This window comes from Miscanthus floridulus, chromosome 1 (genome assembly GCF_019320115.1).
Source record: "Miscanthus floridulus cultivar M001 chromosome 1, ASM1932011v1, whole genome shotgun sequence".
Lineage (NCBI taxonomy): Eukaryota > Viridiplantae > Streptophyta > Magnoliopsida > Poales > Poaceae > Miscanthus > Miscanthus floridulus.
In genome coordinates, this window is record NC_089580.1 from 118572852 (window position 1) to 118644940 (window position 72089).

At 45.1% G+C, this 72089-nt stretch overlaps 1 protein-coding gene and 2 pseudogenes across 1 annotated transcript; 1 reads left to right on the plus strand and 2 right to left on the minus strand.

Moving 5' to 3' along the window:
• Positions 1-3957: 3957 nt before the first annotated feature.
• Positions 3958-15146, minus strand: LOC136539433 (probable xyloglucan endotransglucosylase/hydrolase protein 27). Its single transcript, XM_066531394.1, has 3 exons — positions 14701-15146; positions 14449-14549; positions 3958-4877 (listed from the first exon to the last, which is right to left on the minus strand). The coding sequence occupies exons 1-3, from the start codon at positions 14888-14890 to the stop codon at positions 4113-4115; spliced, it is 1056 nt and encodes a 351-aa protein (XP_066387491.1). The 5' UTR covers positions 14891-15146; the 3' UTR covers positions 3958-4112.
• Positions 15147-25248: 10102 nt separating this feature from the next.
• Positions 25249-29603, minus strand: LOC136491752 (wall-associated receptor kinase 2-like; annotated as a pseudogene).
• Positions 29385-32533, plus strand: LOC136462064 (uncharacterized; annotated as a pseudogene).
• The last annotated feature ends 39556 nt before the right edge of the window (positions 32534-72089 follow it).

Genomic DNA, 72089 nt, shown 5'->3' on the forward strand with positions numbered 1-72089 from the left:
ATGGTAAGTTGATAACATAGTCATTTTCTCATTGAAGATATTGGCTATATTCTTTGGGACTATGTACATAGTTGTGCTGAGCTATCCTGAGAATTATTCTGTAGATGTAGGTTTAATAACATCAAAACAGCAAACAATCGTATAAGGAGTAAGTGTGCCAAAGTTAAAGCTTTCTCTATTCATGTATAACATGTTCATGAGCCTCTTCGCAAAAAAAAAAAATCATGAGCCAATATAACTTCTCAATGAATTCAGTACCTTCCTGTTGCATTGATCTATTCCATCTTTTCAATGCTAAGGGTACTTGTCCTGAAAGAATGGTAATGCTTGCATTGATCCTTTTTTGTATGTAATCAGCAGAGTTGTAAAATAATTGGTGTTCTGGTCTTGCAATGTTGTGTAGATAACACTTTTTAAGTATTTAGGCATGAATACATGTGTTCATGGTACTGTTATAAATTTTTGCATGCTTGAGAATACTTGCGACTGTAGTGTGACTATTTTGCATTTATAACTTATATAGTGAGACCTCATATATAAATTTGATTCTTTGGTGTTTTTCTTCTTTTCAACGGGATCACTCAGACACGGATCCATGACATGTTCATCACAAGATACTAGAATGGAGAGTAAAGAAGCTATGTCAAAGCTTAATGTAGCTACAATATTTATGTTATATCATTTAAAGTTTGAGGTTATAATGACATTCTTGTAGTAATTTGATTTTTTCTTGATGATTGTACAAACTATTTGGCTAGATATTCACAATTGATGATGGTTTCATTCCATATTCTTTTTGCAAATATAATTATTTAAATGCCTTGTCACGCAAACTTAAGTGTTGTGTTATATGTAATGTAACATTTGCACTTCGTTGCAACAAATATAAATACCTAAACTAATTATCATGGATTCATGGCAATATGACTTACTGCCACCAGAAATATTGCATTGCAAAAGCGAAGAGACATCCTCCATTACAACCAATATTATTACCACGAACTATTTTTGTGGCAATAAGGTCCTGCAAAAGCGAAGAGACATCCTCCATTACACCCTTTAGGCATATTTCTTCGAACATAGTCATTACCCAGGAAATCATTCACTCTTTCAACCTTAAGTCTTGGAACCAGCAGGCGTTTCTTCTCAAGCTTGATCTTGCTAAAGCTTTTGATTGTTTGGAATGGGATTTTATTGATACTGCTCTCAGGCGTCTGGGGCTTCAGGCCAGTTTTATTCGCCTTATTCGTGCTTGTATTTCCACTCCTTTCTCCATCCTTGTCAATGGGGAGCCTACGGCTGCTTTCTCCTCTCAGCGTGGTATCCGCCAAGGATGCCCGCTCTCGCCCTATCTGTTTGTTATCGCTATTAATGAGCTCTCAATTCGCTTGCAACATAATCTTCTCAACTCCAACCTTTCTGGGGTTTCCCTTGGTCCTGGCTGCCCTCCTATTCACTCCCTCTTGTTTGCTGATGATCTCATCCTCTGCGGGGCTGCTTCGGTGCATGAAGCCACCACCATCCGCAACATTCTGCAGGATTTCTGCAACCTGTCCGGTCAGGTCCCTAATCTCCAGAAGTCCTCTATTCTTTTTAGCAAAAAGGTCGACAGTACTACCAGAGCCCGTATCAGGGATATCTTCCCTGTCCCTGACCTTCTTCCTAGCACCATGCACCTTGGCCACCCTATTATTTTCAACCACAACGATAGAAATAGAGCCTACGAGTTTATCATTACCAAATTTAGAGCCAAGTTAACCACTGTCAAGGCCAATAAGCTTAACCATGCCGGTAGACTTACCTACATTAAGTCTGTCCTAGCTTCGATCCCGGTGTACTACATGTCCACGGTCCTCTTCTCTAAGACCTTCATTCATAAGATCAATGCCATTATTAGAAGATTTTGGTGGGCCGGCATTCAGGATGACAACCCCACTTCTCCTATTGCTTTTCGTTCATGGGATGATATTTGCCAGCCTAAGGAAAATGGGGGTCTAGGTATTAGGGACCTGTATACTGTCAATAAGAATCTTCTCACCCATGCTGCTTGGAACATTGCCAACAACAAGAACCCTTTTCTTACCTCTGTTCTTAAGGCTAAATACGACCACAATGCCGCCTTCTGGACTGCCAACACCTCTGGTCCGAGGTCCATTTTCTGGTCATCTATTTTGCAGGTTAAAAAGGACCTTTGTAACAACTCCATCTATCAAATCCACGCAGGTAATAGCTCTATGTAGTCTACTCCGTGTTCTTTATGGAATTCTATACATGATCACATGCTTTTACCAGTCACTAATCTACCTTTGCCGGCTACAGTTTCTCAGCTGTGGATTCCTAACACTCGTACCTGGAATATAAATCTCATAGCTAACATTTTTTATAACCAGGCTGTTCAGGCTATCACTAATATTTACTCTGTCCATAGTGAACAGCAGGATGTTCTGAGATGGCTTCCATCCAAGAATGGTCAATGCACAACAAAAAATATCTAAAGGCACCTAAGCTCCAAGATGTTGGTTCAGCTTTCCCAGCATGGACCCAGGAGCATCCACCCTCAGGCTAACCAAATCTTACAGAGGGCCTGGAAAAGCAAGGAATTATCTCCTCTATTCAAGGCTTTCACCTGGAGACTGATAAGACGAGCTCTTGCCACTGCTGACAGGGCAGCCAGGTACGCCACTCACATTGATAAATACTGTGCAGCTTGTGGTGCGGTGGAAGATGACGCCCACCTCTTCTTCCATTGCCAACTACCTCGGGCGGTTTGGTTCTCAGCTAATCCTCCTATTAGAACTGACAACCTCCCACAGGCTTTTATTTCCAACTCAATCCCTAATGCTTTATTTAACAAGATTCTAATCACTATGTGGTATCTGTGGAAAGCAAGAAATGACACTCTCTTCCAGAGGAAATCCTGGACCCCTTGGCAGGTTCACCAGGCCGTGGCTGCACATATAGCCAACCAACTGGCAGTGCAAGGAACTCAACCCCTCCTCACAGAGTCACACGCTTCAGGAATGGTGGACAGGGAGCGTCACCCATCAACAACCACCCAGACCACTCGGTTGTTCCACACAGGACCTCCTACTACTGCGACTGCCTCTGCGCTGGAAGAACAGCACACTCACAGCAACCATTGAGGGCAAGGTATGACTGCTGTCATTTCAGGAATGGCCGAACACCAGGAGCAGGCGCCCAACAACTCAACCTCTCCTGAACAAACCCACAGCAACCCTCCCACCAGGACGACTACTCTTCTACACCCCCACCACAGCATGATCACACCACACCAAGGTACTACTTCTACCTTTGCAGGTATCGCTGGGGCACCAAGAGACATACACATCATCACCATGCCGGCTCTTATCCCACGAGTCAGATGCTACACTGATGCCTCCACACCACCAGACAACCAACCCCTGTCTCCCAAAACAGCTGGTCTCGGTGTTTTCTTTGTTAACACACAGGTTCAGCCCACCCAAACGATCTACACCAAGGCTTACATGACAGGAGTGGAGTCAGTGCTGATGGCAGAAGCAGCGGCGTTAGCGCTTGCATCTGCTGTTAATGATCGGCTAAATTTCAACAATACCAGCGCTTGCAGCTGCTGTTAATGATCGGCTAAATTTCAACAATACCACCTTATCAGATTGCCAGAACGTGGAGGATCTTACCTTTCACACAACTGTTTCTGAACCTCACAACAAATAGGCGTTCAGGTCTCTACAAGATCAACAGAAGCCTCAACACAACAGCTGACTCCCTAGCTAAACAGGCATACAACATAACTCAGTCTTCTCAGCCTTCTTATTATGAGCCTGTATGTTTACATTCTGCTCATGTTAATCAGTGCCCAACATTGGACGCACTGCTATCTGTATCGCTACACTCTGTACGCATCATTGCAGCTAAATGCTGCTGAAATAAATATGTTTGTTGTAAAAAAAAATCAAATTAGAATAGAAGATATATGTTATTAGACTGAAAAAAGTAAAGTGTACATATATATATGGAACCTATCTGTGTGTGTCCATGGCAGTAGTACCATGTACTGCAGCTAGCTATATGCTTGTTTGTATCCTGGACGTACGTGTACCGCTGGCACCGTATTAGTCAACGCGTAATGTTCCGATGGCCGGCCACGTGTCGGGCCGGCCAGGCGCGGCAACGGCCACGGCCATGTCCGCGCGCTGCTGCTTGTACCCGCGGCTGCTGGGCGACACGCGCTTGGACTCGCCCCACTTGTGGAAGTCGTCGCGTTCCGAGCCGTCGGCGTCGCACTCGGGGAAGATGGTGCCGTTGTAGCGGTACATGTCGTGGCACACCGTGTAGAGGAGGTACCGCCGGCGGAAGCGCCACATGGCGGCGCGCTTGGCGGGGGTCATGACGGCGCAGTACGCCGTCATCACGGCGACCTGGCACTTGGCGTCGGCGGCCACGAGGTCGTCGGCGGCGGCGGCGACGGGGCAACCGCTGAGTACGAGCGAGGAGAAGTCGGCGGCGAAGGGCGCGAAGGCATAGTCGACCTTGTACCGTCCGCCCTCGGTGGCCCAGGCGGAGCCGTCCCAGATGGTGGCGTACACAGACATGGGCTTGGACGGGAAGTCGCCGCCCATGGCCGGCACGCGGACCACCTCGCGGATGGGCGTCCCGTCGACGTAGAAGAGGATGGCCGTGGGGGTCCAGGCGACGGCGTAGGCGTGCGGCCGGAGGGTGGGGTCGAAGGGGAGCAGGTACCGCTCCTCGCGGCCGCGGGAGGTGCTGCCGTTGCCGTAGATGTTGGTCTGCACGCGCCACTCGTGGCCACGGCGGTTGCCCAGAAGCTCGAAGTCCACCTCGTCGTGGTTGCCAGGGAACACGTCCGCGTTCGACAGCTGATGAATTAATGCACAGCACACGCACAATTGATTAGTTATATTAAATCAAGCTACTGTATATTACCTCGGTGAGATCGTTTTATCTATTATCTATATCTATACATCTATACACCTAATAATAATAATAATATATAAATAAATAATACCTAAGCCTATCGTCTTATCACCCTGCCAAAAGTTTCCACGGAACGGACTGCTCGGAGGAAAAAAAGAAACGGGAAAAAAGTTCCACGAAAAAAAAAACGGAACCGCCCTGCGTTCGGAAAACTGCCCAAATCTGAACAGGCCTGGACTCCGAACGCTGCCCAAACTCGTCCGAACAGAAAACTACCCGTCCGAACCGAAGCCGAAAAAAAATACAGCAGACTGCTTATATAAAACTAGTAAACTTGTCCGTGCGATGGACCAGTGACGGATCTAGGTTTTTATCTCTGGGTATGCGTAGCAAAAAAATTTCTTATGTAATTCGATGAAAATTTTCTTTTTTTATTTTTTTTACATTAAAAATTTCTACCTATCTCTATGACTGGCGGACCCCAGGGTATGCGGTGGCCCACCCTGCATACCCTGTAGGTCCGTCCCTGCGATCGACGGAAACCCAGTACATATCGGAATCAGGCTCTGTATCGTTACACGCTAGTGCTTGTTTTACTTATGAATCTAAACAGATGGCGCGGCTCTATATGTTTCGGAATCGGACTTTGTATCGATCCCTGCTAGACACGAGTCATTTTAGCTTGTATGAGCACGAGGCATATAAATACTGGTTACATACAAGACACAAAGGGTGTAAATGTAGTTTGCGAATAAAAAAAATAAGACGGAACAAACTCTTCACTATTCCGTAGTTAGAGGGATGGGCAAAAAAATAGGCTAAAGGCCGCGTTCGCTGGTCTGAAACTTGGCTGAAACTGGCTGAATAACACTGTTCTAGCAGAATTGTTGTGAGAGAAAACACTGTTCCGGCTGAAAAAAGAAGCCGAACATGCCGAATATGGGGTAAGCCGAACAGGGCCAAAATTTTGACTTTTAATAATAGAATAGAAAAGGTGCATGTGAAGTAAAATAATCCTCGCACACTAAGGCAAAATAGTGTTCTAAAGGTCTTTTTAGGACTTTGTTAGCCAAACAGGTGCATGTCCATAAACTCTGCTATAGAAAAATTAATGTTAGGGTTGTGAGAGCATCCGCGTACTCCAATTTTTTTTTAGAGTTAGAGTTCGTAGAGTGGAGTTGTTGGAGTAATCCTAAGCAGACCCTAAGTAAATTAAAATACATAGAGTTCCGACACCATACTAATTATTCAAAATTATGCACAAAAGAGTTTTGCACTACAACTTGTTTGACCTGCCTTTTCTAAAGGGCACGAAAGTACAAATTATAATTTCATCTTCATTCTTCCCCACTTGGGAAAGAACTATTTGTACTGTTCATAACTGAAAAAAATATAAATCAGTCCTGTAGACACAATTTGCAACCAAAGAAAGCATATGTTAGTTATTGTTTGATTTGATTTGATTAGCTCGATTCAGCAAATTGGTTTTATATATAGAGGGCGCGTGTCTCCCAATTGAGTTCATGTCCGGCTGCTTTACCATGTGGGAGTCCTTGACTTTTTTGAACTTAAGATCAGTAACATGATGTTTGCGTATATAATACAATAATATATATAACAAGATGGCATTTTGCATCCATATTTATGGAGGGGAGGAGCACGTGATGGACTCGATTTTGGCTCCTGGGGGAAAAATCTGAGTTCCGGACTGGAGTTTGCAGAAAAGATAGAAGAACTTGATTTTTGTGATGGAAGCCAATACGAATAAGAATCAGACTCCGTATTATTACTAGACATGTTGTTTTACATACCTCGATACATATAGATATAGATTAGAATTCCTATTCAAGTTAGAATTAGAATTAGAATTAGAATTTCTTGAGGCTCGAAAGGATCTATTTGTCCTAACTATCTAGGGTTAAGGGTGCGTTTGGTTGGGCTTTTGGCTTTGGCTTTTAGCCCAAAAAGCCAAAAGCCCAACCAAAGGGGCTGTTTTTTCAGGTTGTTTTTTCAGAAGCAGCTGTTTTTCCGTAGTACATTTTTGAAAGCTGGTTTGACCCTGCTTTTGGCTTTTGACTTTCTGCTTTTCGAAATTGGTGACATAAAAAGTTTTTTCATAGTTGTTTCAAGAGAGATAAAGATAGAAGGTATATTTTATACTTGTTTAACCAAACAGCTTTCAGCTTTTCTACAGCTCACAGCCCACAGCAGCTTTCCCACAGCTCACAGCCCACAGCAGCTTTTTCCCACAGCCACAGCTCAACCAAACACACCCTAAGTCTAGACGGAAGAAACTCTCGATTACCGGTAGTTAGGGGGAGGTGGACGAAAAAAATGGATAGACAAAAAAAAAATAGCCGAAAATTTTGCCACTTTGTATCGATCATTGCTAGATGCGAGTCCTTTTAGCTTGTATGAGCACGGGCCATATAAATCCTAGTTACATACAAGACACAAAGGGTGTAAATGCAGTTTGCGAATAAAAAAATGAGACATAACAAACTCTCCACTATTCCGTAGTTAGGGGGATGGGCAAAAAAATAGGCTAAAATTTTGGCTTTTAATATTAGAATGGAAAAGGTGCATGTGAAGTAAAATAATCCTCGCACACCAAGGCAAAATGGTGTTCTAAAGGTCTGTTTAGCACTTTGTTAGGTAAACAGGTGCATGTCCATAAACTCTGCTCCAGAAAAATTAATGTTGGGGTTACGAGAGCATCTAGGTACTCCAATTTTTTTTTGGAGTTAGAGTTCGTGGAGTAATCCCAAGCAGGCCCCAAGTAAATTAAAATACATAGAGTTCTGACACCATACTAATTGTTCAAAATTATGCACAAAAGAGTTTTGCACAACTTGTTTGACCTGCCTTTTCTAAAGGGCACGAAAAGTACAAATTATAATTTCATCTTCATTCTTCCCCACTTGGCAAAGAACTATTTGTATTGTTCATAACTGAAAAATATATATATATCAGTACTGTAGAGCCAATTTGCAACGAAAGAAAGCATATGTTGTTAGTTATTGTTTGATTTGATTTGATTAGCTCGATTCAGCAAATAAGTTTTATATATAGATGGGCCTAAAGGGCACGAAAGTACAAATTATAATTTCATCTTCATTCTTCCCCACTTGGGAAAGAACTATTTATACTGTTTATAACTGAAAAAATATATAAATCAATCTATAGACCCAATTTGCAACCAAAGAAAGCATATGTTAGTTATTGTTTGATTTGATTTGATTTGATTAGCTCAACTCAGCAAATTGGTTTTATACAGAGAGAGGCGCGTGTCTCCCAATTGAGTTAATGTCCGGCTGCTTTACCATGCGGGAGTCCTCGCCTTATTTGTTTGGGCTTGTTTGGCTGATAAGGCATGACTGAAAGTACCGTTGGCTTATTTGGTGTGAGAAAAAAATATTGTTCGTTGACTGAAAAAGTACGGCTTATATGCTTGACTTTTTTGAACTTCGATTAGTAACAGGATGTTTGCATATATAATACAATAATATATATAACAAGATGGCATTTTGCTTCCATATTTACGGAGTGGAGGAGCACGTGACGGACTCGATTTTGGCTCCTGGGTAAAAAAATCTGAGTTCCGGACTAGAGTTTGCAGAAAAGACAGAAGAACTTGATTTTTGTGATGGAAACCAATACGAATAAGAATCAGACTCTGTATTATTGCTAGACATGTTATTTTAGATATAGATTAGAATTTCTATTCAAGTTAGAATTAGAATTAGGATTAGAATTTCTTCAGGCTCGGAGAGATCTATTTATCCTAACTATCTAGGGTCATATAAGTCTAGACGGAAGAAACTCTTGACTACCGATAGTTAGGGGAGGTGGACGAAAAAAATGCATGGACGAAAAAAAATAATCGGAAATTTTGCCTCTTTATTATTAGATATAGATATATACAGTAGACTACTTATATAAAATATGTTCTAAAATTTAACATCTAATATTTTAATAGTTTGATCAGCAAAAAGTTTTTTGCACAAGTTGTGGTCACGAGTCTAGAAGATTTACAAGTTTAAGATATGCATCCACTTCTTGCAGCTGGTCCCCGACTTCTTATAGCCATGGGAGTGTTTGGCTGAGCTGGATTATTTATTGTTCATGCTGGAAAACACTGTTCATGTTAGAATGTTGTGAGAGAAAAACAATGCTTCAGCTGGAAAAATAAGCCAAACAAGCCGGCTTAAAGTGCAGCCGAGCAAGTGGTTTTCCTTTGCAGCGCATAGAAAATTATAAAATGGAATCCTCTCGGCGGCAATGCTTCGCCTCGCTCGCTTGCCTTTGACAATCAATCCATCATGTGCATCATATGATTTTTCATCGCACTCTGCAGGTGGACCATGGCACACCAATCATAGAAACATACCGATCCGATCCTCGAGCGCGAGAGCACATCCTTTAACGTTGCCCTCATCAAAGATCAGGCGCCCGACATCCGTGCACAACCTCATGGCGAAGTCTGTCGCCAGACCACACCTGCCAACAACGTCAGATCTCACAACACCACAGGGCGCACACCCTTGACGCAGGCCAACAACAGCGCCCAACGTTGGCAGCGGACAAAGGACACGAGCGAGGTGATAAGTGTCGGGGCGTACAACATCCCAAGTCTACTCGCAGTAGGACCATGTCAGTACCGTGCTACTATTGCTGCTTCATCTGCCTACTGTCGTTACCGACGCCCTAGAAGAGGGTCTGTTCGGCTGGTATTAAAGCCGACTGATAAGCCGGCTGAAGCTGATTTATTGTGAGAGAAAAATACTGTAGATTCTAGCTGATAAGCCGGCTGATAAGTTCAAGCGAACAGGCCTGTGGGATAGGTTATCGCCGTGGAACTCAGATATAGGCCATGTTTGCTTCTCTTATAAACCGTCTTTTTAACTTGGTTTTTTAGCTGGAACAGTATTTTTCTCTCACAACAAATTAGTCAGAATAGTGTTTCGGTTTGTTTTTTCAGCGAAGCGAACGGGGCCCTAGCGAGGAAGACCATCGTGATGACACCTGCAGCTGAGACACCGCCACAAATGACGACAAAAATAGAAAAATAAAGGTCTGAATGAATTTGAAAATAATTTAGGGTTCTCAATGAAAATTATTTACTAGCTTTTTATTTTTTATTTTGCATATGATCAAATTAGCTTAAAATTGTAAAATGCATAATAATAAAACACACAAGTAAACTAGATCTACATGATATAGGTGACAAAGATCATGAAACGGCCATTATATTTTCTATACAATTAGATTTGTAGATTTATTAATATTTAATTTAATCCGCACATGCGTCGCCGTATATATGTGGATACAAATTTATTGTCCCGTGCAACGCGGCACATATCTAGTTACACCTAAAAAATAACTAAACCTATCGGCTGCTGCCCCGCCTAATAATCCCCAAAGCTTAATCTCGCCGCTCGCCCCTTCGAAGTCCGCATCGAACCCACTCGCGTCTTACGCCGCCATATCTACCCGAACGAAAAAATACAAATCGGAAACGAACCCCGTCGATCCCTCCCGTATCAGCATGCGCCACCATGCCGCCCCCACAATCACGCCCCTGCTCGGCTGGCCACTGCTGCCCTCGCCGGGGAAGGAGATGACGCGCCAGCTCGCCGCCTGCCAGGTACCGTCGTGCCGGATTTGCCCCAGTCTCCGATTTGCACCGGCCAGCGCGGACGGAGGCTGGCGCGGGGAGCGATGGAGGCGTCACTAGCGGAGGCCGGCGCGGGGAGCGGTAGAGACGGCTGAGCAGAGACTGGCGGGGAGCAACGAGGCGGCGGGAGCGGAGACCGGTGCAGGCAGTAGCGAGGCGACGCGGGGTAGAGAAGCCGGCGCTGGGGAAGAGGCGTCGCCATCGTCGGGCGGAGCGGTGCGGCGTCGTGTGGGAGCAGCGGAGGCGGAGCGGCGGACTGACCGCGACGGTACTCCTCCGTGCGCGTGGGTGAAGAGATAATAAAGAGGCGGCTCTTGCGGTGCGGTGAAGAGATAAGGATTCAGAGAGAATAGGGAGAGGAGATAAATAAGAAAGAAAAGAAAAAAGAGAAAAATAAAAAAAATAGTGCAACGAATATTTCACTCGTTTCAATAGTCGATCAAAGCAACGTTTTGCTGAAGCTGTTTTTGTCACAGCTAAAGCTCTACCAAATCAAACAGCCCTAATAAGATAGCTCTACCAAACGAGCCCTAATAGGGTACACCGTCCTATTTCTAAAATTTTGAATAAAGCTCACACGTACCGTTACTGACCGTAGCTAAAGTAGGGTGCTATTTACAGTTGTCTACTAAATTTCAGTTGCCTCTAAAAATCGGATTCTAATTCTAGAGGCGGTTAAAAAACATAGTAGTTGATTTTTAGACAAGGATTTTTAACTAGGGTTCTCGCCTGCATTTGTATTTATACAAATAGAATCGTCTCTAAAAAAATAGAGACATTTTTGTAAATTATTTTTATAGTAGTGACTCGGCCTTGGCATGGCTGTCGAACCCGTAGCCATGCCCAACCATGACGCAAAGAGCTCTAAATCTTCCGTGGAGCTAGAGCACCTCCCCCGTTTTGAAAGTCAGCAACCTGTCGGACTTCAAAATCGCGTGGGTAGCGTTCACATCGTCACGAAGGTGGTCGTCCCCATCGAGCTATCGCCGACAGAGGCCCACGCCGCATGCGTCAAAACTAGCGATAATCTAGAAATAGTTTTGAGTTTCCAATGCAAAATCATTTATTAGCTTTTTATTATTTTTCTAAAAAATGATCAAATTAGCTTAAGTTTGAAAAATGCATATAATAAATCACACAAGTTTTTTAAAAAAGTGAAACCACTAAATCTACACGATGTGTATGATAAAGATTATGAAACAAGCTTCATATTTACAATGTAATTAGATTTCAAGATTTCATAATATGTTCGTTGAAACCACAAATCATGTGCGTTGTCATAGGCATGGAAAAAAAATTGTGGCCTCTGTGCAACGTACGGGCATATATCTAGTTTTTATATAAATATTTTTACTAAAGTAGGAGTATATATTAGATGCATATAAGAAAAACTATATATCTAGAAATGCTAAAAGCGACATATAATTTGGAAGGAAAAGATCACTAAATACTACTCCATCCCTCCATTCTAAATCGTAATTCTGTTTTTTCTACATACATATCTTTTTAGAACACAAATCATGATAGAAAAGAACACAAATCATGATAGTATGTTGTTACAATAAATATTTATTTAAGGATGCAATTAGGTGTCACAATTTTATTTTAAAATAACTATTACTTTAAATGTATAATTAATCTGTTCATCCTAAAATCATGATTTTATTAGCACATTAACTACGTTTAGTTATTATGTTTCATACATAAAACTCTTAGATCCAGAATAGGTGTTTTGGTATTACATTAAAATAAATAGTGTTATGCTTACTGAAGTTATTAATTAAAAATAATAAATGCATAACAGTAAGTTTAAATATATATTTTTTCTATACCTCTTGTTTTACTTCTTTTTTTGCGAACAGGCTTGTTTTACATGTTGACTAGGAAAAAAAGTGCATGGGCATGTTTGGATGCACCCAACTAAAATTTAGCTAGCTAAAATTTTAAAGCTAAATTTTAGCCAGCTAAAAGTTCTCCGAGCTAAACTTTAGCCGGAGATGTTTGGATCCTCCAGCTAATAGACTCAGTTAAACTTTAGCTGGGTTTAGCTGGGTTGTAGTAGCAAAACTTAACTAAATTTTAGCTGGTTTTTTAGCTGGGCCGTTCGAATCCCTAGCAGCTTAATTTAAAAAGCTAAAATTTAGTCGGTAGATCCAAACGGTCCCATATATTTAGTAGAAACTAGCCTAGTGTAACAAAGTGCATCAGCAAGGACTTGACACGTGTCTGGTAGCTTTAAGAACGATGACGATGATGATGCGATGCGCGGCTGGAAGGGGAGGCGAGAATTTTGTAGGCGCCGGCCATTCCGATGGTTAACGTACTGCTCCACAAGTCCACAGTTGCGTGAGTGCGTGACAGGTACACGCCTCCTACCATTTCCCCCACGCACTACTCTACAGTTGAGCTAGCAAATGTAATGGCCGTCATCTTTAATGGTTGTTTTTGCTTTCCATCTGCAACCACTACTCTTAACTAACCATCAGCCACTCATGAGCCATAATTAAGCACTAAGGCAGCGATGCACTTGTAGTTTTCGAGCTACCAAAGCCTAAGATGAAATAAGATACGTGACATGTCGACATACAGATAATGGCCAATCCGTTACATCCATTGCCGGGTGGGCAGGTGAGGCCATGATATCAAATTGGAAGGGGCAGGCGATGGCTTTCTCTTCCTAAAAACGACTTTGGTTTCTAAAAAAAAATACTCCCTCCATCCCAAATTATAAGTCATTCCAACTTTCTTGAAGAATCAAAGCATTTCAAGTTTAACTAAATTTATATAATAAATTAATATTTATAATACCAACTAAGTATTATTAGATTCTTTATTAATTATATTTTCATAGTATATATACCTACTGATGTCATAAATATTTGTAATTCTTTCTGTAATTTTGGTCAAACTTGATCTCATAAAGGTTGGAATGACTTAAATAATTTTAAATGAAGGGAGTACTATACACTGTAGTAATGAGCCATTTCTCCATCCTCCTTACTCTTTCTCCCCTAAAAAATAAACTGGAAGCTTCGCGGTGCCAGAAAAGAAGATGGCTTCTCTACCTATGGCTACTCTGAATACCATTACATAGAGCCAGAGCTAAAAGAAACCATTCCAAACAAAACCTAAATGTCTAGCCCAATTCTCTAACCATACAAATGTTATATGTATGTATATAATAAAGGAAAAAGGGACAAAGGGAGAGAAAGTATAGAAAGTAGAAACTTCCAAAAGGTATAGTCATGGATAGGCCTTTCGGGCTTGTCATAAAAAAACAAAGAAAAAAAAAAACGACCGGATAGGTTTTTTGGAACCACTCTTTTCTTTCCATGCGTTCTAGCTAGCGTACTTTCTGGTAACCAACTTGTGTAGGCACGGCACACGCCTCGTGCCATGGTCAAATTCTACGGCTGATGATCAATTCATGGGCAGACCAAAAGGAAAGGAAGACGAACAAGTGGCTCGGTGTGCACATCTATATCAACACACTACTGTGTACACATTTATTTATTGTTAGCATTCACTGAGTAGTAGGCCCTCCGGCCAATTCTACTTTTATTTTTTGGAGGAATTTAGAAATTTTTGTAGGGAATGAAGCCTTTATTTTGGTTTTTATATAAAAAAAAGGGAATTTAGAGTTTTTACTAATAAGATAAGAAGTAGGCCCTCCAAATTCTGCATAAAAACATTGGAGTATGTATGCTGTATGCATGAAGAAAGAAATTAACATCGAGCGAGGAGCAAGCAAGTGGTTAATTCCTGAACTTTTGCTTGATGCCGCAGTTAGACAGTTACGGGGTGGTGATGATAAGAAGCAAGAATAAGCAACTTACGTAGAAAGCAACGACGACACCGGCGGTGTCATCGTCGGGCAGCTTGATGGAAGCACTGAAGAATCCATGGTGGTAAGCCGACTTGGATACGAACCCGGAGCCTGGTGGACGATAATACGTACTGATGATCAAGAAGAAGAAATTTAAAGGACGGAGAAGAGGAAGACGAAACAAATCAGTTGAAGAGACGCACTAGCTAGATAGCTGCCGAGAGATTAATTGATAGCATCATTCATTCATATTCATTCTTACCGGTGTGGCGGTCAAGTTTGAGGCGGACGGAGGAGCGGCCGCCGGGCGACGGCACGAGGTTGCCCCCGCCGAACAGCGGCATGTAGCCGGCCTGGAACGTCACCGGCGACATGTCCAGCGACGCGGCTGCGAGAACCGCCGCCCAGCTGAGCATCAGGACGGCGAGAGCAGCCCTTGATGATGATGCCATGGCTGCTAGCTAGCTACCGTATCACGCTACTAGTACACACGTCCTATATATGCTCAAGCCCGGCCCCTGATGACAGGTTGCAAAGATATAGGCAGGCAAGCAAGCAACCTCTCAGTCTCTCACGTCCGTCCTCGAGAGTCTCTGATGACTTGCTCCGTTCCTTGCTCTCTTTCTAGGAGCTACACCGTACCGGCCGGCCTATTGGTGTCGTATGGTACTCGTACCGGTACCACGTTAGAGTGGAAAAAAAGTGACGATGCAGCTTCGTTTAAGTTTCGCCTCCCTTCAATTGTTCGTATTTTTTCTTGCTAGCTCTTTATTCCTTCTGAATTCTGATATGTACGCGCATGCTACCTTATTGGGGGATAACGAGGGGAAAATGGATTCTGTGGATGGAATGAAGGGGGATCATCTGGGACAGCCGCAATCCACTCGATGCAGAATTCCCATCGAAAACGAAAAAACAATTTGGCCCAAATTTTGACAGCTAAAAACATATGAATTTTTTTTTGATATGGATGTAGTTCATACTCCATGTACATTTCGTGTGCGCGCGCGCGCCTCATACAATTTTCATGCCTACCAGACACCCGAGCAACGTGATCTCAGGCTGACAAAATCGTGTGCCTGGAATTGCTTGCCTGTGCCTGGCAGATTCTCAGGACAGCAAACAAACATGACCTAGGTATGTGTATAAATTGTTTATGAGTGAGATGACTGAAAACATCAACACCGACAGGCAAGTTGAATCTATCAAACCGAGTTTGCAAAAGGAAAAAACTATATTGGGCCGACCAAGAGGTAATGTTCGACAATTACACATTCAGCTTTGAATAGTTCAAAACTAGAAATCACCGTCCATATCAACCCTTACTCCTACACTACGAACTACCAATCTATAAATATGAATTATGTGCTCTAGTGGACACTCTTTTTTAAGGCCCCTTAGTGAAACTCCCAAGTTTAATTTTAATAATTGAGTGACAACTTGTAGACTAACGCTTTCATGGGGATGTTTAAGCTAGGGTCTACAAGATGGTGTTGAGCAAGGTGATGGCCATGGAGTGGTGATGGCATGATCATGTGGCACCAAGTGCTCAACATGTGATGAAGATGATGGATGGATGAGAAGGATGAGCGGAAGCCTAAAGGCAAAGGTATAACCTAGTAGGGTTTTGCTTTTACCGGCCATGATGTGTAAAGAAGTGAATGTCCAGGTTTATGATAGATAGCCCTACTATTAATAGGGGAATTCTTAAAGCTACATGCTTGTCTAAGTGCCACTATATGAGGACTAACACTGCATATGTGTTAGATCTAGTGGTGCAATGAGGAAGCAAGTGAAAATCTTTCAAAAACATTTTGAAAATGCTAACTCGGTGCTATTGGTATTCCTGTGGGAATCGATTTGGAATTATCACATTTGAAAAAGGTGATAGAGGGGTTTGGTGAAGTATTTTTGTATCCACAATAAAAGTCCAATGCTCACTAGAGGGCAAGCATCGGAATTTAGGTTGCCCCATCCCCTTCTAGTTCGATTGTTTCACGTACTATGCTGAGCACCACCGGAAAAGACTGGTGCTTCAAGGCAGAGGGGTACCAGAGCTTAGGGTCTAGCATTATTGCCAGTGGAACTTAATAGAGCATGGCTATTCTTCCAGTGACCACCGGAGAAAATCCCTAGACACGTGGCGACGATCCGCGCGAAGGTTGTTGTGCGAGACTTTTAAAGAGGGTCACCAGAAACTCCAATGAGGACCACTAGACGATTCCGGTGCCCCAAAAATGGTACAACATAGATTATTTAAAACGCCAGAAAATTTCGATGCTGAGCACCGGAGAAAGGGTTTCACCATTGAGAGCAACGTATTGCATGGCCTAGAGATGCCACCGAAAAGTTTGGTGGCACTGAAGGATTGATTGTGTAACAATGGCTAGTTTGAACTAACCATTTGAACCTCCGGTGGGTCTCTCTGGTCCCTCACCGGAGTTTTCTGGTGAGCACGTCGATAGCCCACTCAAAGAGCATAATGGCTAGTTCTTGAGTGGTTCTATTAATAGAAGGTGTGGCCGGCCTATTTGGTTCTCTTGGCTTTTCCATCTGATATCTACACCAATTGAAACCCTCAAGAACACAATCCACTCATGTAAGCATACTTGAGATTGATTTTGAGTAAGATTAAGAGTGATCTAGTGCTTTTTCATTGAGAATTTGCATCCGGTGGCACTTGGTGGTTGCCGCCACCTAGATGGTTGGAGCAATGGGACTCCATCGAGCACCGCATGGAGATTGTGCGGGGCTCCAGAGAAGGATTTATAAGGGGCTATTGTGCTCATCCTCACCGGCGAAGGCGAAGAGAAACTCTAGTAGATCCGAGGCTGCAGGAATGCCTTGTTTATCGGCCGGCTCATAGGTGGTGCTTACATAGAAGCCTACCTTGAGGGGTAGTTGAGCTTGTGGAGGAGCGACGATCCTTGGACTCGCCTCAACAAGGAGTAGGTAGCTGGTAAGCTATCGAACCTTGGGAAAAAATATTGCGATGCCCCTTGTGATTTGCACCTACTATACTTGCTCTTTATTGTTGTTGTTTTTTGGCTTGTGTAGTTCAGTAGAACTAGATTGTTTGTCTAGTTGTCCTTCCTGCTAGTGTAATCGAGTAGTTACTTGTTCTAATGCGTAGCCTATTGTTAACCTTTCACACTAGAATTGTATAAGGGTACTCTTGTTAGACTAAACTTGAGTAGTGCTTATTAAGGTCATCTTATTGTCTAACAAGTTTTGTTAGTGTTGTGCCTTATAGATAGAGGAGTTATTTCTCTCAAACATTGGGACGTGCAAAGAGCTTAGCTCGTCTCTTCCTGTTCCCTCAGGCCTGCACTTTATCAGAGCCTGTAGGTTCACCAAGCGATTGTGGAGAGATATCGCTACCTGGATTGCAAACTCTAACCTGCACCTGAGTACCTAGCCAACTAGTGAGACACTAGAGAGCTGGTGGACAGCCAAGTCAAATGTCCAAAGGCCTTCACTCGCTCATCATCCAAGTATGCTAGGATATATTTGGAAGAAAAGAAATGCTTGAGCTTCACGGAGTTGACAAATTTCACGGTGCTACAGAAAATTAAAGACGGGGCGAGATTTTAGATCATGGTGGGAGCAAAGCATCTTTCTAGTTGTGTGTTCCACAATCCTCTTTTTTTATCAGCATTTCTCCTCTCAGTGGTGTTTTTTCCTTGTTTTTGCACCGTAGTGTGTTTGTTTGTGTTTTTGGTGTGGTTATACAGTGATCGTCTAGGCTACCCTTCTTTTTAATATAGCAGGCAGCTCTTTCACCGGTTCGTTTAAAAAACATCAAATACTAGCCTAGAAGTAGCCATTAAAGATGTTGATAAGGTCCTAGCCAGAACCTCAGCATCTATACAATTCAACATCGTTGTCCGGGGTACATCATAATCGGCGGGGCAAACTTCTCGATAATTTGAATCTTACACGCCTATCGTCAGCACTATGATTTTTCGTCTTCTATAGTTCTTGATCTGTATATATTTTTTTTCCCCTCTTGGACGACTGACCGACTCTGCTTGTGTGTGCCACCAGTACCAGCGTATGCTGGGTGCGGTGATAAGTAACTTTCTTTCTTTGTCACTGGGAACTAGTCCGTTCTTGATGACGACGATGTCTCACCATCCCTGCTAGCAACAGATATTCAGAAGATCACATGAAAGTGCAGTCGCCAGTTGAGTTGGCTCATGTTTGGGTTTTCCAGAAGCCCACACGTAAGCACGCAACGACAGTATTAATTAATTAATCGATTGTTGCTGATGAAGAAAACAGCGATGAAAAAAAAGGGGGTCATGGACGGCAAAGGGAACTGATCGGTTGTCCGCACATTTCTGCTGTCGATTGGTTAGCTAGGGATCGGGCCATCGGGGTCGGACCGCATGCCGATGTGATCTTTTTTTTTTCTCCGCTGACGACGATGACGATGAGCTTAGCCCCCGGCGGCGGCTCCCAAACGCTGGTGCTGCAGCAGAGAGGCCAGACAGACGAGACACGAGACGAGACGAGAGAGCTGGGCTTAGGCTTTGGCACGCATGCCCTTGCCTCGCCGGCAGGCATGTCTGATTTCTCTGTCTCTCTGGTTTTGGCTGAGCCTTGGACCGATTACGACGTTTGTTTGCCGACCAAACTGATAGCACAGTGCAGTGCTGCGCATGCAGGCCCTTCATCATGGCGCCGGAATACTCACTTGGCAGTTGGCACGATGCTCTGCTCGTCTGCACAGGTGCACAGCCACTGAGCCACAGAAATTGGGTTCGTTTGTTTCAGTGGTAACCCCTTGGATTATACAGTATGTTCAGACGAGCTTCCAATGCTAACTATTTGGGCAGCCTGGGAGAATCGAGCCAGCAAGGTCCAGCTAGCAGGAACCACAGGCATCACACAAGTGAATGTGTATGGTGGATAAGATACCCATTATCAGATCTGGCAAGCTGGTTCTAGGCTACCTAGCTGCTGTTTATTGAGTCGCTTTTCGTTCTTGGTCCATACCTCTGTGATCCTCTTCAGCTGAGAGTTAAGCAGCGTCCGTAAGTGTGCATATCATCAATCTATCGATATCTGATGAACATAACGACATAGATACATGATGCCGAGAGTTTTGTGGTCACAGCCGGATGGGATGAAACGCCCGCAATCCACGGAAAGGAAAATGGTTGATGGAGGAGGTGCCTGCCTGCCTACATCACCTCCTCAATCCTTTTCTTTGTGTATATATATCAACCTACATACATACATACCCACGCCTTGTTGCTTTATGACATCACTCTCTCTCTCACACACACACATTACTGCATTAGTTATTAGAGTATATGATAGATCCTAGGATTAGTAAGGATCAACTGACTGTAATCTCTCCCGGCCAGTAGGAATTATGATTTCCTCCCTCTAGGATTACTTCGGATACAAGCCGCATGTACACTATATAACCGCTAACAAGGCTTAATGAAAATTGGCCCAATAATCATAATATATATACTCCTCTTTTTTAAATTATAAGTTTTTTAGCTTTTTTAATAGATAACTTTTGCTACACAATTAGATAGCATCTATTATGCTTAGATACATAATAAAATATATATATCTAGGAAGGAAGGTCTTTAGAACAACCATAGAGTACCTATGGAACCAGCACTTTTCATGTGTGTCGTCTACACAACTTTTGCCACCCCACCGCCCCCTGAGAAGTTGAGATGATCATGCCTGCCTTCCGGAGGCTGGAACCCATAGTTTCGGGCTCGTATCACTGTCCATGAGATGCAACGCCCTGTTTTTTCATCATTTTAAAATGGTGCTTACTTTCGCTCGGACGTCCAGACAGAAGTGCATGTCCCGCAACGCGCTCGCCACTCAGCCCAGCGCGTGCTCGCCCGTGTGGCCCACGCGGCGCACTCATCCCTGCACACTCGTGGACGTGCGGCCGAACAGCCAGCAGAGCGCACCTCCCTCGGCTGTTAGGTAGGCCCGCCAGCAGCCAAAACGGATCGGCCAAAAAACGGCAACGCTCCAGTGCCCCTACCTCTGCGATGGGTCCCACGTCGGGCGGTTGTCTCCCACGCGCTCTCTCTGGTTGCCCCCACTCACGAATGCGCATCGGAGCATGCATGCCAGCCCTGCTGCTCGCCGCGCCCTGCTTGCCCTGCTATTGCTTGCCCGCGCCCTGTTGCTGCTTGTCTGTGCCTTGCTGCACCCCTGTGTCTGCTCACCTTGTTGTGCCCCCTTGCACTCGCCCACCCCGTGGGGACCGCCTGCGCCTGAGGGACCACCAGCGCCTCATGAAACACTTGCAAACTTGCTGCAACATACGTCTAAAATAGATTAAATATTTGGAACATATGTTTGCAACATATGTGTGTAGCCACTGTAACATATGCAACATTCAGATAAAACACTTGCAACATATGTGTGAAAACAATTGAAACATTTGAAACACAAACTTACAATATGCTACCAAAACACTTGAAAAAAAACACCTGAAAACACTTGAAAACCTTTGCAAACATCTGCAACATCCAGATAAAACACATGCAACATATGTGTGAAACATATACAACATCCAGATAAACACACTTGCAACATACGTTCAAAAACATAGATGAAACATTGGTAATAGACCTTTGCAGCATACGTGTACAACTATTACAACATATGCAACATCCGGATCTACTTTTGCAACATCAATATAAAACACTTGCAACATACCTCTAAAACACTCAAAACATATGTTTGCAACTTCCTCTTTTAGCGCAAACATCTCCTTGCTGCTTCGCAAATGGAGGCTCATCGGTGCGTGAGGTCACCGGTGTGCCCGCCGGTGGTGCGGAGCTCGACGATAACACGGAGCTGGGCGGCGACGCATAGAGGGTGGGTGTGGGTGCTCTAGGTGTGGGGGTAGCATGAGCGAGCGGTGTGCGTAGAGGGTGGGTGGTTGGCACGTGGAGGTCACGGGTGTGCTCGCCAGCGGGGTCGCCACGGGCGGTGGTGACGCAGAGGGTGGGTGGGCGCGACGCGGGTGGCGCATTTCCGCCTTGCATACACATTCAATCGCAAGAGACATCTCTAGGCTTATGCGATCCACCTCGAGGTACCTCCTCATCTTCACGAACAGCTAGGCTTGAGGATCTGGCTGTGTCGCTTGGGGGAAACAAAGCAGTGTAGAGAAAGGGAAATGGAGCACTATAGAACACACAGTGGAAGCAGATAAGAAAGCGATGAGTGGATGTGAATAAGAGACATGGAAATGAGCAGGAAGACAAAGTTGTGGTGCACGTTGCCACACGTTCATTCGGAGGGAGTCGTTGGTGTCGGACGTCTTGTTTGTAGCATCACCGTTTTAAAATTCTTTCACTTAAGCTTTGAACCTTTATACTAATCTTGAATAGAAATCTAATTATAGTAATAATGAATTTAATTTCGAATTAGAACTTGCATAAATGTTACACGTGTGTGCATTTGTTTGTCTCCTAGACCTAGTAGGACCTCTAAAACTACATTCAAATCTGAGGTTTATGGAAATTTGAATTGGACCCAAAAAAAGCCCCCAAAGTTCCCTCAATCAATTTGCAGCCTACAAATTCATCCTTGGCTGAATCTGTGTCGACCTTCTTCTTCTCCTCCCGACCATCCATCCCACTTCCTCCACCACTCTTGTTTCTCTTTCCATTGGCCCAGCTTAGCCCCTTGAAATGCCACCGATCGGATCTGGCTTCTTGACATCCCCTGTTCCGTCATATCATATCAGTTTTGCATGGAGCCCAACAACGGAAGCTAAAGCTATCCTCGGCCCACCAAGAGCTTTGCTAGCCTTTCAGATCCATCACTAGTTGAACCGATATGTGTCGGTATTTCGAGTAAACATCAACTAGTAAATTTGTATTGCGTGTTGGGTCCGGATGGTGTGCTAAAAGACACCAGGTTTATACTGGTTCGGGCAGAATGTCCCTATGTCCAGTTTGCTACTGCTGCTCGTGTTATTAGCACTTATCAAGGGGGAGCAGGGATTATAGATGGGAGAAAGAAGAAAAATCAGAGGCAAAGAAGGTCCTTTAAAGGTGCCGTGTCTTCCTTTTCCTTTGAGACTGCCCTACTGACATGGCAAACGGTGCCAGTGATAGCACGTTCGGTGATCCTAATAGGGCCATGCTCTGGCTTCGTTCAGCAAGTGGTCACATCCCATCCCGCCTTGGCGGGCGGCGCGACACGCTAGGGTGCCGAGCCGTGACCCTACGGGGAGCAGATGGCGTAGAGGCCCCACGTTTGCTATTGTAGATGACATGAGTTTCCTCCTGAACCATAGTGCGTATGTTTCCGTCAGGATTCGTGTCTGAGGGCAAATGCCGGCGCCCATAACACTATAGGACAAATGTCGACGCCCACAACACTGTTTGGGCTCTGACATGCCTGGAAGGGCTTAAAACGCCCGTCTGGTCATATCCTGATGATACTTTCCTACAGGCGTGCATGATATGGTCCTCGGCATTATGGTTGACTGTGCCCCGCCTTATCCGCACGCGTAGTTATGAAGGAGTAGCACATAGACATCAGGCGAGGCGGAGTCTGCCCTCAGGCGTCGGGCGAGGCGAAGCCAGCCCTCGGACGTAGGACGAGGCGGAACCTGTCCTCAGATGTCGGGCGAGGCGAAGCCAGCCCTCAGTCGTCGGGCGTGGCGGAGGCCAGCCCCTAGATGTTGGGCGAGGCGGAGCCAGCCCTCGGACGTTGGGCGAGGTGGAGCCTACCCCTAGACGTCGGGTGAGGCGGAGCCTATCCTCAGACGTCGGATGAGGCGGAGCCAGCCTTCAGTCGTCGGACGATGCGGAGTCCAGCCCTCGAGGGTCAGGCGAGGCGGAGCCAGCCCACGGACGTCGGGTGAGGCGGAGTCGGCCCCTAGACGTTGGACGAGGTGGAGTCTAGCCCTCGGGGGTCAGACGAGGCAGAGCCAGCCCTCAGACATCGGGTGAGGCGGAGTTCGCCCCTAGACGTTGGGCGAGGCAGAGTCTAGCCCTCGGGGGTCGGGCAAGGCGGAGCCAACCTTCAGTCGTTTGGGCAAGAAGTGTAGTTGCGTTCTTGTCTATTCGGAAGTATCAACGTTTGATGGTTATTAGCTCCTCCTCTTTGGGCACCCCGGTATTCGGTCCCCGACAATATGCTAGCGCCTAGACGTTCGAACGGACGCCCGTGTCTGCACCCTGTGTCGCGTGCATCTCCGTTTCCCACGCCACATCGCCCGAATGCCTCACTTTCCGGCACCACCCACTCACACACAGGGACTCCATGCTTCCGCTCCGCTTCCCACGTGGAGGCAGGGGTCGCCTACGCCTACTCCGTATCGCGTTCGTACCCCGCTTGCGGATGTGCTTCGTGTGACTCTGACCGTCCCATTTAACACTTGCAACACAAAAAAACTTGCTGCAACATACATCTAAAACAGATGAAACATTTAGAACAAACGCGTACAACATCTGAAATACTTGAAACATACGCTTACAACATGCTCTTCTTCTTGTCGTGGTGTCTTCGGCCAACCGTAGGAGACAATGTCTAAGCCAACGACAACCTTCACCTGGTGGCATCAGGGTGGTGGTGGCGCGGTGTATGTCGTGGCCGCGATAGGCGAGCACAGAGTGGGGCATGATGGTGGTTGGCTGTGACGGCAAAGCGGAGTGGGGTGGCACGGCACATGATGGATGCGCGCGGGGGGAGATGGTCACAGCACTAGAAAGAGTGGCGCGATGCAACATAGGATGGGGACACGCGTGAGGAGATGGCCGCGGCGGCTAGGACGAGCGGATGGGTATGGTGAAGCACGCGATGGGGGAACGGAGTGGGGAGATATTTACGAGAGATGAGGAAACATAGAGAGCAAGCAGGCCGGAGTCGGTAGCGGTAGCACGCAGACCCGTCAAGGAGAGTCTGGACGGACAGACGTCCATCCTGACCGAAGCTTCACCGGTAGTCGAAGGCATCGGATGAAAATTTGAATTCTTATCTTGTGAAGTGACGTCCTGAAGCATCACCGGTAGTCGAAGGCATCGGATGAAATTTGAATTCTTATCTTGTGAGGTGATTATAGTGACTCAAGTGAAAGAGATTTCCAAGTCTCTGACCTTCCGTTTCAAATTGCAAGTCACTTTGATTTTTTTGTTTCATCTATTTTGCTATGTATCTAGACATATTATTATATCTAGATGCATAATAAAATAGATATAAAAAAATCAAAGCGGTTTATAATTTGGAACGGAGGGTGTAGGTAGCTTCTACGTTCCATTTTGCCATGAATATATTTTTTCTCTCGCAAAAATCCCCCTTTCTATTGCAAATTTGTAGCAGCCACCGTGCACAGTGCGCGGCAGCCTTGGTGTCTCAGCAGCCTGACCTTCAAGAAGTGCAATTGCAATCAAGAGTTGAAGATAATGGGGTATGGAATAATTCTACGATATGAAAATAAGGGAGGATATGACAGTCGAGTTATGTTGTAAACATATAGATGGTGAATGAAGCATAATGTATTTAAATACGAAAAATGGAAACATTTGTTAGATTAACAAAATTAATATACTTGGACACGTTTCTCGGCATAAACAAATTTGAAACGATTGTCCCACAGAGAAAAGCAGCCGCTGGCTCTTCCGTCGGCCTTGGGATGGAGGGAGAGGCCCTCCGGTCGAGTAGTAGACACAATGCTGGTACAGCAAAAAATGCTGGGAAAAGCATGATGATTCCGGGTCCCCACGAATATACCTTGTAAATTTTACACAAGAAACTTCATCAGACAAATAAGACTAAATATATGGCCTAATGGGCATGGAGCCTTGGATAGGATAATGCAATTTGAAGAAAATAGTAGAGGGGGTCTATTGTGTATGATAAAAGTACTGAAGAATATAACAATTGTCGCAAACAAAGAAATGAACTTTTATATACATATGGCATGGCACTTACAAGCTACAACACTAAACATGGCACTTGACATGCTTTTTTCTTGAACACACGGCACCTGACTAGTTATAACATGCACACGTGCTCACATTTTCTTCGGGTCAATAGAAACCTATTTGACCCTATTTTAGCCAAGCATCAATTTCTGGGCCCCGTTCGGATGATATGGTTCTAGAGGAATTTGGATAGTTTGGAAGAATTCTGGAGGAATTTGTGAGAGGAAAACACTATTCCGGATGAAAAAAGAAGCGAATCAAGCCGGGTTTAAAGACACGCGAACGGGGTTATCCGAAAGATTTTAAACTACAAATTGCATCAAGTAACCAGCAAATCGCGTTTCAATTTATCTGCCGTGAGACTGAGATCACTTCAGCAGGTACTGAAGACGCTCTGCTACATCTGCCATCTCAGGCCTTTGATCAATATCAGTACTAAGACATTGAACAATAACTTCTGCCAAACTATGAAAAACCCCAGTGCTTCCGATCGCTGCAATTTCTGGGTCAACAAGCTCAATCACTCTCTTCTTCTTTGTGTAAGTATCAAGGGAATTCCCCAGTATGCTGTTGTTATCAGGATTTAAGGCCTTCTTCCTAGTAAAGAGCTCTAAGAGCACAACTCCAAAACTGTAGACGTCACTTTTACTCGTGTATAGGCCTGTCAGCACATATTCTGGATCCATGTAGCCCCAGTTACCAATGATAGTGCTGGCGTAATTTTCATCAACGGTAATCATCCTAGATGTACCGAAGTCGGAGATCTTTGGTACAAAGTCCTCATCTAAAAGTATATTAGCTGGTTTAACATCGCCATGAAGAATTGGTGTAGTGATTTCTGAATGCATGTAAGCTAGACCCTTTGCCGATTGTGCAGCAATTTGTAGACGTAGATCCAAGTTGAGAGGCACCCTGTTGCTGTCATGCAGAATTCTGTCGAGGCTACCATTGGGCACATACTCATAAACCAAAATTGGAACATCAACTTCTAGGCAACACCCTATGAGCTTAACAATGTTCTTGTGCAAGACTCGAGATTGAATAATAACTTCGTTTGCAAATTGGCCTGCTAATTTAACATCAATCTTGGGCTTCTTGACAGCTACTGGCTGAGTTTCATCTCTAAGATATCCCTTGTAAACCTCACCGAAGCCACCTTGTCCAATACGATTACTACTTTTCAGTGTTTGCTCCAGCTCCTTCTTCTTGAAGAGCTTAATCTTGTTAACTTCTTCTATTATAGGACCCCCATTCTTTCTAAAATAATCTTTCATCTTTCTTTTCTCTTTGGCAAGAAGACTGGCAAACACTGCAACTGCTATGATAAAAAGTCCACCTATTGCACCTACATAAACAACAAAGAAACCAGGCCTGTAAAAACCAATAAAATCTTCTTAACAATCGTAATTTGTGCAGTGGATGTACTGTTATTATCCAAATTTCTAAATAAAGCATTACGTGGGTAGGTCTTTCGATGATGTCATTATCCTAAAATACCATGCTATCTGTTGGAACAATGATGTAAAAGTATTCAATATTCATATATATCAAGAATTTATACACACATAAAGAGTGGACCAGGAGATGAAATATGGATCATATGTACCGATGGTGACTTTTGCTGCAAGCGGAAAATTGGGGTTGCAAGGATCATTAAACAGATCAGCACTGTGGGAACCACTGGGGCATTTGCATTCGTAGGATCCCAGTGTATTCCGGCAAACACCTCTGCATGGATACTCTTGTTGACTTTCACACTCATTGATATCTGCATTGTTTACCAACTTCGTGTATTAGAACAATGGAAAACTATCCATATGGAAAGCCAACTTGAATTGCAACATATGTTTTCATGTATATAAGTGCTATATACTGGACTATTATTACCTATAAAATGATGTGGAAAATGTGAACAAAATAAGAAACAATTTATTCAGGACAAAATTAAAGTTGCAACTTGATATTGGAATTCGAAAATAATACAAGAATTTGTCCTCCAAAATTAAACACTGCAACCTTCTGACCGATCAAGTAAAAGAGAAGAAGCGTGCGTGAACACACTTACCGGTGCAACCGTTTGCAATATAGGGGTTCCCTTCGTAGCCGATGCTGCAGTTGCAGACATACCCAAACCCATTGGAGGAATCACGACACTCACTGTTGGCGCTCACACAAGCATAGCTCTCTGCCCTCTTTGTGTCGTCACACGTCATGTTGTCATGGATGGCCCAATCCAGCCACACAGATGGTGTTGGTTTCCATCTTCAGGTCAGCTGTGTGGAACGTGTAGTTGTCCCTGTCCACCAGGAAGGCATAGTCGCAGGGGCTGAAGCCCAGCCTTTTTTTGTGGGTGTACACATCGAAGTTCATTCTGTTGTCGGTGAGGCCCGGTGGGATGTCGAGACGACAACAGCCGATGCCAGCACAGGCACCATCCATCGCGCTTTTTGAGTTGTTGCAGTAAGACATGCAGCCAGTGTAGTATCCATAGTCGTAGTCATTGCCCTCACTCCGCTGGCTCTGAGTGTAACCCAGGGTGTTGCAGCCTATGACAACAAGCTGGTTGTTGGCGTTGGAGATACGGTACACCTCTTCACGGTTGAACTGCACATCGCCGTCGCTCCAGGCATACACCGAGTCCGAAGAGTTAAAGCACTGCCACGCGACAGACAGCATCACACGGGCCTCTGCCGTCCTGATGGAGAGGTGGTTGAGTGGAACGGGTTTCGTGGTGCCAGCAAGCACCGGCCTGTCCAGACTGCGGTCACAGATGAGCTCGAAGCCCTCACGGAAGCAGCCCGCACCAATGCCAAATGGATATTGGATGGCTATGCCTCCACATCTGTCTGGGCATCCAGAGGTGCTCTCAGCCTCAGGAGTAGAACTGAAAGCTGTTAATGCCACTAGCAGTAAATATGGATGCAAGATTAACATTGTCGGCATTACTTTGTTGCTTTTCCTGACGAACCAATTGCGATTCAGTGGCTTACTGAATTCTTCAAGGAACCATCACCTCATTACTCCTGATAAAGGGATAATTAGGTCACATCAACGTGTAGTGTAGAAGAGGAAATCTTACTATCTTCTTCTTCTTCTTTTTTGACAATGACTGAACCATTATCTTTCGTTAAAGAAGCAAGCAATCATCAATGATGGTTCAGAACTGTCATAAAAATGGTTTTGGCGCCATCATGACAGATCAATATTTAGGGTCAGTGTTACCACAAACGGTTTTTGAACCATGTATAAAAATTTGTAACTGATGGAGTTTGAAGCTAGAACTGTCTGTGACAGTCTATTAGCACCGACGAGATAGCTGTACAAGACTTAAAAAGTGGGTAATTTTGCAGTAGTTATATTCACTTGAAGGATGATATCAGTCATGCCGAAAAAGGTACAAAAATTATCTCTAGTACAATATTTTGCAAGAGTAGTAAATAGAAACAATGAAAGGTAACAAAGTACTAACTGAATTTGGCAATGACACACCGATAACGCAGATATCAGAAAACACATTCAAGCCACATATGTATTGAGTACGATATGAGTAAAAAAGATTATGTAGGAGTAGTTTGCAAAAAAGTCTATGGCCATGAAAACACAATGAGATGGCAAAAAGAATCTGCAAAGCCAGGTTCAGCAGAGACAGAGATCATCATGATAGTGGCATGATACAATTCAAACGGTTTGACAAAAATCATTGGTGGTAACAACGTTTCAAATCTCCCAGCTGAAGTCATAGCAGTTGGTAGTAGGTGGAAGATAGGTACCTTCGGAAAGAAGAGTCTTAAGCATAAACAATTGATCATGCCACCACGCTCTCACAAAGGAACGCCTGAATAGTACATTCCATTATGCATGCGTCCCACCGCCCAAAACTGCAAGAAGTTCACCAAGAATTAACAGGACATGGACTGCTGAAATTCTAAGAATAAATCAATCCGCTTGGCGAGATTGTGGACATTTCCGATTCACCTTGGCGAATTGGGAAAAGAAGTGGGAAAGGATGCCTGCGTCGCCTACTGCAGGGCTCGCTCAAGGCAGGCTGCTGTTCGGGCTGGTTGACGGCTGCGGCAAGGCGGCGAGCAGCACGCAGGAGAAGCGATGGAAGAAGGAGAAGAGTTGAGGGCAACCGAGGTGGCGGAAACGCCGGAGTGGGACGCCCAGCTGAGCTTCTAGCGAGGAGATGAGTGGATTGGGAGAGCAGGGGATGCTGGTCCCGTGTGTGTGTGTGGGGTGGGGGTTTGGGGGGGGTGGTGTGGGGGGCGGGCGGGGCGGTGTTGTTAGCAAGCTTCCGGGCGGCGATGTGCCCGCGCGGAGGCGGACGGCCCGAGGCAGGGCGGCGAAAGCCGAAGCGGGTTACACGAGCGCCAGGGCGCCAGCGCTCGTGATGTTGCGGGAGCGTATGTTGGCACTCGCAGTTGCGGTAGAGACGGGTAACGGTCTTGTTAAATCATGAGTTTAATGCAACATGCCCCCTTACACTTGTTAAATAATACATCGTAGGTTTAGCCATGTGGCATTTTATTTTGCTGACATGGCACGCTAGAGTGGCTTGTGTTTTTTATTTAGCACCTTAATTTTATTTTTCTCTTAAAAAATAACTCCCTTCTCTCTCACCTCCATGGAGCCCGGCATTAGCACAGGCAGAAGATCAACCACCTCCACGAGCAAGGAGAACAGCAGCTGCTGCTCCCCGCCGGCGTCAGGAGAAGAAGTGCGTGATCCCCGATTCCATGCGTGAACCGGCGGGAGCTGCTGCGCAGCATCAGCTGCAAGGTCGTTGCTGGACACGCTGCGCGCGTCCACGTCGGCGCGGGCGTCGTGGGATGGGCCCAGGCTGTCGCTACGGGCGCTCAAGGAGAACGTCCTCGACTAGGCTGCGCACTACATGTCCATGCCCACAGTACCGGATACAAGAGCTTTGTCGAGTGTCTCCAAAAACACTTAGCAAAGCACGACACTCAGTGTAGGTTTTAACAGCAAAGAGTTGTTTGTCGAGTGTCAATCGTCGGGCACTCGACAAAGACTGTCAAAAAAAAATACTCGGCAAATATTTTTCCAAAAAAACAGCAAGGTCAGAGACGTCGGATCCACTGCACCCACGCCGAAGATGTCAGATCTGCTGTGTCCACGTCAGAGCAGCTGGAGCCCGACGGGAAGCCGCACCGAGCCCCGCCACCGAGATTCAACGGGAGGCCGCGCCGAGAGGGGAGGAGAGGGGGCACCACCGGGATGGGGAGGGGAGGCCGCACCACCGAGCCGCCGAAGCCCGATGGGAGGCCGTGCCTCTGAGATCCGACGGGAGGCCGCGCCACCGAGCCCCACCACCACGCCACCGAGCGCCGCCACCGCGACACCGAGATTCAATGGGAGGCCACGCCACCGAGCCCGGATCTAGCGCCGAGAGGGGGCACCATCGGGATAGGGAGGGGAGGCCGCGCCATCGAGCCACCGGAGCCCGACGGGAGGCCGTGCCTCTGAGATCCGACGGGAGGCCGCGCCACCGAGCCCGGATCTAGCACCGGGAGGGGAGGGGCAGGGTGCCGCCGGCATCAGGAGGGGAGGGGGCGCCGCCAGGATGGGGAGGGGTGGCCATGCCACCGAGCCGTCGGGGCCTAATGGGAGGCCGTGCCACCGAGGTCGGATCTAGCGCTGGGAGGGGAGGGGAGGGGGCAACCGCCGGCAAAGGGAGGGGAGGGGGTGCCACCGGCATGGAGAGGGGAGAGCAGCGGGAGAGGAGGGTAGAGGGGTGTCGGGAGGGGAGAGCAGCGGGGAATTAAGTAGGATTTTTTTTTGCCGAGTGTCCCTGATCTGGGCACTCGGCAAAGTTTTTTTTTATTTTTTTTCTTCTCCTTCTTTCTCAGAAATTTTTTTTTATTTCTTTGCCGAGTGTTTTTTCACACTAGGCAAACTCCCTCTTTGCCGAGTGTTTTTTTACATTCGGTAAACCCCCTCTTTGCCGAGTGTTTTTTTTGCCGAGTTTTTTTAGCGCAGCACTCGGCAAAGAAAATGTTCGCCGAATGCCTAAAAAATACACTCGGTAAATATAAAAACACCCGATAAATTTAAGGTTTCCGGTAGCGCCAGCTCACACACGTCCTTGTCGTCCGCCACTACCTCTTTCGGCAAGAAGAAGAAGAAGGATGCTGCCTGTAGCCGCTGCCGTAGGGACAGGAAGGTGGCCAAGGAGCACGCGCGTGAGATCTCCACTAGGCCAAGGAGACATTCACCAGCCGTAAGTCTGGCAAGAACAACGCATCCTCGTCGCCGGCGTTGGAGAAGAGGCAGAGCTACTTTAACAACAAGGAGACGTGATGAGTAGTCCTACATCTCCCGCTCATGCTCATGCTCACACCATGGAGGACGCCAAGCTGCCTGTCCTGGTCATTCAGCAAACTACCAAGGCGACGACGATGGCCCCAAAGCCAAGCGCCGAGCATCACAGCCCAAGGGTGGCACCGTTGGCGACGAGACAGCAGTCGTCGTCCCCTCCACCTCCGCAGCGGGCTAAGCCATCTCGTCTGCCACTGGACCCGCCGCCCACCCAGCGAGGAAACTGGACGGGTGTGAGCGCTTCGCGACGCGGATCAAGAAGCCTGCGGCGTCTACGCTAATGGACTGCTGCTCGGCGGTGGCCGCCCATGCCCTCATTTCCTCCTCGCCACTGGAGGAGGACCCAGAGTACACAGCTACTGTGGATGGTGCTGGAGCGCGGCGCGGACGGTGCTCGGCGGCTGGGGTGGGGCCACTACGTGGCGTCACTGGACGCCGATGGACCCGATCGTCTTCCACCTCCTGGAGCTGGAGCTACCCGCAGACGAGTCACGGCTAGGTCCCCTCCGACACCGGTGGAACCAGAAGCTGTTGTTCCACCTGGCGCAGGAGCTGCTGGTGGAGGCGGACCTGCTGCTCGGCCTGGACTCACCGACGACGGCGGCGGCGATGCCATCAGGAGGAGCAATAACAACGGGGCTACCACTGCTAGGGAAGGTGTGGAAAAGGGTCAAGAGCTTCCGGATGGCGGATTGCCGGGTGGTGGGCGACATCGACACGCTGGTGCCTGGTGATGGCGGACCTGGAGCGTTCCCTGACATCGACGCCGGAGGAGGAGTGCTGTTGAAAGGTCCTTGTGTGGTTTTGGTAATTGAGTGACAACCTAGGTGGACTAATTGTGTTTATGTGAGATACATAGGTGATTAGTCCACAGGTACATATGTGTGAGCAACATATGCCATGAAGGTGAAAATGGCTTAGAGATGTTGCAAAGCTCACACATGTGATGATGAAGGAGCTCATTGTACATGAGACATGACATTGAGTCATGTAATCAAGGTGGAGAAGATCAAGACAAGACTTGGCTTGACGGACCGGTTGCAAGCGTGAAGGGTAAGTCGGAGGCTTTGGAGCGATGGACCGTGTGACGGTGAAGCTTGAGCAAGACTTGGCGCCGATGGACGAAGGCAACGGTGAAAAGCAAGTGATGTCAAGATCGATGAACCAATATGATCACGTGATGATATGAAGTGGATCATATCATTGTTGATCATGTTGGTGCATGTGTTGCATCAACATTGGAGGAGATGGAATGGAATGCGCAAGGCAAAGGTATAACCTAGGGCATTTCATTTCACCGGTCATAGGTGTATAGAGAAGTTGATGACCGGGTTTAGGATAGATGGCCGTACTATCAAGAGGAGCAAACTTGTTTGCATATCGGTCATCTAAGTGCTACTCGAGTGATCTAACTTTGCATCATCACTAGGATCGAGTGGCGTGGCAAGTTGAGTGGCTACCACCCTTGAAAATGTTTGTGAAAATATGCTAACACATGTGCACAAGGTGATACACTTGGTGGTTGGCACATTTGAGCAAGGGTGAAGAAGATAGAGGTGAAAACGAGTTAGTCACGCTGGTCACAGAGTGACCGGACGCGTCCGGTATGGATATTGGACATGTCCGGTATGTGGCTCAGGACTGAACTACAAACTACGACCGGAAGCGTCCGGTCGCCACACCGGACGCGTCCGGTGCGAATCAGAAAAAGCAGTGTTCGGCAGAGCAGTCGATCAGACGCTGGCAGCGTCCGGTCTGGTGTGATCGGACGCGTCCGGTCATCAGTGGGTGCTTACTGTACTCGACCGGACACTGAGGCTCAGCGTCCGGTCAGTTTCTAACAGACGCGTCCGGTCGGCCCTATAGGCTTACTGGACTTGACCGGACTCAGCAGCTGAGCGTTCGGTCGTTTTGTGCTGAGCGTCCGGTCCTCTTGTCAGAGAGCCGTTGGAGGCAACGATAGGACACGTGGCGGTCAGACAGCTACCGGACACGCCCGGTATAGCGACCGGACATGTCCGGTATTCGCGTCCGGTGCGTTCGGTGCTGCGTCCGGTGCTACGTCCGGTCGACCCAAAAAACGTCCAGTGAAGGGGTAACGACTAGTTTAGCCCTTGGGGCTATAAATAGAAGTGGCCTTCGGCCATGGCTGGTGCTGAACACCTCGGGGGACTTTGTGTCCATGCTTGACAGTGCTTAGGAGCCCTCCATCTCACATATATTTGATAGTGATCATTCGATTGTGTGAGAGAGCGATTCTAGTGCGATTGCATTATGAGGTTGCATCGAGTGGCACTAGGTGTTCGAGTTGCAAGCCGGTGGTGCTTGTTTCTCTTCGAGGTTGCCACCTCCTAGATGGCTTGGTGGTGGTCTCCGTCGAAGCCCGCAATAAGCTTGTGCGGCACTCCGGAGAAGTGCTTTGTGAGGGGCATTGTGCTCGCCCCGCGGGAGCCATGAAGAGCAACTTTAGTAAAGCATGTCATTGAGCTACCCTCACTTCTGGGGTAGGTTCTTGCGGCGCCCAATGTGCGGGCTTGGCGGATGATGCCAATTAGCCGCTGAACCACCAAGTGAGCGGTCGACACAACGGGACTAGCATGTTGGCAAACACGTGAACCTTGGGAGAAAAATCATCGTGTCAACCTTGTTCTTCCTATTGGTTTGCATCCCCGTTACACAAGCTTGCGATTACTTTCATATACATTGAGCTTGTGTTGTTGCTTTTGTAATTAGTTAGCTTCTATAGCTTGCTAGTTACCTTCTTGCTTGTGTAGCATAGAAGTAGCTCCTTTGCGTGGCTAATTTAGTTTGTGTAACCTTGTTAGTCACATTGCTTAGTTGTGTAGCTAAGCAATTGCGCTCTCTAATTTGGCATTGGTTGCCTTGTTATTGAGCATTGCTAGTGAGCTTAGTTGGCTTTGTGCTTTTGCTTACTAGCATGTGTAGGAGCTCCCTTGTTGCTTAAAGTACTAGTGGCATAGGTTTGTATGACCTTGCTTCTAGAATTGGTTAGGAGAGCTCTAGCTAGCCCAGCACCTTTGTTGCTTGATTAGTATCTTTGCAAGGTGCTAGTGAACATAGATAGAGGGGTGTAGTCTAGGCTAGTCCGATAGTTTTAATTCCGCGCTTGTTTCGGTTAGCCAACATGATTAAGTTTTAAAAAACTACTATTCACCCCCCTCTAGTCCGCCATCTCGACCCTTTCAATTGGTATCAGAGCCCGGTCTCTCATTTGTGGTCTTCACTGACCCGAGAGGATGGCGTCTAATGGGCTAGATGTTTGTGAGGCACACATTTTTGATGGCACAAACTTTGCACTTTGGAAAAATCACATGCTTGATCATTTTCGTGCAAAGGGACCTAAATTTTGGTGGGTTGTCACAAGTGGTCTCACCCATATCTTGGACCATAGAAATCTCACCAAAGCTCAAAGAGTTCTCTATGAATTTGATGCACATGCTTGTTGTTTTCTAATGGATGCTTTAAGCTTTGATTTGATGAAACAAGTAAACATCAAGGGAACCGCTCGTGAGATATGGGAGTCCATCAAGGAAACCTTCAGTGATTCCTCCACATGGGATGATGGCAAATTCAAGAAGGAGGATGAGCCCAAGAAGGAGGTGCATGAGTGTGTTGAGCATAACCATAATTTGGTGATTGTGGAAGATTGCTCCACCTCATGGTCAAGTGATGATGATGATGATCGATCTACTACAAGTTCACTTGACAAGATTGATGATGATGCCACAAGTGTTGCAAGTGATGATGCTACCCCATGCACACTTGATGGTGATGATGGTTCATGCTCAAGCCATGATGAAGATGCTACTACATGCTCTCCAACTCACACCACATTGCTTCATGTCACAAGGTGACACCAAGGTAACAAATGATAATGTGGTTGATCATGTTGATTCATATGATGAGCTTGTTAGTAGACTTGCTAGCATGACCATGTCTTTAGAAAATGAGAAAGCTAAAACATTGAAATTAGAAAATGAAAACTCATTTCTAAAGAACTCTTGTGAAGAACATAAAGACTTACTTGATGCTTATAAATCTTCACATGATGAGCTTAAATTGAATCATGAGACACTACTTGCATCTCATGATGAATTATTAGAACAACATGCTTCTCTCATTAAAATGTTTACAAGAAACTTAAAAATAATGAGAGTTCATCACATGGGTCAATTGATCAATCACATATTAGTTGCTAACCCTTGTGATGTAGGCAAGAAGCATGTATCCACCTCTTGTGATGATTTATTAGATATGCCATGCTCTTCACAATAGATGCTTGTTCTACTTCTATGTCTTGTGAGACTAACCTTTTGAAGGAGAACAATGAGCTCAAAAGTGAAGTGAAGAAATTGAGCAACAAGCTAGAGAGGTGCTACAACTCTCAAAGTCACCTTTGAGCACATGTTGAAGACTCAAAGAAACTATGGTGACAAGTGTGGCCTTGGCTTCAAGAAGAAGATGACAAAGGGCGAAAGAAAGAGAGAAAGAAAGATGAAGAAGCTACAACAAAGAAAGCTCTCTCATACCATGTGCTACCGGTGTCATGAAGCGGGACACCTTGCAAATGGTTGCCCTAACATTGAGAAGCTCAAGAATATAAAAGAAGAAGAGAGGCTAAAGCATGTCAAGTGCTTCAAGTGCCGCACTTGGGTCATCTTACCTCAATGTGCCCAACCAAGCAATTGGTGAAGCAACAAGTGAAGCCTCAACCAAAGCCACAAGTTGAGCAAGAGAAGACACCCAAGTTCAAATCAAGATCAACCATGAAGATGGTGGTGATTTGATGATAAAGAAGAAGAAAACTAAGAAGGGGTGGAAAGGCAAGGCATCCAATGCAAACTCAAGATGCAAGATGATGAGCAAGAATGAAGATGAGAAGAAAGATTATGCTCACATCAAGTGCTTCAAGTGTGGAAGTATGGGACACTTTGCCTCTAAGTGTCCTACCAAGCTTGAGAAGAAGGCTCAAGCAATCCATGAGAGGCAAGGCAATGAGAAGCACCATATGAGCAAAGAAGAGAAGGCTCAAGCAAAGAGAAAGTGCTACTCATGCCGGGAAAGGGGACACATGGCACATTCATGTCCCCTAGGTAAAATTTCTAAGCCTATTTCAATTGATTGATAATGATATGCTTAGAAAGGATGGTAATGGTACCTCTATGGTTGCTATTGCAAAATATCCCGCTATTCATACTAAGGCTACTGCCTAAGTATGTTGCTCCTAACTTGAGAGGACCCAAAGTTGTTTGGGTATCATCAAAAAGTGGATGATTGATTGTAGGTACCATCGGCATTGGAGACTTGATTCAATTGATCTCACATTGTTCATCATATGTTGAATCAAGTTATGAAGCTTAGTGCACATCCGAACCCAATGCCAAGAGAAAATTGAGTGAAGTCCAAGTGCTACAACATACAAGTGTCATATTCAAGTTGTGGTGATTCATTGGATATATTTGATGACTTGCAAATAATTGAGTTGAAGCTTGCTAGTTGGATGATCATGAGCTAACCAAGGTATATCTCTTGTTGATCATTTCATTTGGGTGCATATGAGTTGATTGAATTGGATAAATATGCAATGTTGCTTGCTATGAGATTGATTGAATGGATAATTGATTAGTAATCAAGTTTGGATTGATTTGTGTTGGATAAGTTCATGAGATGACATTTAGTAAGTGGTTTGAATGGATATATGTCTTATGGAAGTATTCAAACAAGTTAGCTTCAAGTTTGATTCATATTTGATGAAGTATAGCTCAATTGTTGAAATCTGTCCTATAATTGAAAATCTGAGCTAGCTGTGATCTTAGCCATGTTTGAGTGATCAAAACTTATTGGATTGGCATAAAAATTGGTGTACATGCTCTAGACTTATGGTATAAGATGCTGTACAATTTTCATGAGAATTGGATAAGAAATGCTTCGGTTTTGGAGTGGATCTTGTCAGCTATAGTGCAGCAGTTTTCAGCATGTAGCAGTGGTGGAAGAATTGATATATGGAAGCAATCTAGAAGTCAAATGAAGCTCAAATTTTTACAGCTGCTAGATAACTTAGTAAAGAACATCTCCACCAAATTTCAGTGGTATTTGGATTTGTACTTTGGGAGATATGCTTATTTCTTTGAAGGGTACAAAATCTGTCAGAAAAGTGACAAATGTTGGATTGATCTAGAGTCACTTTGATTGAAAGGTCCTCAAGTTGGAAACATGTTTACAAGTGTTTGAGGTACCTAAGTTTGGTTTTGAGATGATCTAGAAGCATGACAAGATATGAGTACAAGGCCATTTGATTGTGGAGTGTACTTTGCACACTATTCGGTACTCAAATTGAAAGATCAAGATCAAACTCAAGATGAAAGTTGAAGTTTAAGTTCTAGTGACTATTGGAAATCATTTGGTAGAAAGAAAAGGACTTAAACAAGAAGAAAGAAAAGGACTTAAAGAAGGAATCAAGGTTACTCATCAAGTTAAGTCCATCACTTGGATCAATCAATCAAGTCATTTCAAGTGAGTATCAAGAATGATTCTTGGAGAGAGGTCACTTCTCCCTAGTGTAGGGGCTTGCCGCCTATGTGTAGGTGAAACCAAGTGTGGTACTTGGAAGGCTAACATGGAAGTGGTGATCCGAGGAACATTTGAGATGCTTAGTTGAAGCAATCAAAAGGGTTGATCAAGAAAAGCAAGCAACACCCAAAAGAGAGCTAGTCATGATATTTCAAGTGGTATTCTCAAATTGATGCTCTCATGCAAGCAAAGATCAAAAGATAAAGCAAGCCAACCACAACAAGAAAGTGCACTTGATCATAAGTGGTATTCATTTCATATGGGTGAAGAATGAAATTCAACATGGTATCTATTGGTCTTCACCAAGCTTATAATTGGACTTCACATTGCTATTGGAGTAATGAATTGGAATCTATGTGACTATCCTCTACTCCAACATAGCAAAGGTATCATTGTAATGTGCATGATCATTTCATCCCTTACTAGTATGCGGTTAGTGCATATAGTACATGCTTCATAGGATCATGCATAACAAATGAAATGTTTAAATTCATAGCCTACCACTATTGTTTGAATGATTACTTGATCTAGTGGTTAGTACATGAATTTGTTCATGAGCTAGTGAACCCAAGTACTTGACTTAATTTGGATTGCTAACAAGTGACAAGTACAACATTGGCAAGATAACCCTTGCAAGAGGTGTGAAGAAGCTTGTCATTGGTTCAAACCAGACTTGGAAGCTTAGGCAAATCAATTAGTTCAAGTCAATCATAGAAGCTCATGATAGTGATAAGAGTACAAGCACAAGACAACAATGCAAATGGATATCTAGTTTGTATGTTTCAAGTGGTATCTAGACTCAAGTATTTCATCAAGAATTCATAAGTGATGTCTAGATCAACTCACAAGTGATATCCTATAAGTGGTACTCATGAAGATAGCAAATGTTTAAGAAATGGTCTTTATTGATAAATCAAACAAGTGGTTCCATACTAGAAGATTCTTTCAAATGGTATCTACTTCATACAAGTGGTATTATATCTATATATGATATCAACCATGAAAGACGATGGTTCCACAAGTGATCCTCAACTTTAAGTGATCATCAAATGAAGAATGCATCCCTCACCTACAAGAGCTCAAGTGTATCAAATGGATGACCCATGCTATCACATAGGGGGAGATATACCACAAATTGGTATCAAGAAAAGATTCTATGTGTGGTATTTCAAGAAGCCCTACACAAGATACAAGTGATACAAGTTACAAATGGTGTCATTCCAACAATCAAATGATGTCCATAAAAAATGTAAGATTCAAGCCTCAACCATCTACCCCAAATGTATACCTTTGCATCAATAAGAAGCACACCTTTTATGGAAATTGATAACAAAGGGGGAGAGATTGTACACAGATATGAAAGCCTTTATAGGGGGGAGAGATTAAGATTGTACAAGAGGAGAGATGAGATATAAAAGCTCAAAGAAGTAGAGGTTGGACATGGATATGGACAAAGAGGGAGCAACATTGAAGAAAAGAGATGGATCAAAATTCTTGGACAAGAGAAGCACACAAGTAGGGGGAGCAAGCTCATGAACTTTGATTGATTGCATTTGATATGTGCATATTCATGTGCTTGCTTGCATTGCATAAGCTTTCAAATTCAATATGCATGCTTGTGTGGTGTATGCTAGTTATAGAACTTGAATGATGATTTGATAACTAGCATGCATAGGATGATAGCTAGACACTTGGTATGCTTTTCAAGTAATGCTAGTACCTTGCTTTTAATGTTGATCTCACAAGGTATCTAGTGCTTTTATTTCCAAGTGATATCTAGCTAACCATGGTGCTAAGGATGAACTTAAAGGTGCAACTCCGATTGGTACACGCTTCAAAGGTTTATTCTATACACCTTAGCATCATTTGGTAGTAATTACTCTCCCACAATTTTAATCTATGCATATGTGCGAGCTTCAAATCAAACACTCTAGCACATATGTAGGGGGAGCTAATACTACCATTTCGGGTTTGTGGTACTTGTCCAAAATCATTTTCACATGGTAAAATTGCTTGGGCAAGCAACATGAATCCAAAAGAGCTTAATTTCCATATCTTTGTAGAGTTGTCATCAATTACCAAAAAGGGAGAGATTGAAAGGTCCTTGTGTGGTTTTGGTAATTGAGTGACAACCTAGGTGGACTAATTGTGTTTATGTGAGATACACTAGGTGATTAGTCCACATGTACATATGTGTGAGCAACATATGCCATGAAGGTGAAAATGGCTTGGAGATGTTGCAAAGCTCACACATGTGATGATGAAGGAGCTCATTGCACATAAGACATGACATTGAGTCATGTGATCAAGGTGGAGAAGATCAAGACAAGACTTGGCTTGATGGACCGGTTGCAAGCGTGAAGGGCAAGTCGGAGGCTTTAGGAGCGATGGACCGCGTGGCGGTGAAGCTTGAGCAAGACTTGGCGCCGAATCGACGAAGGCAACGGTGAAAAGCAAGTGATGTCAAGATCGATGAACCAATATGATCACATGATGATATGAAGTGGATCATATCATTGTTGATCGTGTTGGTGCATGTGTTGCATCAACATTGGAGAAGATGGAATGGAATGCGCAAGGCAAAGGTATAACCTAGGGCATTTCATTTCACCGGTCATAGGTGTGTAGAGAAGTTGATGACCAGGTTTAGGATAGATGGCTGTACTATCAAGAGGAGCAAACTTGTTTGCATATCGGTCATCTAGTGCCACTCGAGTGATCTAACTTTGCATCGTCGCTAGGATCGAGTGGCGTGGCAAGTTGAGTGGCTAACACCCTTGAAAATGTTTGTGAAAATATGCTAACACATGTGCACAAGGTGATACTACTTGGTGGTTGGCACATTTGAGCAAGGGTGAAGAAGATAGAGGTGAAAACGAGTTAGTCGTGCTGGTCACAGAGTGATCGGACGCGTCCGGTATGGATATTGGACACGTCCGGTATGTGGCTTAGGACTGAACTGCAAAGTGCAACTGGACACGTCCGGTCGCCACACCGGACGCGGCCGGTGCGAATCAGAAAAAGCAGTGTTCGGTAGAGCAGTCGATCAAATGCTGGCAGCGTCCGGTCCGGTGTGACCGGACTCATCCGGTCGTCAATGGGTGCTTACTGTACTCGACTGGACATTGAGGCTCAGCGTCCGGTCAGTTTCTAACATACACGTCCGGTCGGCCCTGGAGGCTTACTGGACTCAACCAAACTCAGCGGCTGAGCGTCCAGTCATTTCGTGCTGAGCGTCCAGTCATCTTGTCAGAGAGCCGTTGGAGGCAACGGTAGGACACGTGGCGGTCAGACAGCTATAGGACACGTCCGTTATAGCGACCGAACACGTCCGGTATTCGTGTCCGGTGCGTCCGGTGCTGTGTCCGGTCGACCCGAAAAACACCCAGTGAAGGGGTAACGGCTAGTTTAGCCCTTGGGGCTATAAATAGAAGTGGCATTCGGCCATGGCTGGTGCTGAGCACCTCGGGGGACTTTGTGTCCATGCTTGAGAGTGCTTAGGAGCCCTCCATCTCACATATACTTGATAGTGATCATTCGATTGTGTGAGAGAGCGATTCTAGTGCGATTGCATCGTGATGTTGCATCGAGTGGTCACTAGGTGATCGAGTTGTAAGCCGGTGGTGCTTGTTACTCTTGGAGGTTGCCACCTCCTAGATGGCTTGGTGGTGGTCTCCGTCGAAGCCCGCAAGAAGCTTGTGCGGCGCTCCGAAGAAGTGCTTTGTGAGGGGCATTGTGCTTCGCCCCTGCGGGAGCCGCGAAGAGCAACTTTAGTAAAGCGTGTCATTGAGCTACCCTCACTTCCGGGGTAGGTTCTTGCGGCGCCCGACGTGCGGGCTTGGCGGGTGATGCCAATTAGCCGTCCGAACCACCAAGTGAGCGGTCGACACAACGAGGACTAGCGTGTTGGCAAACACGTGAACCTCGGGAGAAAAATCATCATGTCAACCTTGTTCTTCCTGTTGGTTTGCATCCCCGTTACACAAGCTTGCGATTACTTTCATATACATTGAGCTTGTGTTGTTGCTTTTGTAATTAGTTAGCTTGTGTAGCTTGCTAGTTACCTTCTTGCTTGTGTAGCATAGAAGTAGCTCCTTTGCGTGGCTAATTTGGTTTGTGTAACCTTGTTAGTCACATTGCTTAGTTTGTGTAGCTAAGTAATTGCGCTCTCTAATTTGGCATTGGTTGCCTTGTTATTGAGCATTGCTACTGAGCTTAGTTGGCTTTATGCTTTTGCTTACTAGCATGTGTATGAGCTCCCTTGTTGCTTAAAGTACTAGTGTCATAGGTTTGTGTGACCTTGCTTCTAGAATTGGTTAGGAGAGCTCTAGCTAGCCCGGCACCTTTGTTGCTTGATTAGTATCTTTACAAGGTGCTAGTGAACATAGATAGAGGGGTGTAGTCTAGGCTAGTCCGATAGTTTTAATTCCGCACTTGTTTCGGTTAGCCAACGTGATTAAGTTTTAAAAAACTACTATTCACCCCCCTCTAGCCGCCATCTCGACCCTTTCAGCTGTGAGCCGCAGGAGTTGACGCCCGACGACACCGGAAGAGGAGCGCACCGATGCCAGACGAGCACCAGAGGAGACAGACGAGCGTGGGGCCATGGGAGGTGAGGAGAGGAAGGAAGTGTTATTTTTGAAGAGAAAAATAAAACTAAGGAGTTAAATAAAAAATACATGTCACTCTAGTAAGGATGGCAACGGGGATGTACCCATCGAGTATCGTCAGAACGTTCTCTTCCCCGCTACGGAGAATTCATCCCGTCCCCGTCCCCGTTAACTGTCTCGGGTATAGATTCTTGCCCATCCCCGTACCCGTCGGGCATCGGTCGGGTAACAGATACCTGACGGATACTACATACCCGATAAACAAGGATACTTGGGGTCGTAGCTTTGCAATCGGAGACGTTTCTTCTTCACCCGGGTATAAGTGTCGGAGTCTCGGAGATGCCGAGGAGAAGGAGCGAGGTTGCGAGGAGGACGAGCAAAGGTGACAGAGAGACCGAACTGAGGAAGCGAGGGGCACGAGCGCTCGTGAGGCAGGCATGCTTGTGCTGCTGGCGGAGATGGTGAGAAAAAATTGAACTAGGGTTCCTAGAACACATAAACTATATATATGATTGTTTAGATCTGGGCCAAAATACCTATGTTGAGTTTTTTTGGGCCTAATACTCGCATGACAGCTCAAATAGTCGGGTTTCCCAACGGGTAACGGGGACAGGTAAACAGGGAACGGTCCCATACCCGCTATACCTATCGGGGATGGATTCTTGTTTATTTAGATACTCGCGGGTAAAGATATGATCACATCCCTGTCCCCTAATAGATCAAATAACCGTCGGGTATTGGGGGCCGTTGCCATCTTTACACTCTAGCGTGGCATGTTAACAAAAAAAAATGTCACGTGGCTAGCATACACCTACGGTGTACCACTTAATAATTTTAAAGGCCTAGAAATACATTTTCAAGTTGCTACTTAGGCCCGCTAATATATATGCTTCCGTGTCTAGCTTGGTGCTTGCATGAGAGTCGAGCTTTTATCTCTCTTCTCTATTCTTTCATTCACATCAGCATTAACTTGGCTATAAGCTTATTATTATACCTGCTCTTATAAGTTCGGAGCTTCTGGTGCATTTAAGTCTTAAATCCTTTACCAACATGCTCTTTTTTTTAGGACATCTATAAATGTTCGTTTGTTAGTGTCAACACTACCTTTTGACTACATAAAAAACACTAATCCACCTTTTGACGTCAACATACGTATGCCGTACGTATAGTAAGATAAGTCAAGCGAAAAACACGAAGTCGCAGTACCAGTAGAAGCTTCAAGGAGCAGCCAGAGAGAAGGCATGCAGCCGGCATGTTTGGCAGTCGGATGGTCGGGTAGGTGACTGAAACCGTGAAAGCCCGGGCACCATCGTGTCACGTGTGAACGGTAGCACACCTTACAGCGTACTCGTACACCGCTCCAGCACCCGACGAGTCCGACTGAGTCCTTTGACCATGCATGCAGGACTCGTTCATCGGCGACGTGTTCATCTTCCCCCAAATCACAAGTCTCACGTGTCGTTATAGACGTGTGATGTTGACGTGTCGTTATAGATAGTCCTTTGGGGGAAAACGTGACACGATGGTGGCCAGGCTTTCAAGGTTTCAGTCACCTACCTGACCTTCCGACTGCCAAACATGCCGTGCATGCCTTCTCTCTAGCTGCTCCTTGAAGCTTCTACTGATACTGCGACTTCGTGTTTTTGGCTTCAACTTATCAGCCAGGTACGGTACAGTGTTTTTCTCCTAACCTAAATCAACGAACAGAGCCTGTTTTTGTTTCGTGGTAAAGGATCATAGATTATTTACCGTTAACTGATTTAGCTAATTTAGTAAGAGAAAAAAATACTATTTTAATTTATAATCCACGATCATATACGTATAAGTCAGCCGAACAGGCCGTAGGACTCTCTAACCTAGCCTGGCTTTTCAACGAAGTACACCATGCAATCACGTCAGGCGTGGGTATACAGTAGTCTGCAGCTTCGGAGAACGCAGTTTTGACCGCAAGGTCACGGACCATTGGTCATAGCAAGGGCAAAAAAATGCCGAACGCTTCTACGGGGGACTGCGATCAGGCCATTGTGTCACCTAGCAGAGCGCCCGTAGACGAAATCTAGTCGGTAGTTTATCAAAGAGTATATTTATGATAGTAGATAAATCGGAAAATGTATATGTGATCAGAAACCGGATAGTAACAGAGACACAAACACAAAATTTATATAGGTTCAGTCCGTCAGTGTGACGTAAAACCATACATCCTATGCTCTGTTATTTTATATTGATTGTATATCAGATTCGATATCTCGTCTAGGGACCCCTGTCTCTCCTTTTATACTCTGGAAGGATATGGTTACAAGAAAAATATTATATTTAGTATTATACAATAAATCACATCTTTATTTAGTTTTGCGGTGCACATTTTGATCTTATGGGCTGGGCCACCTCTGGAGGTGCGGCCCATGCCTTGTCCTATAGATATCGGGGGTCATATCCCCCACAGTTAGTCTCTAAGCGCCTTGTATCCATTTGGCGACGTCGTCTTGATCAAGTCCGAGCAGTTTAACACGAAGCCGATTAGTTTTGCTGACAACCTAGACAGTGAAAATCGAAGCCAACCTGTTAAACTGGTGACCTGGGCCATGAAAATCGAAGCCGACTAGTTAAACTAGTGACCTGGGCGGTGAAAGTCGAAGCCGACCAATTAAACCGGTGACCTGAGCGGTGAAAGTCGTAGCCGACCAATGTAACCGGTGACTTGAGCGATTAAAGTAGGAGCCGACCAGTTTAACAGGTTAATCGATCTCGGACTTAGCCAAGTAAGGCTTGCCGGAAGTATGTAAGGGGCTCAAGATTAAATTGAAAAATTCTCCAGGCGAAGTGTAGCCACTTAGACTCCGTTTACGAGGAATCATCCATGACTTAGTCAATAAGGAGGGTAAATCAAGAAAAGAGCACTGCATTCACCGCCAGGTGAAGTGTAGCCACTTAGTCCCCGAACCTGCTAGAAGATAAAGAAATAAATCTTGTAGTTGTAGCAGGGTCAAAGAAAATAAGCCTGAAAGCTTGCCAATGTCATTTGTCATGTGCGTATCAAGACCCCAGACGTGCTACCCAAGATCAGCACCCTGATCCGAACACCGAGGAGTCCCTAGCTTAACTAGTGACACTTGCACAAAGAATCCGAACACTGAGGAGTCCCTAGCTTAGCTGGCGAGCCCCTAGCGTGGCCGACGATGAAGTGATGAACAATCCAAACGCCGTGGAGTCCCCAGCTTAGCTGGCGAGCCCCCAGCGTAGCTGACGATGAAGCGACGGGCAATCTAATCAGTTGGTTACGAAGAATCGAGCACCGAGTAGCCCAACCAACTTGTAACACCCTAGGTGTTAGGCTTGCATAATTACATAAGCATCAAGCATTCATATATAAGCTTTTATATGTGAAACATATGATTGAAACATGTGAAACATGCCTTGTTATTTTTTGTTTCCTTTGTGTATGCTTATGATCATGTGTGAATAAGTGTAAGTAGTTGATGTTAGTCACTAAAACACCTTAGCTACACTTAGGATGACTAATGGAACAATGTTCATGTAGGTCACTTTGTCTATTCAAGCTCCTGAGTGATGATATGCATGTTGACCTGGGGAGTTTTATGTGTAACCAATGTATGAAATGCTTGTGTGACCTTAGTAATACATTAAATATGATTAGAATGTCATTATGAACAACTTTGGTATTCATGATTAGGGCTAGTTTGGTCACTAAGTCATAGTTCTAGTGTAAGCCATCATTTGAAAGTAGTATGTTTGACCTAGTTTGAACTATGTCATAGAGACTTTGCATGGATGTGTTCACTAAATCAAAGTTGTAGTATTTGATGAGAGCAACAACTTTTATTTTTTGTCATAAGCTAATTCAGTGCATAGCTTGGTCTTTTTGAGCTCACAAAAATCCACATTTCACTATTTTTCAACACTTCGAAAATTTTCTAAGTCTCGGCGTGTTTACAGTTTGATTGGCCCGACTTTGGGATGATTTTACTCTTTGCTCGCTGAGAATTAGACTATGGTCTTTTAAGAGAAATTGTAGATGGTATGTAGGGCTACCACTTTTGTGAAGATTGTTTGCACCGATGAGCTATGGATTAGGAGATTTATTGTCGCCAAAACTCGCTGTCAGGCTAGGCGCGGGGCTCTGATGACCAAATCGGGCCGGCTATCAGTGGTCGACCGGCTCAGGTCTTGGCCGCCGCGTGGAGGCCACGTGTCACCGATGGCTTGACCAGCCATGCCACGTCAGGCCACAGCGCTCCACTTCACGCCCCGCACTCGCCCGCTCTCCCGTGCGCTCTAATTTCCCTTGCCTTCCTTTTCCTTTGCTCTCGCCTCCGTCCGCAGCAGCCGCCACAGCGCTGAGCACACCACCATTGCCCTTGCTGGCCTGCAGCTTGCACCGCATCACTTCTTCGCCACCACAGCAGCTTCGTTGGGATCCCACTGTCTGACCACACCCGCATTGCTCGCTAGCCGCACGTGGTAAGGCCTCCGTGCCACATTCGGCCTCACCGGTGTTTCACCACCGTGTCCCGTTGTAACACTCTCGGTGTTACACTATACAACTTTTTACTAAAACACCGCATAAGCATCATACTTGTGTGAAAATGAGTGAAGTTTAGAGTATAAAGTAATGTACATAACTTGAAACGTTCGTCGGCAACATGAAACAAATGTTATATTTCATGTCGCTTTATATCGTTTAGGGTTCTGTGTGGATTTTTATTGAACAGAAATGCTAAGGAATGCATATGCAGAACGTTAGTAAAAGTTGTAGCACGAACTTCGTAGGCGACAATGAAATACGTGCGGTCGAGGACAAGGTTCGCTAGATAGTGTTTCAAGTAGCTTGGTAATGGAATTCGACGCAAAACCGTTAGAAGCTTAGTCAATTCTCGTAAGTCTAAAAATGGGTCGACGAAGCCATGTTCGACAATTTTTGTAGAACAATCGGGTTAAGTAGTGGCAAGATGTTTTGGCTTAGTTTGGTAGCACTATGTACCCTCTTGAGTGTAGAACAACGGGTTTGGCTTTTGAATCATTGGGTTTGAGCTTTTGGGACACTTTAAAAAGCATGCATGAGACAGGTGCTGTGTCTAGGCGCGGTCACCGTGCCAGCGCTCGGCATCACCGTGACTGCTGCCCATCGTGGCTGCCGTCCCTACCACTGGCCCCACCCTACTAGTCGCGCCGTCATTGCTTCCTTGGGACGCCACACGTACGCATGCATGCACCGCACACACCGCTGTCGAGCCTATCTCTGGCCACCGTCGCCCGCACCGCTGTGGCTAGCCATGCCATTGGTCCCATGCCACAGGCCATGCCACGTTGCTGTCCTGGCATGCCATGCGCGCACACGCTCACGCACAGCCGCGTGGACCGGCACCGCCGTACCTCGCACTGGCTGCTCTGCCACCCCGCGCTCACCCGATAGTGCCGTGTCGCTGCCGCATGGCCACGCTTGGCTCTGCCGCACATTGCCTTGCCGCCTGCTCTGCCCTCACTTTGGCGTCAACGCTGCGCTGTTGCTTCCCGGCCGGCGCCGTCCGCTGCGGCGTAGTGCTGTGCCGTTGTTGGCTTGTGGTTGCGACAGTGTGGCCATGCATCTTATGCACGCCTCGCTGTTCCCTATCGCCCATGCGCGCTTGTACTTGGAGTTGACGGTCGATTCTGCCACGATAGTGCCGAACCAAACTCTGCCTACTTTCCCTATTCCTCTATCACCGGGCCACGCCGAGGCCTGCACGCAGCGTCGGCCAAATCAGTGAAATTGCATGCGCCCGTGGTTGGAGTGGAGACCTAGCTATGCGCCAAACCTTTCTACTATTGCTGCCATCCGTTGCCGAGTCTCAATTTGACGGTTCTGTCGCCGTCGGTCACTTTAAGACTCCATGGCAGTGCCCGTCTAATTCCCCTAGCCCAGTCCACCTCCATCCAATTCGTTGGCACTAAACCTTCGTCCTGCTCCACTCTATACTGTGCGCACCCTAATTCATCCTGCCGCTGCCTACCCATCGCTGCCGCCGTAGTCGCGCCATCACCGCCGTCGCAAGGATTATCAGGCGTGCGTGGCCAGGCTCGTTCAGTCAGTCTCCGATCAAGCCTTCATGACCGGTAGGTTCGGGGTGAGTCTCTGTTGCCCATACTTAAGCTTGTTCATGATGTTGGTACCTTGGCTTATGAGAACGCGCCTGCCATTATAGGGAGAAGTCCGCCGCCATCGAGGAAGCTCGGGACAGCATCCCCGTTCGCTATATCGCCTCCCACCGCTTCGCATTGATGTCGAGGTGAGCATCAGCTCCTTAGATAGGGCTGTGAGGGTCTGGTGTGGCTGGCGTAGCCGCCCGGTGCCAGCGTCGCTGTATCGGTGCGCGCAAGGGTGCCGGGGGACGTGGCTACGATGAAGAAGGGAAAGGGAAGGGTGGTAGATGCAAACTTCGTGACTCGGTGAAAAAGTGTTCGGGTGGGTTTCACGAATAGAGTAGAGAACGGGGGCTCTTTCGCAAAAGAGCCAGCCACGCGCGGGCTCCATCGTGGGCCGCATCACGCGCCGCTACGTGGGCCACACCGGTTGCTACACATGCACGCGGGCGGGATGCCGAGGTGGGCCGAGCCATCGCTCGCGGGCCATGCTGTGAATTTATTTTTCAATTCTCCAGTGAATTACAAATGTTTATTCAATATAATTTTTAGCTAAACTTTGATAAATTGTAGTAAATCTTATAGATATCCTAAAATAGTGCAACCAAGTTTGTTAGGTTCATAAAAATGCCATCTATCTGTTAGTGTAGTTAGATTACAGTTAGCTGTGATAGTGATGGGGTCATACATCCAAACTAGAAAGTTTAGTATTATGTAGATTAATATTTGTAGGAATTTTTGTGGTAAATTGGTGATAGCTATAGCTATGAAAATTTTACAATAGGCTCACTAGATTATTCTATACTTGCTGTAAATTTTGTAGCCCTAGAATATGTTGATAAATAGAGTAGCTATTATCCTTGTTTTATCATACATTGCGTAAATCAGCATTAGGAGTAAGAATACCTATAGTTGCTATGATATTGTATGCCATGCTTCATACTTGTTGGTGGTAACAATAGGTAACTTAGTACCTTGGTTGGTAGCACTAGCTTAGTAGTTTGATAGATGTATTTTTATTTTAAGAGTTGTTGTTGCCGTATTACTAAGCATTGCACATTCATTTCATGCATGTAGATCATGAGTTGGTAGAGTTCATGCCCACGGACGAACAGGAGTACGAGGAACTCATTGAGGAGTACGAGGAGGAGATCCTCGTGTAGGAGGGAGCCCCGGAGCCTTTTGGTGCTGACTTTACTGACCCGTCGCCTGCCTAAGGCAAGCCCCGATGCATAACCCCTATTTTTACTGATAACTGAATATATATATGTTGTGCATTTATGTTATAGGCATTCTATGGAAACTACATGCATAAATATAATTACCTATGAGTCCTACTAGCATAGGTCAAGTAGCTACCATGCCTAGGATGTCGGTAGCGTGAGTAACCTGCCATTACTCACAAATATGTGATAATTATAATCACTCTCGATAAAATGATGTAAAGGTAAATGGTGACCGGGCAAGGATGTGGTTTGGGTACTATTGGGTGTAAGGGGTTGTGTCCTGTGGCCAACAGGGCATGGCTTGGTTACACTTTTTCCCTATCCGTGTCGATTAAGGACCGGTCGTTACAACGGACGCTAGGCAAGTCACAGATCTATTATCCCAAGCACATACTTGGGTTTGGGCACAGGGAAGACTCGTTGCTCTCTTGTCATAGATCTGGTTCTTTTCGGACCAACCGATTGGAGACGGGGATGGTGGAGGTCCTTGCACCGCACTGAGTCCGAGACTCAGGATTGGGGGCTTGGAGTCCAAGTTTGGACGGGGACCTGGACACCCAGGACAGGAGGGTGATGGGTTAGTCCTACTTGTGCCTGGGGTACAAGCAAGGCGTGTGTTTTTGGGGTACCCAACTGGGGACATTGATTAACGAATCACCGTCGAGTCGGTATGGCTTGTCTTAACTCTAGCATCATAGTAAGAACTAAAAGATGGAAGGTGATGAAATGGAACTGATTGCTCAACTCTTGCTTGAAAGTAGAACATATGCTTACATAGAATGGATAGCTAATAAATTAATATGACTATTAATAATATCATAAGTAAGGACTCACTAATAGCATTGCTTTCTGCCAAAAAGGAAACCAGCAAACCATAAAGCTTATCATATTTCTTGGAGTCGGGAAATTATTCCCACTAGTCGGATAAGTCTCGCGAGTATATTATGTACTCAGAGTTTATTTACCCCTGTTACAGGTAATGCATGGGAAGTACCATTGTGTGGAGGATTCTTTTGGTAGGCACAGACGGATCCTTGTTTCTTATCGCTAGATGTTTATTTCTAAATTCCGCTATTTATTATTCCGCACTCTGACATTTGGTAATGTAATAATGTAATTTTTAAGAACTTCTGATGTATGAATGGACAAGTATTATAACTCGTTCTCATTATTGGATCCTTGGAAAAAATATGGATCTTTTGGGTTCTCCCTTGGGGTGTGCCCGACGGATACCGCCCGCTGTAGCTTGCTTTCAGGGTGCTTAGTGTCTGGTGGAAGACGAGCACCTCTATAAGCATGTTATTTCAGGCGGTTCTACCACAGTTGATACCAGAGCCAATAATGGTTACGAGTTTCATCACTTTTTTTCAAAACTTAAAAATTTGACCAACAAAAGTTTTGTGAAAAGTAGGATGCGATTACATTATGTAAATAAGTATAAGCCCTAGCAAAATGGTCTATCTAGGATAGCGGCACTGGTTTTATCTAATCTATTTTCTGTAGGTACATAGACTTACGTTGCGGAAGAAATCATTTGGTATACGAAAAGTGAGTGTGCGATGTGCCGAAAATTTTACGAATGCTGCTATATTCTGGCTTGAGTGAACGTATTGGCCGAAGAATGCATCATGATAATAGCATCTTGCTTAAACTAAAATCCCCCTACATGTATAATTGGATTAGTAAATTGATAGGATTAACTAAAGTAATGCTTTAATAAATGTGCTGCCATTTCTCTAATCCCTTGCTTCTGATCGGGAAGGTTGTTCTAAATGGATGGTTCCTATCTCTTATAGATGAATCTAAGGTCTGGACGCAGGAGCACCAGTGCTGGGGTGGCTCACGGTCTTGGCGAGGGCCAAGGCGAGAGTGGCTGGGCCAATGGGCACGACAGCGGGGGTGTTAGGAGGCTCCACTTCTGGCTCCTCACCCTTTTCTGCCACCTCCACCTGAAAGTGCATCTAGCCCTTTAGTGAGTTTTGGATGATTGAATGGCAACATGATTAAAGGTCTAACATGTTTGCTAAGTGTGGATAGGTAATAGGTTATCTCATAGGTACTTAATGAAAGCCAAAATGATGTGTTGTTGTATAAACAATCTAGTTCAAGAACAAGACAACAATGCAAATGGAATTCATGCAAAGGCTTATTTATTGTGGGATTTCCATGTACTGTGTGAAAGCAAGCTCGTAAGAATTAATTAATGAGACATGAGGGATTACATATGGAATGGTCTCATATTTGAAGCTTGCCAAATTGAAATGAAAAAGATAACAATACAAATGAATGGATAATTCAATACAAGATGTGACTTGATGGCTTGAGATGGTGAAGACAGCAAGGAAAGGCTTCGAGGTACTAGGCAAGGGTGAAGGGCAAGCGATGGCTTGGTAGCCGAAGAACCTAGCTAGGGTGAAGAAGGAAGTACTTGCATTTAGTTGAGGTACTAATCAATCTATGGTGGCCATGTTTATGTGGAGGATCAAATCACTATTGGACTATTTGATGGCAGTGACTTGATACATTTGGGATTATTCAAATTTGATGAATGTAATCAAGTCACGTGCTCAAGATGGCTATGCACAAGTGAAAAGATCAATATCAACATGTTGGCACCCTTACTTGATGAAGATTGAAAGAGACGACATTAATTCAAAAGAGGTCAACTCAAGCGGTATAAATTCATTTTTCCTTTAAGCTTGAGTTTAATAGGTATGTCGCACTATTAAGAGGGATGCATCATGTTGATAGATAATGTTTCATAAGTGCTCAAGCCAACCCATGTGAGTTTTGAGTGTTTGAGAGACAAAAGAGCTAATCTATTTTTTGCTGGTCTGGCACGTGCCCGATATTGATACTGGACGTGTCCGGTATTTGCCCAGCAATGATAAAAGTGCTATTCTCGGGTTGGTTCGTCGGGAGTTTCTATTTTGGAAACTCTCTTTACTAATCATTTTCGCATTTAAAAGGTGTTAATTTTAAGAAACGCCTATTCACCCACCCTCTTGGCTGCATCCTAGGTCCTTTCAATTGGTATCAGAGCAAGGTTCTCACCTAAAGCTTCACCACCGTGAGAAAATGATGTCGACGCCTATTGAGTTAGAGCCAGTGCTTCTCCAAAATGATGGTTCAAACTTTCTACCTTGGTCAATACATGTACTCAATGCTTTTAGGGATATTAGTCCTCTTGTTGAGCATATTATGGATACACGCATACCTCTTTCTATAGTTGATTGGAGCAACTACAAAAAATTGTCAAAAGAGGAAGAGATATGCGTGCAACTCAATGCTCAAGCTATTAATATTATTTTGAGTACATTGTGTACAGAGGTTCAAGATGAGGCAATCTTCAATGGACAACCACCTCCGGAGAGTGCTCATCTCATTTGGACTAGACTTTTTGATTTATATGGAAAATCCAAATGTGATGATGCACTTGAGATCAAGTCAATGGAAAGTATGTCCATTGTGTCTTCATGCAGCGAAGAAGCCTCACAAGACCTCAAGAGCGCCGAGTCAGAGCAAGAAGTGCAAGCAGCACATGACTTGCTGTCTGCTTACACATACTAGACACGTCTGGTATGGCCGAGGCAGCAGAGTAGCAAGCAGTTGTTTGCAATGATGCTCAAGCCCGGTGGCGACCAAGTGATGAGTCAACCTCAGTATCTCATGATACTCATCACTTGTGTCTCATGGCCAAGAAAAGCAAGAAAAAGAGTAACAAGAAAGATCAAGAAAAGGAGAAAGCACAAGTCGATGATCAAGATGAGAGTGATTTTGAAGTTGAAGACAACTACAACCTTGATCATCTCAACCGAAAAGACAAGTTCATCATCATAAAGATAGTTGAAAAGAATGATGAGCTTGAAGAAGAGATTGAGAAGCAAGAGCAATCACTTCAAAAGCAAAAATCATTTCTCATCTCCAAGATGGAAGAACTAAAGGCTCTAAGTGAAAGGTATGAAAAATTGTCAATTGAGCATGCTTTAGTTACTAACTCTTCTTCTAGTGTTTCACAACTAGAGAAGGAAAACTTGGAGCCCAAGGCAAGGCTAGATGAACTATCAAGCAAGTATAATGTGCTACAAGCAAACTATGTTCATCTAAAGTGCTCTCATGATGAAGTAGTAGAATCAAGCATCATGCTTGAGGTGGCTCATGAGGTTGTGATCACATCGGTAAAATTTTCTCAACCTCTTACACATTCACTCTTTAGTACACCATCTCAATTAAATATTTCTTGTATTAATGAGTGTGCTCCCCAAGCAAGCCAATCTTCGATTGAGCTAAATCTTGTAGAAAACATAAAGCTCAAAGAAGAGGTGAAAAGTTTAAAGAAAGATGTGATTCGGTTGAAGGGTAAGGAGAAAGCACAACCTTCTCAAGATAACCATGATAACATGGTGAAGAAGCTTGAGAAGGGTTCAAACCTTGCTTTCTCCAAAACCCAACAAAAGAATCACATTTCAAGTAAGGCCAAAACAACCAAGAGCAAGAAACATAGAAAAATGTTATGCTATGGTTGTGGATTATATGGACATGAGTGGGCAATGTGTCCACATAAGAGTTGGGCCAACAAGTGTGAAGTGGCCAAACAAAAGGCCTCAAACAAGTTGGCCAACCAAAAGAAAAGTGATGGACAAAGCGCTTGTCTCATGAGCAAGAAATTGGGGCATCCTATCAAGAAATGCCCAATGTACAAAGAGGCAAGAAAGGAAGCCCAAGTTGCACCAAGAAGATGCTATGGATGCAATGAGATGGGCCACAAGGTTGATAGATGTCCATACAAGCAAAACAAGCATAGAGCAAACAAAGGCCGCATATGATATGCTTGTAGAAGAAAGGGGCATCTAAGCTATGAATGCCCAAATGGTAACGCTCCTAAGCTGAACTCATTTGTTTATAATGATAAGCTTAGGAAGACCACAAATGGAGTTAGCACTAGCAAGGTGATGTGTTCACCACAAAATATTGCTAAAGCCATTTGGGTGCCTAAGCACTTGTTGACTAACCCAAAAGGACCCAACAAGAGTTGGGTACCAAAGTATGCTTAGGTTAATGATGTAGGTACTTGGTGATGAGATGAAGGCTTCGGGGTGGTTGAGCAAGCAATTTGATAATATTCACTCAATCTATCAACCAGTTCTTATCATAATCTCTTATATGGTTGACCTAAAGATAATTCAATGAATATATCATATATTTTATCCTCACCATTGGTAACAAGTACCTAAACCTTATAGGATAGCCACCTTGTTCGTTTTGTGTTCAATAGTTCACAAATAGGCATATTTGTGAAATATTAAAAGTGGCTAATTGAAAAGTATTTTATTTTGCCATATGATGCTTTTAATGGCTCTCTAGTGGAGCAATTTATTTGTTGAGATAAAGGGCATAAAATAAATACTATCGCTAAAACGAAGAATCACAAGCAGCGGGTTATTTGCTTATGTCCTGCACCTATCGGACGTGTCCGGTATGGACAGGGACAGAAACCGTGTATTCCGGACGTGTTCGGTATACCTACAGACGTGTTCGGTATTGCAGGAACCAGAACACTGATAGGATTGCAACTGAGTCTTTGATCCACATATTTTCATATATCCTCAATTTATTGAGAAGCTTGTGGTTTACCAAATCTAAGTGAATTTCATTTGGATGAAAAAGTGATTTCGTATCTAGCATGATTATTTGGCAATTAAGGTCAACATAAAGATTATCATGCTATGTATCTTCTTAGTGGTATTCCTGTGGGCTCAAGTCAAAGGTATGTTTTTACATACATGCATTGTAAGTGCATCTAAGACCCTTTATATGTTAGAATGTGCATTTGTGTGACAAAGGAGAGATGTTTTTCAAAACTCATTACTAGCATGTGTAGGTGGTGTGAATTTGAAAAACTATTTGAATCTTGGTCTTTGTGACCTAGCCTTGTCATGTGATAATTATAGCTCTCCTTGATTGTTTGATTAGCTAATTACACATGACATGGCTTTCTTAAGTCCACAATCTACTATGTCTCATAATCTCTCTCTCAAGTAATCAAAATCTATATATGCCAAATATTTGGAAAAGAGAAGTGCTACTCATGGCATTTGGATAAGAAAAGTATTTACACCTTGTTTGGATCAAGGACATACATGTTTTTGATCAAGAAATGATATAGAAGGGGATTGGAATTAAGTAAATGAAATTTGGAAAAAGATCAGCCAGCCCACAAATACCGAACGTGTCTGGTATGAGCGGGGCTATAAAAACAGCCGGTACTCCTTCGGCCCTGATCCTCTATCTCTCTTTTCTCTCCTCCAAGCCGACACCGCCACCGCAGTTCCACCGTATTGGTGATTGAGTGATTCCACCGAGAAAAAGAAGAGAGGGAGATTGGATCAGAGGAGATTTGCATCAGGATCGAAGGCCCCAGGACTTGGATTTCTAATCGCATCTTCATTCACTCTCACAAGGTACCCTAATCCCAAACCTCATCCGATCTAAGCGGTTAGGGCATGATTTTGGAATTCCTTTGGTAGAGATGCTACATTACCTGTCTAGAAGCAATGCCCAAAGTTTGGATTGGATTGGTTGAAGATTGAGTGAAAGACCTCGGTTAGGGTTGCTGCCCGCTCATACCGGACGTCCGGTATGGGACATCAGAGCAGATTTTGCTCCCTTGTTTCAATCTTCTCGGTGGTTGATTCTTAGAACTAAGTTTAATTGTCTATTGTGTTTTGTGAACCTTTTTGACCTAGTTTGGTTGAGGTGATTACAAAACATAGGATAATTACTCTTATTTCTATGTTTCAACTAAAATAAGCTATCTTTTGGGCATGTATCTAAAATTGCTTGCAAATCTTTGGATACAGGACAACAGCTATGAGTGGGAGACAGGAGCCTAGATCCAAGCATAGGCATGATCTAGCTTTGGAGAAACACAAGAAGGCAAGACAGGAAATGCATCCTAGATTCAGTCAGCAGGAGTAGGGCAGTAGCAGGAGACCCTCTAGAGCCACTAGGGGTGCTCCATAGTATAGAGAGGGTGGTGATGGTGATAGCAGCCCCTCTTCTGGTGATGAAATTGAGGATTATAGACTTGAGCATAGGAAAAGGAAGAGCACTGATAGAGACTCAGGCAGAGAGTCAGATGATGGTGATAGCTCTGAGGAGATAGAGGAGGAGCAGCAGGCACCTCCAGTGCACCACCTAGGTCAGGGCATGGACTATGGCCTTCTTGAAGTACATGCTCCCATTTTACCCAACTATGTTGTCAGAGTCAACTACAAAGGAAAGGGTATGACTATGAGAGCAAAAGATCAAAGGAGGGTTGATCCTAGGGGTTTACCTAGGATTCAATATGATCATCGCTTTCACACTATGTTCCATCTATATTATTATACTAGTGTGATACTTGCTATGAATCCTATGGTAGTCAAGTCTTAGTGGATAGATTGGAAACATGTCAGAGAGCTACAGAAGTCCTCCATTGACTATGCTATTGCCACTTGTCAACGCATAGGTGTATACACGCTCATGGAGTTTGTGCATGATTGGAACTCTGAAGTCATTGCACAGTTTTATGCCACTCTATTTGTGGAAGAGGAGCCAAGGCGTATGCATTGGATGTTTGAAGGCTAGTGGTACAGTGTTGACTACGACGCCTTTGCAGCTTTTCTTAGCTTCTCAGAGGAGAACCTTCAGAGAGACAGGATCCACATAGAGCAGGTGTTACCTCCTGAGCAGCTCACCTACATGTACCCACTAGGAGGTGAGAGAGGAGCAGTAGGGAAGGTTCTAGGTCTTCACCCTACCTACAGATACCTGGCCAGGATGTTCAGGAAGACCATTGACTGCAAGGGAGGAGACTGTAACACCCCGGTGTTATGCCTGCAACTAGGCACTGCTAAATCATACATGTCATGCATCATCAAGCATCCTAATCCTACATGCATGATCTTGCATATAACAACTGAAACATTTCTTCGAAACATACGAAACATGTTTGTGAAAAGAAAATGATGCATACACTTATTAGAGTTGTTTTGCCCTGATTCTTGCTTGCTAGTTGAGTAGAAATTGTTGGTTAGGCTTGTAAATCATCTAGAATTGTTTAGCACAATTTTTGGAGCAAGGTTTGTATTTAAATTAATTCAAAATTTTGCTTCTAAAGTAAATTTCCAAAATTAGGGTTTTGAGTTAAAATTTAACTTTGACTCTATAATTTAAAATCTAGATAGGATTGGACTCTGGTCATAAAAGCAAAGCTGTAGGGAATTGAATTCTAAGCAATTTTCATTTTTGGTACATTTTCAAAAGAGGTCATTTTCTTGCTCAAAATAATGTTTGAATGGTGGCATTTAAAAATTTCTTGAAAATAAATTGAAAATCTTCATTTCCTTTTTCCCGGGCCGCCGCCTCCTTTCCGGCCCAGCCCCGCAAGCCGGCCCAGCAGAGCCCCCGCGCGCCTCGCGCTTCCACCGCGCCCCGGCCCAGCACCGCGCCGCGCTCGGCCTGCCTCCGCGCGCCTGCCCGCGCCGCGCCGCGCCGCGCGTCCCGACCGCGGCAGAAGGCGTCCGCCGCGTGGCGACCGCATGCCGGCGTCAGCCGCCGCGCGGCAGCCGTGGCCTGGCACTGCGCCCACGCGCCCGCCTTGACCTGCCGATGCCCGCGCGCTCGCTCACTCACGCCCGCACTTCCTCCCCTTCTCCTCCACAGCCGCGAGCTCCGAGCTCCGCCGTCGCCGCGCTCGAGCTCCGCCGGCGTCCAACTCACGCACCACCGCGCCATTCTCCAATTCCTCGTGCCCCGAGCTCCGCCTCGCCTTCCTCGAAGTCGTGCTCGAACTTGCTCCGCCTTCCGAGCACAGGTCGGACCTCCCCGCGCCTCGCCACCGGCGTCCATGGCGCCGCCGTGCACGGCCGCCGTGGAGCGCCCTTTTCCTTCCCTCTCCAGCCTCGCATAGCTACCTTGCCGAGCTCGCTTTCTCCTCGCACGTCTCCCGCGCTCGCTCGCTGGCGTTGCCGTGGCCGGAGACGGCCGCTGGCCGCTGGCCGAGCCGCGCCGCCGCGCCAGCGCGCGCCCCGGCGAGGCACCTCGCCTCGGCTGGCCAGGCCGAGCCAGGCCGGGGGTTGGCGCCTGTTGGGCCGCCGCGCTCCTCCTTTTCGCTCGGGCCGCGTAGGCCGAAAGCGGCCGTGGGCCAGCTGTTCCCTTCGGGCCGGCCCAGTAGAGTTTTGAAGGATTGATTTCCATTTATTCATTCTTATTTGAAAACAGAAATGGTTTGCAAAATATTTGGATACTCAAAGTTGCTTCAAATTTGTTGAAACAAATTTTTCTAGGTTCCTTATTACCAGATCTACTTGGGAAAATTTTTGCATGTCATGTTTGATATACTTTCCTATAGGATTTTATTTAATCTTGAATATTGCTGATAACTTGAAAAATATGTAGAAAAATATATAGGCTTCAGAAAAATATGATTCCAAGTTTGTTAATCTTCTTATGTCATGTACTTCCTAGGAAAAATATATTTCATGTATGTGCTGTGGGAAAATTTTGAGGTGTAGTTCAAGTACCTTAAATGGCTGATTTTTGTTATTTTTGCTAGAGAGCAAACTTTGTATAAAACATGCATGTGGTAATTTTTGTACAGTCATTATATGCTATGAAGAACCTAGGAAAAATATTAATTCTGTTGTTTGACACTTTTCATAGTACAAAGTAATTTCAGGCTCATTTTTATGCTATAGCTTGTCATTTTTGTGTAGGATAGTTTACTTATCCAAATGCCATGAAATTTTTATGGTAGTCTGTTTAGAGTAGTATTATGCTACTGTAATTTTCTCAGATTTTTAGGAGCATCAGAAATATAGGTTGCTATTCAAACCTATTATTAACTAGGGTTTAAGCCGGTGTCGCTTTAAGTGTGATTAAGAAATTAGTAAAGCTTTGGTGTATCTTTGAAGCATTTCATAAGATAGGTTAACTTAACATATTAGTAGTAGAAGAGAATGCAGTAGATGACATGTGCTTGTATTATAATTTCGTGGATGATGTTGACTACCTTGCATTTAAACATATCCATTGCATTCATCTCCTTCGATGCACCGTTTGCAAAATCACTTACGCGCATTGCATCATACAGGATCGCAAACCGAGAACCCGGTCGTCATACCCGAGGAGCCCGAGGAGCAACTCGAGGCGCAGCAGCAGGAAGTGCCAGAAGCCGACGAGGAGGACGTTGAGGAACTTCCGGAGTGCCCCGATCACCGTCCGAGCTCCTTCGAGAGAGGCAAGCCCCGGAGCATCTTTCTCCCGGTTTGCAATTAATTAATTAAATGCTTTACTTTAAATTGATGCATTACGTTCAGGAGTTGTTTGCAACCGTTGCTGCATTATACCTTGTTTACCTTTGTTATACTATATCCTTGTTACCCTGGTATCCGCAGTCGAGTCAATGCTTAGCTGGCTTAGACCGGTAGAAGTCGGGTGATTTCCTGTCACCTGCGAGCTATAGGTGGTTACCTGGATCTGCTTGGATGACTATGAAGTCATGGTATAACTAAGTGTTAAATGAAGTTGAGACCGGACGGAGACTTGCAGAGTTTTGAACTGTAGTGTTTTCCGTCTGTGTCGATTAAGGACCGGCCGTTGTTGGGCCTCGAGTCATGTTGAACGCATGCCTTACATTTAGCTGGCCGGATAAAGTACCTTCCGACCGCGAAGCTGGGAGATTTTTCGGGCCGAGTAGATTGCCCGTAGCGCACTGTGCCGAAGCAGGTGTGGTAGGAAACGGGGGCGGGATGATAAGACCAAAGTGCAGTCGGTCGGCCCCCGGGTACATGTGGTTCCTGGCAAACTCGAGATTCCTGAAAAGTTGACTCGGTGATCAATATCTCACTTTAGCGGGTGAGTGAGGTTTGTGTAAGGAACAAATCACCAGCTGGTTAGGAATCGATTCGAATCGCCATCGCTCCTGGATAGTGAGCACTTGACTTGAGTGACTTCATCGTAGTAAATGTTATGGAACACTTGGACAGTTATAATAAATATGACGGTATGGAAGTTGTTTAATGATCATTGGTTATCATTATCTGCTTAGTCACATGTTTACTCTAGTATAGGTGCAAATCTAGTGGACAGGTTAATAATAATTAACTTGGCAATAATGCTTTTAGAAAGGTTCTTGAAATGCTAAAAATGCTTCTTTTGCAAATGAGTCAGCTACCCCACTATAAAGCCCTTCATAATCCTTGGTGTCATTTATTTTCGGTTATGTCGGGTAAGTCTGGCTGAGTACCTTCTCGTACTCAGGGTTTTATTCCCACTTGTTGCAGATGGGCAGATGTACTATGGCTACTGTATCAACTGCCTGTATCCTGCGATGGGTGATGCTTAGGACCATGGGCATGGTCATTCCTTACGTCTCATCTGATGCTTTTGTTGGAGATGATCATTCGCTGGCACTATATTTGAACTCCGTGTGAGTGTGTGTGGTTTTAAACAAATGACTTCCGCTACTTTTTATTCGAACTTGTTTTGTAATAACTATGTTTAAACTCTGATGTATCTGTATGCAAACTTTTATGTAATATGTGATTGGTGACCGCTAAACTTATTACGATCATGGCTGGGACATGAGTTGGTTTGAAATCCTTCGTGATTTCACGGACTACCGGGTTATACGGGCTTAAGTTTGCTAAAGCGTCTGCGCTGGCGGATGATTTTCTTACTTAATTTCGTATAATTGGTCGGTTCTGTTACAGAGACAAGGGCAACATTGTAGATTATTCTAGGAACATGCTCCATAGGATGGCACCTGATGCACAACCATTCAGTGTGTTTGACTTTATTTGGTCAGAGATCAGGAGTGTGGGAGAGAGTCCCCTCAAGGGCTGTGGATTTGCACCTTACATCATGTTTATGATTGAGAAGGTCACAGGACACACATTTGAGTATGACAAGAAGCATAAAGTCCTGAAGATTGTAGATGACTTGATAGAGATTGGGGTACCTCCAGCAGGACCAGGAGGAGGAGGAGTAGCACCAGAGGTAGATTCACCTATAGGTGGTGCAGCAGCTGGACGAGCTTCTCCTCTACCACTTGCTACTTCACATTCTTCTTCACGTCACCATAGTCCTCCTTCTCCTATTCGCAAGATGTTCAGTGCTATCTTTGGGATGTGCAAGGACATACGGACCTATCAGCAGAAGGAGAGGGAGGCTAGGAGGAAGGATACTCGGACTTTGAAGTAGATTGCTTCTAGACTTGAGCTTGATCCTCCTGGGTCTCTACTATCAGATGAGGCAGGTAGTGAGCCTAAGACTGAGGAGCAGCAGCAGGGCAGGTACGACGCAGAGTTTGCTGAGTTCCTTCAGCGACAGCAGTAGCAACAGGCTTTAGAGCACCCTGACACTTTACCACTATAGGCTTGGGTGCCTACTGACTCTCAGCCATGTCCCAATGTTGCAGACGAGTATGCTTTAAACTGGTGGAGTGACCTCACGAGTAGTTTCTATGACCCATTTGGTGTGGGTGGTTCTCGTCCAGCCGGTGCTACATGCTCAGATGATGAGGATGCTGGTAGAGATGAAGATGATGATGAGTGATCATAGCTTTTAGAGACAACTTGCGGCCCCTTTGTGGTGATAGATGACAAAGGGGGAGAGAGACTAATTAAAGCTTCAGGATAATTTCATTTGCTTATCTTTGTACCTGAAGATATGTACTGCAGGCTGTAGTTTCTTGAGCTTCTTTTTAATTTTCTGAGCTTCATTGATGTACCTTGAGTTTGAGATGAGACTTACTTATGCTTTATCCATGTATCTTTTGAGACATGATCTTTATTTATATTATATTAGTGGTTTGTGGACTTGAGAAAATGTGTAATGAGTGCTATGTGTGACATACATGTGTTATATTTATTCTCATAAGGACTATGCATGCTAGAATGAAAATACTTGATGTGATGCCTTTATATTTATTCTTGTGTGATATATCTTGTCATATGCATCACGGTTTTACTTTGTCACACACATGCACCCCACGGATGCAATGATTTAGGGGGAGTCTCTTATATGTTTTAGTATATGCAAATGACATTTGAGGTCATTTTGTGGATTCTAATCATAAGCGCATATTAAGGGGGAGCCTATCATAAATAATTGAACCCAAAAGCTTAAATGGTTATATTCTTTTGTAAGCTTTAATCAAGTTATCATCAATCACCAAAAAGAGGGAGATTGAAAGTGTATCTAGCCCTTTAGTGAGTTTTGGATGATTGAATGGCAACGTGATTAAAGGTCTAACCCGTTTGCTAAGTGTTGACAGGTAATAGGTTATTTCATCGGTACTTAATGAAAGCCAAAATGATGTGTTGTTGTATAAACAATCTAGTTCAAGCACAAGACAACAATGCAAATGGAATTTATGCAAAGGCTTATTTATTGTGGGATTTCCATGTACTATGTGAAAGCAAGCTCGTAAGAATTAATTAATGAGACATGAGGGATTACATATGGAATGGTCTCATATTTGAAACTTGCTAAATTGAAATGAAAAAGATAACAATGCAAATGAATGGATGATTCAACACAAGATGTGACTTGATGGCTTGAGATGGTGAAGATAGCAAGGAAAGGCTTCGAGGTACTAAGCAAGGGTGAAGGGCAAGCGGTGGCTTGGCGGTCGAAGAACCTAGCTAGGGTGAAGAAGGAAGTACTTGCATTTAGTTGAGGTACTAATCAAGCTATGCTGGCCATGTTTATGTGGAGGATCAAATCACTATTGGAGTATTTGATGGAAGTGACTTGATACATTTAGGATTATTCAAATTTGATGAATGGAGTCAAGTCACGTGCTCAAGATGGCTTTGCTCAAGTGAAAAGATCAATATCAACATGTTGGCACCCTTACTTGATGAAGATTGAAAGAGACGTGCTCAAGATGGCTATGCTCAAGCGGTATAAATTCGTTTTTCCTTTAATCTTGAGTTTAATAGGTATGTCGTACTATTAAGAGGGATGCATCATGTTGATAGATAATGTTTCATAAGTACTCAAGCCAACCCATATGAGTTTTGAGTGTTTGAGAGACAAAAGAGCTAATTTGTTTTTTGCTGGTCTGGCACGTGTCCAATATTAATACCGAACGTGTCTGGTATTTGCCCAGCAATGATAAAAGTGTTGTTCTCGGATTGGTTCGTTAGAAGTTTCAGCAATGGTCGAGAGTTCTGATGTCTCGCGCTTAAAAACTAAAATGGAGGTTGGTTCCCTGTCCTGGTCATACCAACGTGTCCGAGTCTGGTATGAACGACCAGAGGCCAACGACTAGTTTTCAAATGCCTTGAGGGTCGGGAGTTCCAACGTGAGTCGGGAGTTCCGACGGTCGGAAGTTCCGGCATGCATCAGGAGTTCCGACACCTCACAATCTTCAACTCTTTTACTTAGTTTTTTAAATATGTTGAGGGTCGGGAGTTCCGACGTGAGTCAGGAGTTCCGACGCCTCACTTTGTCACTATAACTTAGTTATCGTTGGGGCAGTGTAAGTCATACCGGACGTGTCCTGTATGGCAACGGCTATAAAACGGCTAGTTTTTCCAAGGGGGCTATAAATACCCCTAAGCCTCCACCTTTGGAGGCTGCTGATTCTGCTGATACACATACATGTTTTTGAGCCTTGCCAACTCTCCCAAACCCTCTCTTAGTGAGTGTGTGATCCAAATTGCCAAATCAATTAGTAGGTTGAGAGAAATTAAAAAATAGAGCAAGCCACCACTTGAGCACTTGTGCATATTGTCAATCTCATGATTTGTATTTGTTACTCTTGGACTCTTCGGTCCTAGACGGTTAGGCGTCACCGGAGAGCACCCGAGAGATTGTGGTGTGCCTCAGAAAGTTTGTAATGGTCGATTTTGCCGCCTTAGAATCAACTAGTGGAAGGAGGAAAAGGAGTTGGAAAAGACTTTGGCTAGAGTGACCTTCGTGGTACCCTTTAGGGCTGACCTTTGTTGGGTCGCCCGTAGCCCCCTCAATGGAGAGTAGGACTTGAACGAGTCCGAACTTCAGTAAAACAAATATCATGTCTCAATTCGCATTTCATTTGATATTTGTATTGCTCCAGCTCTTGTGCATGTTCTTTGTGTATATTGTCATCTCTAGTAGGTGCCTACAGTTTAGTTTGAAGATAGAAATCAAAAGGAGCAAGTTTGAGGCTGCTCTGCAAAAATCGTGTATACCAGACACGCCCGATTTTAGAGCTCTGTGCTGAATATTATGTAATCTCTATTCTAACTTTGTGTTGCAGGGTTGTAGATTCTAGATATATTCTTTATACCTTATTTACTCCGTGGCTAACTTGTGAGGGGTGGTATTACTCTTAATTTGGAGTTTCCATTTTGGAAACTCTCTTTACTAATCGTTTCCGTATTTAAAAGGTGTTAATTTTAAAAAACGCCTATTCACCCCCTCTAGGCGGCATCCTAGGTCATTTCACCACCGCCACCACCAATGACTCACGCTGAGATGATGGCAGAACTAATGGCTGCTCGCCGCGAGTCAGCCCGTGCCATGGAGCTAATGACACAAGTTGGTTTTGCCCGCAGAGGCCATGGGGGCAATGGTGGGAACGGGTGTGGTGCCCGCCATCCTAAGGGACCCTCCTCTTACCAGGATTTCCTCAAGACCCACCTGTACACTTTCACACCAATAGATGAGCTCCTGGATGCGGAGCACTGGCTTCGCATTCTAGAGCAGAAGTTTTTGTTGCTCAACGTGGCCGACGAGCAGAAAGTGCGCTTTGTAGCGCAGTAGCTATTGGCGTCCACGAGTGCATGGTGGGATATCTTCCATGCCATGAATCAGCTAGATCATCCGGTGACCTGGCAGGGGTTCACCGCAACATTTAGAGAGTTCTATATCCCTGCTGGTGTCCTCAACCGGAAGCTAACTGAGTTCCTAGAGCTACGACAAGGGAGTATGATAGTGATGGACTACGTTAATAAGTTCAATCACTTGTCCCAGTATGCTAGCATTCATGTGGACACTGACGAGAAGAAGAAGGACCGCTTCTTTTGTGGCCTCTCTTATATCCTTCAGGAGAAGCTGTACACTATGAACTATCAGACCTTTGGGGCAATGATGAATGTTGCCATCGCCATGGAGGGCTTGCAGCAGGATTCCCAGGTAGAGTGGAAGAGGAAGCGGGTGGCCACAGGGTCTTCTAGCCACCCTCATATTCAGAAGGTACAGGTTGTCCGATGGGTGCCCTATGCCTATCAATCATCAGGCGGGCATTCATTTTGATAGCCCTGGCATACTTCTCAGACTTCTTCCACACAGTACCGTGCACCCACTCAGCAGGTGCAGCCCCAGCAGCCTCAGGGACAGTAGGTCCCACCTTGCCAAGGATTTGGGAACAAGCCTGGCACTTGTTTCAAATGTGGCAAAGATGGCCACTATGCTCGAGAGTGTCCCCAGAACCAGCCAGCTCAGTCTGCTCAACCATCAGTGAACTCTAGGCTAGTCAAGCGGACCATGATCAAGAGGAAGGTTCTAGCCAGCCAATCCGGACAGGTGAATTTCATAGATGCTGAGCAGATATTGTAGCAGGAACCTGTGATGGCTGGTATGTTTACCATCGATTCCCATCTAGCTTATGTGTTGTTCAATTCTAGTGCATCACATTCATTTATGAGCATAGGATTTGTAGACCGGCACAATATACCACTTATGGCTATACCGTATGCATATAGAATCCATACTATGGGTTCGTAGATGTGCATCAATACCCGAACGGACATAGTAAGCTTGGTATTAGCCACTCACATGTACCGCCTACAGTTCATGGTACTGCCTGGGCAAGGCATTGATGCAATCCTTGGAATGAACTGGTTGCGGGTGTATGGGGTAGTCTTGGATTTGAAGCGAAGACGTGTCGAGTTACGACTTCCTTCTTTCGAGGATAGGATGTCTCTTCTTGTACCCTTAGATCTAGTCTTACCTGTTGCTGCTCATGCTAAAGCCTCTCCTACTCTTACCTCCATTCCAGTAGTATGTGTGTTCTTAGATGTATTTCTTGAAGATCTACCTAGGTTGCCACCAGATAGGGAGGTGGAATTCTCCATTGAGCTAGAGCCTAGTACTGCTCCTATCTCCCGATGCCCGTACCGCATGGCTCCAAGGGAATTGACTGAGATGAAAAAGCAGCTGGAAGAGTTGATGGAAAAAGGTTTCATCCGTCCTAGTTCTTCATCATGAGGTTGCCCAATCATTTTTGTGAAGAAGAAGGATGGTACTCTACGGATGTGTGTGAATTACCGCCTTCTTAATGCCATAACAATTAAGAACAAGTATCCTTTGCCCCGCATAGATACTTTGTTCGACCAGCTAGCTGGTGCTAAGGTGTTCTTGAAGATTGACCTCCGTTCAAGCTATCATCAGATTAAGATCAGACCACATGATATACCAAAGACAACTTTTTCTACTAGGTATGGGCTGTATGAGTACCTAGTGATGTCTTTTGGTCTCACCAATGCTCCTGCATTCTTCATGTACTTGATGAATTCAGTCTTTATGCCAGAGCTGGACAACTTTGTGGTAGTATTCATTGACGATATCATGATATATTCCAAAAATGATGAAGAGCATGCCCAACACCTTCGAATAGTACTGGCTCGACTAAGGGAGCACAAGTTGTATGCTAAATTCAGCAAGTGTGAGTTTTGATTAGATCGAGTGTAGTTTTTGGGGCATGTGTTCACACCGGACGACGTTTATATAGATCCCAGCAAGGTGCAAGATGTACTAAATTGGATGTCTCCCAAGTCTGTGAACTAGATTCGCCAGTTCCTTGGTCTAGCTAGGTACTATCGGTGTTTCATTCTGGATTTTTCCAAGATAGCCCAGCCAAAGACCAAGCTGCTCCAAAAAGAAGTTATGTTTGATTGGAGCCTAGCTTGTGAAGAAGCTTTCCAAGCTCTGAAGACATTTTTGACCACTGCTCCTATGTTGGCCCAACCAGATATTGATAGACCCTTTGATGTATATTGTGATGCCTCGAAGACAGGATTGGGTTGTGTGCTTATGCAAGATGGGCATGTGATAGCTTATGCTTCGTGCCAACTGAAAAAGCATGAAGTAAATTACCCCACTCATGACTTAGAGCTGGATGTTGTGGTCCACGCTCTAAAGATTTGGAGGCACTATCTATTGGGCAACAAAGTGCATATTTTTACAGATCACCAGAGCCTCAAGTATATTTTCACTCAGTCTGAACTGAATATGAGGCAAAGGAGATGGTTAGAATTGATAAAGGATTATAACTTGGAAGTCTATTATCACCCAGGAAAGGCTAATGTAGTGGCTGATGCTTTGAGCCGAAAGTCACACCAAGTTGAGGAAATAACTTTGTCTCTCAACCATGCAGAAGTGCTGGCTCACATTGCCTTGACCTCAGAGTTGTTTGAGCAAATTATTCTAGAGCAAAGGCAAGACCCTGAAGAATTCCCTCACATCAGAAAATTGATTGACGAAGGGCATGGCCCTCACTTTAGTGTTGATGAGCATGGAGTAGTGAGATACAAGGATAGACTGATGGTTCCATCTAGTGAGGAGCTAAGAAGGACGATTTTGAGTGAAGCTCATCATTCAAAGCTGTCTATTTATCCTGGTAGTAACAAGATGTACCATGATCTACGCCCCTTGTATTGGTGGTCTAACATGAAGCAGGACATCACCCGGCACGTCGCATAGTGCGACACTTGTGGGAGAGTTAAAGCAGATCATATGCGTACTTTGGGATATTTGCAGCCCTTGCCCATTCCTGTGTGGAAATGGGAAGATATTTCCATGGATTTCATTGTGGGTTTACCCTACACAACCAAGGGCTATAACTCTACCTGGGTCATTGTGGATTGCCTTACCAAGTTAGCTCATTTTCTTCTGGTGAATTCCACCTATTCTGCTAGACAGTATGCTGAGTTGTACTTGGACCGGATTGTGACCTTACATGGAGTTCCCCTCACTATCATCTCTGATAGGGCATCAATTTTTGTCTCTCGCTTCTAGGAGCAACTCTAGGAGTGTCTTGGAACTAGTCTCCTCCGTAGTTTAGCCTATCACCCCCAGACTGATGGCCAAACCAAAAGGGTGAACCAAGTGCTCGAAGACATGTTGAGAGTTTATGCCATTTCTTTTCCTGACAAGTGGGATGGATGCCTAAAGTTAGCCGAATTTTCTTACAATAATAGCTACCAAGAGAGCATTCGCATGGCACCATTTGAAGCTCTGTATGGAAAGAAATGCCAGACGTTACTTAATTGGGTTGAAGTGGGAGATCATGGATACTTTGGGCCAGAATTCATCAAGGAGGCTCGAGAGCAAGTCATCCTTATTTAGAGTCATTTGAAGGCAGCTCAGAGCTGACAGAAAGCCTATATGGACAAGCGAAGAAGGCCCTTGGAGTTTGAAGTTGGGGATTATGTGTACCTCAAGGTGTCTCCTATGAGAGGGGTGCATCGGTTTCATATCCATGGCAAGCTAGCTCCTCGATATGTGGGTCCTTACAAAGTTTTGAAGCAGTGTGGCCTAGTTGCTTACCGTCTATAGCTTCCTGATATTTTATCTATGGTACGCAATGTGTTCCATGTATCACAATTGAAGAAATGTTTGTGGGTTCTGGATGAAGCTGTGGAAATTGAAGGGCTTCCCCTCTAGCTAGATTTGACTTATGTTGAGCACCCTATCAAAGTCCTAGATGAGAAAGAAAGGGTGACAAGAAACAATGTGGTAAAGTTTTACAAAGTGCAGTGGCAAAACCATTCAGAGGATGAGGCCATGTGGGAACAAGAGAATTACCTATTGAAGCATTACCCCCACCTCCTCGCTGGTTCTAATAGTTAGTTGTTGCGTCGAAATATATTTTCTATCTCCCTCACACTAGGCACATGAAATCTTGGGTCAAGATTTTGTTTTAGGAGGGTAGATTTGTAACACCCTCGATGTTACACTGTACAACTTTTTGCTAAAACACTACATAAGCATTATACTTGTGTGAAAATGAGTGAAGTATAGAGTATAAAGTAATATAAATAACTTGAAACGTTTGTCGGCAACATGAAACAAATGTTACATTTCATGTCACTTATATCGTTTAGGGTTCTAAGTGATTTTTTATTGAACAAAAATGCTAAGGAACGCATATGCGGAACGTTAGTAAAAGTTGTAGCATGAACTTCATAGGTGATGATGAAATATGTGTGGTCGAGGATGGGGTTCGCTAGCTAGTGTTTCAAGTAGCTTGGTAATGGAATTCGACGCGAAACTGTATGAAGCTTAGTCATTCTCGTAAGTCTAAAAATGGGTCGACGAAGCCATGTTCGACAATTTTTGTAGAACAATCGGGTTAAGTAGTGGCCAGATGTTTTGGCTTAGTTTGGTAGCCCTATGTACCCTCTTGAGTGTAGAACAACTGGTTTGGCTTTTCAATCATCGGGTTTGAGTTTTTGGGATGCTTTAAAAAGGATGCATGAGATGGGAGCTGTGTCTCGGCGCGGTCACCGTGCCGGCGCTCGGCGTCACCATGACTGCTGCCCACCACGGTTGCTATTCCCATGCCCTAGCCAACCGCCCGTATGCCTGCCACCGCACTGGCCGTCCCTGCCACTGGACCCACCCTACTGGCCACACCATCGTTGCTGCCTTGGGACGCCATGCGCACGCATGCACACGCCGCACGCACCGCTGCCGGGCCTATCTCTGGCCACCATCGCCCGCACCGCTATGGCCGGCCATGCCGTTGGTCCTGTGCCACAGGCCATGCCACATTGCTGACCTAGCACGCCATGCACGCACATGCTCGCACACAACCGCGTGGACCCGCACCGCCGTACCCCGCACTGGCCGCTTTACCACCCTACACTCGCCCGATAGTGCCGTGTCGCTGCCGCGTGGCCATGCTTAGCTCTGCCGCATGTTGCCTTGCCGTGTGTGGGAGTGCCACCTGCTCTGGCATCACTTCAGCATCAACACTGCACTGTTGCTTCCCCAGGCTGGTGCCGTCCGCTGTGGTGCAGTGCCGTGCCACCGATGGCTTGCGAGTTGTGATAGTGCCGCCATGTGTCTTGTGCATGCCTCACTATTCCCATCACCTGTGCGCGCTTGTACTTGGAGTTGATGGCCCATTCTGCCACGACAGTGTTGAGCCAAACTCTGCCTACTTTCCCTATTCCTCTGTTGCTGGGCTATGCCGAGGCCTGCACGCAGCATCGGCCAAATCAGTGAAATTATGTGCGCCCATGTTTGGAGAGGAGACCTAGCTACGTGCCGAACCTTTCCACTGCTACTGTCGTCCGATGCCGAGTCTCAATTTGACGGTTCCGTCGCCATCGTTCACTATAAGACTCTATGGCAGCGCCCGCCTAATTTCCCTAGCCCAGTCCACCTCCGTCCAATTCATTGGCACTGAACCTTCGCCCTGCTCCACTCTATACCGTGCGCACCCCAATTCGCCCTGCCACTGCCTGCTCATCGCTGCCGCCGTAGTCACGCCATTGCCACCATCACGAGGCTTGTCGGGCGTGCATGGCTAGGCTCGTTCGGTCAGTCTCCGGTCAAGCCTTCATGACCGGTAGGTTCGGGGTGAGACTCTGTTGCCCATACTTGAGCTTGTTCATGATGTCAGTACCTTGGCTTATGGGAACGCGCCCGCCATCGCATGGAGAAGTCTGCCGCCGTGGAGAAAGCTCGGGACATCGTCCCCATTCACCGTATCACCTCCCATCGCTTCGTGTTGACGTCGAGGTGAGCATCGACTCCTTAGAT

Coding starts and splice junctions, on each gene's coding strand:
- LOC136539433 (XM_066531394.1), bottom strand. CDS start 14,890: ATGGCATCATCATCAAGGGCTGCTCTCGCCGTCCTGATGCTCAGCTGG. Junction 14,550..14,700: donor CAAACTTGACCGCCACACCG/GTAAGAATGAAT, acceptor ATCGTCCACCAG/GCTCCGGGTTCGTATCCAAG. Junction 4,878..14,448: donor GTGTCGTCGTTGCTTTCTAC/GTAAGTTGCTTA, acceptor TTAATTCATCAG/CTGTCGAACGCGGACGTGTT.